The sequence below is a fragment of the Solanum tuberosum genome, unplaced genomic scaffold (assembly GCF_000226075.1).
Source record: "Solanum tuberosum cultivar DM 1-3 516 R44 unplaced genomic scaffold, SolTub_3.0 scf00087, whole genome shotgun sequence".
NCBI lineage: Eukaryota > Viridiplantae > Streptophyta > Magnoliopsida > Solanales > Solanaceae > Solanum > Solanum tuberosum.
Window position 1 is genome coordinate 930522 of NW_006239017.1, and position 70997 is coordinate 1001518.

Here is a 70997-nt window from a genome sequence, read left to right on the forward strand (position 1 = left end):
TTGTACTACACAAATCTGATCCTAGAACCATCAAATTTGTAAAGTGGGTTAAAATTTCGTATCGATTGTGTTAAACTACTGTGATATCTTTACATGACATATCTGTTTGAATTTTTGATTGATGCTCTAGTTGGATTTGAGAGTTAAAAAGGAGATATTAGAGTAGATTAAAGTCTCATATTAATTAGGGAATGAATTGGTGATCTATTTATATGAATTTAGATAATTCTTCATCAAAACTTGAGCTAACTTTTGAAATTGAATATCATATTTTTACGTTATATCAAAGTTATGTCTATAGCAATTTGAGCTTCGATCCACACAACTATTGAATCATGAAGAAGATTGTTAAAATAGGTTAAAGTTTCATATAACTTTAGCAAATAGTTACTATGGGCCCGTTTGGCCATAGATTTCCCAAATAATATTTGGGAAATTTTTTGGCAAATAGTGTTTTGTCCATACAATTTGTCATTATTTGGCAAATATTTTTGGCAAATATCCCAAATTCCCAAATACTAGTTTTTTCTAGTATTTGGGCCAAATCTCATTATTTGGGATCTTTTGAAAATTAAAATTTTACCCCAATTTTTTATCTTTTACAAAAACACCCTCTATAGTAGTTCTTTGTGTCGTATTACATAATTTTTCACGTGAACACCAAAGTAGTGATGAAATATTCAGTGAATCTTAAATGATGATATGGTTGTTGATGAAAATGATGAACAATCGGTTCAGGATACAAAGTCATGTGTTTTGTCTACTTCACGATATATGAAATGATGATTGTTGCACTCACTCCAAACTACCACATTGCTCTAGTGTCATGGACACTATTTGTTATTGTTGCAACAAAAATTCAATTGACTTGTAATACAAACTTATGGTTAGTTTTTATAGTTTTTAAAACTTATGGGTATGAATCATATTTTTCTAAAAAAGTGAAATATATTTCTCAAATACTATGGCCAAACACATGGTGAAATTTCACCCAAATTTTCACCCAAATAATATTTGCCAAGAATATTTAGAAATCTATGGCCAAACGCTAGCTATATAAACTTGGACAATTCTCTTCTTGTTTCTTGATTTGTCATATATTTATAAAATCAAATATTATACTTCATTTGTTTCATTTTATATGACATATTTTTAGTCCATCTTTAAAAAAAAAAAAAAAAAATATTTTCAGTACTTTCTTTGTTCTAATTTATATGAATAGGTTCAACTTGACACAGTTTAAGAAGTTAATTTTTGAAATTTATAGTAAAAAATAAGTCATAAATATTATTTATGTAGTTAAAAATTATTTTATTATAGAATGAATATTTTTAAGTTTAAACGGAAAAGGGTCAAAATTGCCCCTGAACTATGAGATATAAACCACTTATACCCTCCGTTACATTTTAGGATCAAAAATGCCCCTACCGTTATTCTAAGAGACCACAATTACCCTTGGGACTTAACAGAAGTGATTTGGCAAGCCACATGGCACTAATTCCGCCACATAGGCTTGCCAACTAGGATACCCACTAAAATTTTTGACCCAATTAATAATTCAACCCTAACCCATTTTTATTAGACCCACCCACTAAATTTAGGAGGGAAACGTCATATTTTTCACCTCATTCCATTTTCATTATTCAATTCACCAAGGAGAATTTTTTGAAGAACATATTTCACTTGAAGAATCTTTTCTTCTGGAATCTCGATCTAGAAGGTAAATTCTCTTCTATTTCAGTATGTAACTGATTTTTTGTTTACTTGCAGTAGGATTTTAAATATTTTTCATAGTTGTATTTTGAAGTTAGGGTTTATATGCAAAATTGGTTTGCCAATATTTTAGTATATATTGATGTATATTCTGATGATTCTTCATATTTGAGATAAAATACTACTTTTCCTTCAATTTTACATGTGTTGGGATTTGATCTGTCGGGAGGAGTTAAAGTCTTGTTTGTCTTTTATCTTGTTTTGAGGTCCCTTCTTGCTGTTTTTATGTTGGTATTGACACATATTTAGGCTACTTTCAAATAATTTAAGATTTTTATTCTCGAATCTGAATGTGTGGTCCCAATCTAAGTATTGTTTAATCCCTCTTTTTGGTGTTTTTTTACTGCTAAGTCACTTGCTTTGTTTTTATATGTTATAAAAGTCACTTTATTCTTGTTAGAAGCTTTTTTCTTATTTATATGTGCTTAGTTTATTAATGTGGGGTCCTATATATTTATGTTTTGCTATTTTTTTTGCAGAAAATTCAATATGGAAGATATGAATGTTGATCTGTTATTTCACCATGGAGGTAAATGGACTTTAAAACCTCACCTACTATATGATGAGAGGTATGTTCATTCTTTGAGGGCCTTTAATTCCAATCACCTAAATTTGATTGACATAAAAGAGGTGTTTGAAAATAACTTGGGTTTTGTATTAGTTAAACAAGTACTTGTGAAAGGACCTTCTGAAAATTTGTTTTTGGTTCAAGATTCTGATGGAATTAGGATACTTCAGGAGTTACTAACTGAAGCCTTTAGGGTAGTTCATGTATTTGCTGTTGATGATAATGAAGAAATTGTTTTTGCCCCGACTTTAAAGCAAGAACACAACTGTGAAGAGGCATTACACAATCCTAGAGCTACCACAAACACTTTATCCCATTATTTCAAAAGCAAAGTTCAGAATAATCCCAAGTATGCACTGAAGGATATGAAACAAGACTTGATGGATAATTTCAACTTAAATACTAATGATTCAAAGTTGAAAAGGGCCAAGAGAATGGCCCTTCAAAAAATGCAAGGCAGTTTTTTTGGATGAATACAATAGATTGGAGGCGTATGCAAATGAGATTAGAATGACTAATCCCGGTAGTGATGTGGTGATCAACTTATCAAAAGATGCAATGGTACAAGGAAAAAGAAAATTTCTCAGAATGTACATTTGCTTTAATTCAATGAAGGTTGGATGGAAAGAAGGATTAAGACCATTCATAGGACTTGATGGGACCTTTTTAAAGGGCCAATGCAAGGGGCAATTACTGGTGGCTATGGCACAAGACTGCGATAACTCTTTCTATCCATTGGCGTGGGCTGTAGTGGATAAGGAGACCACTACGACATGGACATGGTTCTTACAGTTGTTGGAGAAGTCATTGAATCTGAAGAATGGTGATAGCATCACATTTATGTCTGACATGCAGAAGGTAAGTAGTAATTTGTGTTTATGTAACCTAATAATATACAGTTTTTTATAAGTACTAATTGGTTTGACATGTACAGGGATTACTGAATGCAGTGGAAAATGTCCTTCCATTATCAAACCATAGGTACTATTAAGATGCTTTTAAGTGCTATCTTGGTTTTGCTAACTAACATGAACTTCTAATTATTTATAGATATTGTGTAAGACATGTTGAGGCCAATTGGATGAAGAGATTTAGGACCGGAGAGATGAAGAAACTTATGTGGTGGGCTGCTTGGTGTACTTATGAAGAAGATTTTAAGGACCAATTGAATGCTCTTGGTGCATTATCAGAGGAAGTTGCTAAAGATTTGGTCAAGTTTCCACCACAAAAATGGTGCAGAACATATTTTGATACTGTGTGCAAAAATCAGATGGTAGATAATAATTTCACTGAATCCTTTAACTCTTGGATCTTGGTACCTAGAGGTAAGCCTATCTTGAAGATGCTTGAAGAGATTAGAGTCAAAATAATGAACAGGTTGAGAAAGAAGGAAAAAGAGGCAGAAACATGGAACATTTATTACAAACACAGTCCAAAGTGTATGGAATTGTTCATTGCCTACAGTAAGATTGCCAACTTATGCAAGCTTGAGTTTAATGGGGACCTTGGGTTTGAAGTGTCTGAGGGTGAAGATAGGCACATAGTGAATATTGTGGAGAAGAAGTGCAGTTGCAGGTAAATATATTAATTGAGACTATTATGTAACTGTGATTATGTAATATTCACACGAACTAATTATTGCTTTTCATTTTAGGTCTTGGCAGTTGACTGGCATCCCATGCCCTCATGCCATCAAGGCATTGCGCTACAAAAATATTGAGCCTCGAGATGAAATAAGTTGGTGGTACACTAAAGAAGCCTATCTTAAAACATACGGGGCCAAGTTGTTGCCTATGAGAGGTGAACAATTCTGGCAAGTATTGCCAGAACATGCCATGGACCCACCTGATCTTGTGAAAACTGTTGGAAGGCCAAAATTTAAAAGAGATAGAGAAAAAAATGCAGCAATCAAAAGAGCTGGAGAGTGGTCTCACTCAAGAAAAGGAACTAAGATGACATGTAGCAAGTGTGGTTCACAAGCTCACAATGCAAGGTCTTGCAAGGTAACAATTTTTTAATTTAAAAGTTAGCTATATAATGTTCATATGAACTAATTTAATGACTTATTTAAAAATATTTTAGTCTAGTGAGGAAGGCAGCATTTCAAGTCTTAAGAGGAAGAGGGGCAGGACTGAAGAAGTAGAACAAGATGAAGAAGTTTTTGATGTCAATAGTTCAGCCCCTCAACTAACTCAAGAAGGATTTGAAAGTGACATATTTGCACCAAGACAGAGACAATATGAACCTTTTGGTCCTACTAGAGAACTTGAAAGTGATCCTGTTTTAAGGCCTCGTATAATTTTTGAAGAGTTAACAAGGCTTAAGATGAGGCAGAACCAACAAACAAGATCTGCCAATAGAGTGATCACTTTCAGAGGTGATCATAGAGGAATGAGTGAGCCTACAGATTTGCCTTACTCACCCACTAAAGTCACATGGAAAGGAAAAGAAGCTATGACTAGTAATCAGTTGGAAAGGGCAAGAGAGAAGATGGTGGGGAAGTTGAAGACCAAGAAAGCAAATAGAAGATCCCAAATTTAGACTCTTTGTAGTTGGAAGTATTAAGTATATGTCAGCTTCTGTTAAATTATTTTTTTGAGATACCGAAATGTTGGTTTTTGTATGATCTGGCAAGTGCAAACAGTGGCATTACTATTTTATTTTGTTGTTATGTTATGGATGTAAACAATACACAATTGCTTATGTTTTATTTTGAACCGAAGCTTTGTTTTGAATGAATATTTGTTTGGCCAGTTTTTGTTTCAGGTTCTTGGTCTGTTTTGGGTTAGCTAAGGTGTTAACTGTTATGGTTTGAATTATAGTATTGTTGTTTGGCCAATTTTTGAAATTTGACAGGTGATTAGCAATTTGCTTGCTGCAGTTAAGTTGTTGTTATGGTATGAATACCTTTATGTTTTTTTTTGTGTTGCTCTCCTGGAGAATTCTTTAGCCGCCGAAGTCAGTGACTGAAATTGATCTGATCTTATGGACAACGAGTTAACAGTTGGAGTTGTTGGGTGATGAAGATATTGTAGCTACTGAACCTTAGAGTTTTTTTTGCGCTCTTTGCTTTTGATGATCTTTTGGCCTTCAATATTCTATTACTCAATTGATGCAGTACTACTCTTTATATTGTTCATCTAATATTGGACTTAGACGATCTTAAATATAGCAGAATGGACACTACTCTGATAACTTGATACACCACGATTTCAACTAAGAAAGAGCAGGTGTTTTCGACCTACTCTGACAATCAGTCGGGTGTCTTGATTCAAGTTTATGAAGGTGAAATAGCTTACCTTTCGTTTCAGTTGATCGATAACGTTAGTCCCAATCAAAGCTAAATTTCGTTGCTTTCTCAAGATCATCGGGATTGATTTCAAAGCTAAAGCGAAATCTCATGGTCGTCTTTATACCTCAAGCTTGGGTTGTAGCTATGAGGTTGAACTGACCGTTCCATCTGCAGTCCACATGTTCTGTTTCAAACCCAATATTATATGTTGCGCCAAAATTGACGAGGAGAAGGTACACTAATTTGCTGCTTCTTTAAGGAGTTGTAAACGTCCCAAAGTGTATGAAGGCAAACATATATGTACATTGATGAAGTTATAAAAAAGCAGGGAATAAATCAAAGTAATAGCTAACTGATGAAGTTGTAAATAAGCAGGGGAAGCAAAAGATTTTTATATTTTTGTGGGTTGATCCAACAAAAATGGGTTAGGATTGAATTATTAATTGGGTCAAAAAATTTAGTGGGTATCCTAGTTGGCAAGCCTATGTGGCGGAATTAGTGCCATGTGGCTTGCCAAATCACTTCTGTTAAGTCCCAAGGGTAATTGTGGTCTCTTAGAATAACGGTAGGGGCATTTTTGATCCTAAAATGTAACGGAGGGTATAAGTGGTCTATATCTCATAGTTCAGGGGTAATTTTGACCCTTTTCCGAAGTTTAAATTACTGCTCCATAAAAATATTTGTATAAACTAGTGGCGCCTCAGTTCCGTCACGTCTATCAAATCGCCGCCTGAACCATCCTCCACCACGCACCATCTGACGCCGGCGTTTTTTTCCCAAGAAGTATTTCCATTAATCATTTCTCTGCCATGGATGAGACAGTTCGGAAAAGAGTGTGGAAATTAATCGCTTTGCACCAACTGATCTTTTGGGTATATAAAAACAAACAACCTCAACGGTTTTCACAAGCTCTGTAATTTAATTCTTATCTCTTCTTGCCGCAACTATATTGCTTCTGTCTCAAAAAGTCAAAATTATGGCAGAGTTCAATGTGACAATGAAACTTCTGATAGACACGAAGAAGAAAAGAGTTATGTTCGCTGAGGCAGGGAAAGAACGTGTTGATTTCTTATTTCACATTCTGGCCTTGCCAATAGGCAGTGTCTTGTATGAGAGCCTTGAGAATCTGGACATTCAACCGAATCAGGATAAGGACATCCTCTTGAAACCAAAATCAGCACCTTCAGTCCCTCACTAACTCTCCAACAGTTGTATACATGCTCTAGTCACCGTAGTTATGTGGCTGAGGACCCTCGAGCTACTTGTCCTTCATCTAAGCTGAAATATGTCACACCTGCCGCAGGGAATAATGTGATAGCATCCAATGGAGGTTTGGTTAAAGGGGTTGTAACTTATATGGTGTTGGATGATTTATTTGGTTGTCTAGTATCACTTTGCTCAATGAATTCAGTGTTATTCTGGGAATGGATGAGGTATATCAACTTGCTGTCCTTTATTCCTTGTTTACTTCACAAACTTTTGTTTGATAATATATAGCTCTAGAATTTTGCACTTCCAGTAATCATTTAATTTGTTATACCGAAGCATACGCTACTGTTTTGTCTCATATTTGATAATTATTTCCAATTTTTTTTTTCTTCATGTTCGTTCCCCTATAATTAGCTCTAATTTCACTCACAAAGTGCAACATTTTTCCAATCAAAATGCATGTTCCATCGCATCACAACTTTATATCTCAAAAATTACGATTTCATGTTTCATCTTCAAAATCTATGATCAAACAGATGGATAAATTTACTAATTGTTTTAGTAATGAACTTTTCCTTTTATTGTACTTGTTTCGTGTTTTGTCAGGCTTTGAAGATGCTGAAGACTTCGCTGCAGTCCAAGAATGTCTTGACCAGTGTCTTCATGGACAACATAAATGAATAAAATGCCTTCCATGATGTTCCCCTGTTTTGAGAATGGAACTTTAATGGTTTGTTCTAGTCTTCCTGCTAGATGGTGTCTTTTGCTTTAGTTTCCTACGTTGTTAATGTGGAAGGTGTCTGTTGCTTTACTCCTTTTTGCGTTGCAGACTTGTTTTGTTTGTCCATCTAGATATGGACTTGTGTATATATTTTTAACAGAAAATAATTATTACATCTGATTGTGTATATTTTTAACAGAAAATAATTAGTTGCCTACGTTGTATCATTTGATTGAATGTAGTGTACAAATATTTTGAATAAGAAAAGAGAGAAGAAGAAAGAGGCCTGGGGTTAGGGGAGAAAAATTCAATCAATTTATTTTTTAATGGGTCTTCTAATTGGGTTTGGGTCATGTTCACTACAATGGGTGGGTAGGAGAAAATTAAATGGGGTTGAGATTTAATTTATCCAATAAGAAAATGACATGTAACAAATAATAATAATAATATTTTTTTAAAAAGTGGCTGTTAGTTTTAAGGGTAGAGATGGACCAAAAAGGTGGATGGAGGTAGGGATATTTTTAGCCCAATAGATGAATGAGAGGTATTTTTAGATCTTTTCAAATACTTCAAGGATATATTTTGCCTTTTTTCGAAAATTAAAAAGCTCTCAAAGGAAATAGATTTGATAGCAATGAAGACACAACAAATAACAAAACTATTCCAAAAGGGCGATGAAGTTGAAGTGCCAAGTCAAGAAATAGGATTCATAGGTTCTTACTACGAAGCAACTATTATTTCTATCGAGGATGCTTATCATTACAGAATCAAGTATAAAACTCTGTTGTTTGATAATAAGTCTGCACTTCTAGAAGAGCTTGCCATTGTAGGCGAGGTCCGCCTTGTTCCACCTCATCATCAACGTTAAACAATGTCAGGAAAAAGATTTTGTCTATTTGATAAGGTTGATGTAGTTGACAGTGATGGGTCCGCCTTGTTCCACCTCACCATCAACGTTAAACAATGTCAGGAAAAAGATTTTGTCTATTTGATAAGGTTGATGTAGTTGACAGTGATGGATGGTGGTTTGGATTTATTAGTGGAATAATTGGAGAAGAGTACTATGTCTATTTCCCTACAACTGGAGATAACATTGCATGCCCTTCTCACGCGTTGAGATTTCATCAAAAATGGTCTAATGGCAAGTGGAAATCCCTGAAATGACAAGGGAGGATTTTCAACTTATGTTCATCTTTATTTCATGAAATTCTTGATTTACTGTACTAAGATAGGAATGCGATTTTAATCATTTTCTTTAAGTCGATTCAAGTTTAGTTGCATATTGTAATATTGTAGATTAAGACTTTGATATGCTAAACATATATTTTCTATTCTTAAATTGTGGTATTATACGTTATCAAATTCTTGAGATAGCGGCCAGAAAGGGGACTAAAGAACATCTTATCAAATCTTTTACATTTTTGCTTTTCGACATCCGTGCGAATTCAAACATAAATGTACACAAATTCATGTTATTTTAAGAATATAAGCGAAAAATTTACTAGTCACATCAAAAAATATTGTAGGTCGGAGCAAGTAATATGGAACTAAATAAGATAATCTAAGAAAAATATTTTCATTCATAAATGAAAAAATCATATTCATATTCTTGATGAAAAATAATTTTGAAAAAATACTGCTTGTACTTATATCATGCCATATCAATAAGATAATCTAGCAAGTTAGTTTCATGTCAACACATCACGATCTGAAGAAATAATTTATGATATTATAAAGAAAAGTATTAAGATACATGACAAATTAGTCATAATATTTTATTGTAGAAATTGCAAAAAATGAAATGTTTAACACATTTTGCTTAGTCGATTAACTTTTATTACTGTTAGAGAAGAAGGGTGAAAAAAAAAAACAATACTATAAATAATTGTTAGCTATATATGCCTTCACTCTTTTAATAGATATATCTAGTAGCATTTGATTAATTTCTGTTGTACTACTCTTAAGTAAATCACATGCATGCATAATTAACTTGTTGATATCAACAACATATTCAGACTCTATATAAAGAAGATCAATCAAAAAGAGTAGAGACTCTATATAAAGAAGATCAACGAAAAAAAGAAGAAACACTAAAACAATACTCATCTAATACTACCAAGCTTCTCTTCCTTTGAAATTCTAATAGTTATAAATATTTCTAAACATGCATCCAGTGCTAGCTTCCATTTTAATATTTACTTCTACTGCTTTTTGACTGAGTTTCCATCCCACTATTGCTGAACAAAATGATTCGCAAACTTACATAATTCATGTAAGTTTGCCAGTTGCCAAAGATAACAGTAATCTCAGGAGCTATTACATGTCCTTCCTATGGAGTTGCTCTTCATTCTGAGGATGATCAATAGTCATGAATTATGCACTTTTACCGTCATGTGGCTTCTGGCTTTTCAGCCAGTTTATCATCAGACGAAGTGAAAGAAATGGAAAAGAAGAACGATTTCATCTCAACAACACCACAAAAAAATTAACGTGCATTGCACGTACATCTCGTACTTTATATGTGCATCTTATACATCTTACGTGCATCATGTATCAAGTAATACATAATATATTTTTTAAATCATATATATATTGTTATACATTAACGTGAAGTATAATGCAATTTAATTAAGAAATCTGAAAATACGTTCTAACAAAAGAAATGAATTAAGTAAGGCGATAGATATGACATTGTATCAGCGTGCATTGCACGTACATCTCGTGCGTTATATGTGCATTTTGTTCATCTTACGTGCATCTCGTATCAATTAATACATAATATTTTTTTAAAACCACATATATATTGTTATACATTCACGTGAAGTATAATGCAATTTGATTAAGAAATCTGAAAATACGTTCTAACAAAAGAAATTAATTAAGTAAGGCGATAGATGTGAGATTATATTGTATCAACGTGTATTGCACGTACATCTCGTGCATTATATGTGCATTTTGTACATCTTACGTGCATCTCATATCAATTAATACATAATATTTTTTTAAAATCACATATATATTGTTATACATCCACATGAAGTATAATGCAATTTGATTTGAAATCTGAAAATACGTTCTAACAAAAGACATGAATTAAGTAAGGTGACATATATGACATGTAAACATTAATCTGAAAATATATTCTGAAAATAAGAAAAAAACAAAATAGTAATAGTAAAATTAATATGAGAGATTGACTAATATAGATATATAAATCTAAAAATATGTTCTAACAAAATAAATGAATTAAGTAAGGTGACATATGACATGTAAACATTAATCCGAAAATAAGAAAGAAAACGAAATAGTAATAATAAAATTAATATGATAGATTAACTGATATAATTTAATTAATTTTGAGATGTAACATACCACTAAGGAGATCCTTGATGACACGGTGTACTTTAAATTTTTTGTTGGTAAAATATATGTTAAACTTAACATAGATTTAAAACTACTTAATTTGTTCAATACCTAAAGTTTATTAAGAAAAACAAATAGTTCGAGTGGTTTATCGACGAACTACATTGAATAAAAAAAAATGCAGAAAAAAATATTTGTGAAACCAATAAATTACACTAAGTGAATTTGGAGAATTAAAAACAATATGTAAAGTCATTGTAATATAAATATAAAGAAAATCAAATTACAATAGAAATCCAGGAAAAGGAATAAGGGGGTAGTTTAGTCATTTAGGGGTTGTTTGGTATAAAGATCAATAATCCAAGAATTAGTAATGCAGAGATTAGTAATGTAGGGATTGGTAATACATGAATTAGTAATGCAAGAATTATTTTTATTAAGTGTTTGATTCATTGTTTCTTACCTAATTTTGTGTGTGGTTTAAAACTCTACAAAAAAATTCTTTTCAATTATACCCTTGAGTTATTATGGGATTTTCTATTTCATGTAATTGGGTCAAGGTAAATAATTGACGGACAATATTATTTTTTTATAGCATTTTAACTAGCTAGGAGAATAAAAATTTAATTGTCATGTTCACCATTTTCTCACTTAAATTATTTGAGAGTAAATAATTGTCATCTTAATAAATTGGAGTTAATATCTCAAAAGGTCACACAACTATAATAATTTATGGAGAAAATTTATTGAACTTTGTTTTGTATCAATAATTAAAAAAAAAACTCTTTATCATAAAATAAAATAAAATAAAAAATAAAATATAGCAAAATAAATTAAACGATTTTTATACTCAAGATGTTTTATATATATATATATATATGCGCTCTTGTTTTAGATTACTTGTGTAATCTTTAATGGACTTCCGTTAAGAGGCAATATTTGACTTATGAATTGTTCTTAAATTCATACATCAACATTAGCATATTAGTCGGATTATAATATTTTTATATTAATAATAAATAGATTAAATAACTCACATTTTAGAAACAAAAAATTATATCTAAAATAATAAAATTTGTAAGCTAATTTATTTAAATAAATTTATTAGTATAAATATAAAACATAAAATCAAGAAAATAAACAAAATGATTAAAATGATTTGAGGGGGTATTTTTGTCTTTACCTAGATTAGTCCCATGGTATTAGAACTAATACCATCAAATGGAAGGTATTAGCTATACACCCTATAATACCATGTAGGGTATATAACTAATCCATGGATTGATTATACATAGACCCAAAATTCCTACCAAACATAGTACTAAATAATACCACACATAATACTTAGACTATTTCTCCTAATACTCCCTACCAAACGACCCCTAAGTGGTTAGTTCTGATTGAAAGATAAGAAACAAGAAGTGTGAAAGAGACAAGAATTTCAAAGAAGAAAAACACAAGTTTGTTGACTTTCGTAATATATACTCACCGTGTTCCTAATTATTTGTCCACTTTTGAATTGATGCACCTATTATTAAGAAAACAATTATTGACATAGTGAGTTTACCATTTTACCCCTAGTTTTATCCAAGATTTGTTAAACGTTTGATTAGTTATTCCTCCATTTTTTAAGGATAAAATAAAACCACGTATGGACTATGTTATATAAGCAATCCATGAATTAAATTAAATAAAATAACCAAACAATATATTAGATTGACTAAATTTTAATTCATGAATTATTCTATTTAATACGGCATTTTAAATGTTAGCTTAGTTATATAATTTAATGGTCTCCGAACTAAATAAAAAAAAAAAATTGAAAGTCATGCTTCGTTCCCGTCACGTCTATCAAATCGCCGCCTGAACCACTCTCAACCACGCACCATCTGACGACACCCTACTTTTCATTAATCATTTCTCTGCCATGGAAGGGACAATACGGGAAAGAGGAGGGAGATCAATCGACCTAATAACCTCTTTGCTCAAATTGCTCTTTTATAAGTACAGCAAAATAGCTCATTGTTTCTTCAAGTTGTGTAATTCACTGCAGCAATATTGCTTCAAATATGGCAGAATCCAGTGTGACAATGAAACTTCTAATAGACACGAAAAGAAGAAGAGTTATGTTCGCTGAGGCAGGGAAAGAATGTGTTGATTTCTTATTTCACATTCTGGCCTTGCCAATAGGCAGTGTCATTAGGCTTCTCACTACTAAAGAAATGGTTGGGTGCTTGGGAAGTTTGTATGAGAGCCTTGAGAATCTGGACAATATGTACATTCAGCCAAATCAGGAAAAAGACATCCTCTTGAAACCAAAATCAGCACAAGGCGCTGCTTCGGTCCCTCTATTGTCTCTCACTAACTCTCCATCTGTAAAACAGTTGTATACATGCCCTAATCGCTGTAGTTATGTGGCTGAGTATTCTCGAGCTACTTGTCCTTCGTGTTATGGATCTATGAGCTCACAACTGAACTATGTCAAACCTGCCGCAGGGAATTCCAATGGAGGTTTGGTTAAAGGGGTTGTAACTTATATGGTGTTGGATGATTTGGTTGTGAAGCCTATGTCTACTATTTCTAGCATCACTCTCCTCAATGAACTATGCGTTAAGGATGTGGGTGTTCTCAAAGAGAAAGTTGTTACTCTGGGAATGGATGAGGTATGTAAAATTGTTTTCTTTGAATATCTGTTTCTCAGTTTCAACTTCAAAATATATGGCCAAAGTTTACCAATTGTTTTGGCATTGAAGTCTTCCTTCATTTGTTCTTGTTTCCTGTTTTTGTCAGGCTTTGAAGATGCTGAAGACTTCGCTGCAGTCCAAGAATGTCTTGACCAGTGTCTTCATGGACAATATGAATGAATAAAATGCCTTCCATGTTCCCCTGTTTTGAGAAAGGAACTTTCATAGTTTGTTATGATCTGTTGGATGGTATCTTTTGCTTCACTTTCTTAGTGGTTATGGGGAATGATGTCTGTTAGCTTTACTCCTTTTTACGTTGCAGACTTGTTTTGTTTGTCCATCTATGACATGGGCTTATGTATATATTAGTTTCAATCTTGTCTTTCTTTTAAGTATTATTCATTCCTTGGTTCAATTTGTCATCATTAACTATATCATCATGTATCTGGGCTTGGAAGAAAAGTTTACACTTTACTGCAGGAATTGAGACTACAAACAGAATATGAAAATCATGTCATAATCAAAACAATTTAGAAACTGGAGATTGAACATCTTCAATTAGAATGTGCTTAACAAACCGTCCAAAATTTTCAAGAGCCTTACGACTTGTATCTACTGAGAGAGGATTAATCGTAATGGCTCCTTCTATGTCAATGATTATACAAAAATCCATACTGATAATATAAAAACGTTATGATGCATATTGTTAGTTATATATATAATAACTAGTAAACAGTAAGTGATGGGTGAAATCAATACCATCTCCATTATCTTATTAAAATGTTCTTAATATTTTTTGTGAACTGGTAAAATTTGCATGTGTTGTTCATTGTTCATCCGAACTCATGAAACAGAGAAATTAGAGCCCGATACATCTCAAATCTCTAGTTATAAATGTTTTTGCAATCGGATTGATTGTTATCTATATATTCAAGATACAAAAATGCAATAACAATAGAGTGACAGAGAACAAGAAGATGATAGATTAAGGAGTGATAAACAAGAATCTAGTTGACACCCACCAAATATTCACTTAAAATATATGAAAAATTTATAGCTAAATTGCATCAGAAAGGAAGAGGAAGAAGAAGGAGAAGTTCTGTATGTTGGACAGAAGTTAAAACAAAGACTTTCGGTGAAATTTTTAATTAAACATTTGGTTTAATGGTTTGGCAACTAGGAAGGTGTCAAAATCAGTCTATAAAACCATGCTCCCTCAATCTATTTATGTTTGGACGGATTAATAACTTGTTTATTTATTAACAAAACTCATTTCGATCTTGTTTGTTAAAATTCGAAGAATAAATTTGTGTTTTTCCCTTATACTCCATTCACCTGAACTCATACAAAAATATTTGAAATTCAACATCATATATGCCTAAACCGAAGCTCTGCCTTATATATATGTTTGAATTTCATGCAAAAATATCTCAACTTCAGGTAAACATATTTGAAGTTTGCTTGTTTTCAAATTGTCTAAATTTAGGTTCTGACAAACCGAACTTCAGGCAGTATAATACTGTCTGAGGTTCAGTTGCAACCTCCAGTTTCAGATAAGATTTTTGCAACTTCAAAACCGTATATCTAAAAGTTACTATCCCAAAAAAATGATAGATTTGCTTTACGAGTATAACTTCAATGGTGTCCCTAAATCAGATATATACGCATGTTTAAATGCGCTGGAATTTGGGTCTAGCAGGCCCCACTTGACAGATTTAGCTATAGTGGGTGGGCCAACACTGATATCCCTCTCCAAGTTAACTCTGATATAAGAATGGAAAATCAACATTTTGCAACCTTTGGGAGATGGAGAAGTTTCTACCACATTTAGCTAATGTTTGGTCATACATACATATTGGATTGGGATAAGGGTCTGAAAAATACCCCAACTTTGGTCGAATTTGCTGTTGCGATACTAAACTTTCATGAGGACCTATTACCTCCCTAGACTATTTAATACCGTATTTTTTACCCCTGAACTATTTAATAGTGTATTTTAAAGGTATATATGTGCCCACGTGGACACATTACTATTTATAATTTTGCATAATTTTTTATGTCCACGTGGCAAATATATATGTTTAAAATACGGTATTAAATAGTTTAGGGAGGTAATAGGTCATCATGAAAGTTTAGTATCGCAACAGCAAATTCGACCAAAGTTGAAGTATTTTTCAGACACTTATCCCTATTGGATTATATTTTAAAGTGTTATCCTTTTTTTAAATCTGGTATAGGTGTCTAGGGTTAGTTTTTTATTAATAAAAACAAACAGAAACCTCTTCTTTTTTTTAATCCGCTAGGCGGGGCGGGGTGTCTAGGGCTAGTTTTTTATTAATTATTAATTAAAAAAATATAGAAAACATCAAAGAGAAGAGTACAAGCAAAGGGGGCTAGATTTTATCCTTGAATATTTTTTTCGCCATAAAAAATTTCTAACACATATAGCTAACGTTTGGTCATAGATTTTGGATCAAATTTTAAAATTGGGAAGAATCACTTACCTATTTTTTTTTGTCTCCATTGAATTTTGAACCTGAGAATTTAGGGTTCTCAACAATTTCATTGACCACTAGACCACACTCATGGGTGCATTTTTAAGTAACCCGATAGATAAAGTACATTACATAGTCCATAGTCCGAGAATTTCACTTTCATTCAAAAAATCAATTTTTTGTCAAGTATAATGCATTTTCAAACACAACTTCAAGTTTCAAATATCACAGCTTCAAAAATTCAAATTTTTGAGTTTCAAACCTCAACTTCAAAATCTATGACCAAACTTATGATCAAAATCTATGACCAAACACACTTGAGGGTTAGGAAGCTGGAGAAATCATACTTATTAGGTACTTATTTTAATATGGGTACAATCTGTAAAACGACTTTTAATGTTTAGTATTACTAGTATGTACTATCTAGCAATCAAATAGACCAAAAACTTGAGTCATTAGGAATGGGTATTTATCAATTCCAAGTCGTATGCGTATCTATGCAACTTGCAATGCAAATCTGATAGTAAAACACTGCCAGCTACATGTTGTGTCAATAATTGCATTTCTTATTCTTCTTTTTAAAGTGATAATGGCACTAGCCATTCATATTTTACAACACACTTGAAACAAGTAGACAAGAGAGATGATATGACTGCACTGCTAAGGATAAGTGTATCCATTTCTCAATTTGGGATGTCAACCAATTAAATTAACTCCAATATCCAAAAGTTCGACGCTGCTTTATGTCATAAATAGTGTTTTTATGACCCAACTTTTCTCTCTTATGTGTTCGTACTCATTGATACAAAGGAGTAATATATATCCGCACTCATAATTTACATCAAATCATGTTAAAACCTATCACATAATATGACATTGTATGCTAATCAATCATTTATTATGTTATCAAAGTTTATTCGCAAACACATATCATGCATCTACTAGTTTGATGTAAAATAGTTGAACTTTTTAATTACCTATTCATATATATCAAGCCCTAACATGGCGGAGCCAGCATACATTCAGGGGATTTATCCGAATCTCCTTCGACGAAAAATATTATAATTTATACATGGTTAAGTTTTTGTTTTTATGTATATATAGTAGATGTCGAATTCTCTTCGATTAGACACTTCTTCAAATTTTGAACCCTTGTTAAAAATCCTAGCTCCGCCACTGATTGAAGGGAATTCTCATAGTTCATCAACATAGAAGTACCTACTACTAAGGGTTATTTGGTCCAATATAAGGTTATCCTCGTTATAATTTCGGGACTATCATCCTGAAATTATAATTCCACCTTCTGTATGAAATAATTTCAAGATTTTGTTATATTTTGATTTTAACTAATCGTTTTTTTCCGACAAATTTAATTTTAATTCATACTGTATGGTTCAGGAATCAAGTAGATGAGACTCATGTAATATAAACAAGTTCACAACATACGCCAAAATTTATAATCAAACGCCCATCCTGCTAACATCTTTGTTGATATTTTCGTTAATTATTTAACTGTTTCTTTAGGCAACCGTCACTAAATGGGATAGATATGATATCTTAGTGAATATTAGTAGTAAAATACTAGTAGCACTATTGTCTAACAAATCATAATTCTTTATTTAAACCCCCACTAGACATGAGGTAGCATAAATTATGCCAGCCCAAGACGATGTGGATTTGTTGAAACGATTAAACCCATAATCGTTAAATAAATATAATAAAACTTGAAAGGAACGGGGTAATTATAAAATTAAAAAAATAAGAACTTTCATAATCAAGTCTTAATGTAGGCCTGCATTCAGCTTCTAGTTAATTAAGTAATAATTATAACAAAAAATAAAATCTCTCAATTGTCTTCTGCTAACTAATCCAAAAGGTATCTCGTTAACAGCATCAAAGGGGCTCTAGCTAGATTCGAACTCAGGTCTCGCGGGTGATTTCTTTGGCTTGTAACAACAACACAGTAATAGTCTTATGCTCCTTGTGGGTCTACGGTTAATTATATCATAATTTCTATCAGTTTCTCGGGATAAATATACATGTGTAAATTTTTTCCAAAGTTAACAGATGCACGTGCACCCCACCTATAAAGGTGGGTCCGCCTCTGAACAGCATCCCTTGGTGGAATTCTGTACGTCCAATGTATTAACAAAGTAATCCATGTTGTCATTTTCATCAAATTAAACAAATTAATCTATGTTGTCATTTTAATACTGTTTTTATGTGAACAAATAACAAGAAAACAAGCTATGTTGTCCTATTAATACTGCATTTGTATTATCAAACTATTTCCTCTATTCATGTTTGTCGCAGATATCAGCGACTTCGTCTTCTTTAATTTAATTTAATATAAGAAAAGAAACAGGAAAGACTATAATTATCATCCTCCAATAATATAATTACTAATCGTGATTGGTTAAGGATAAGCAACATCCATTGGCCTTATTTGCTTAGAAAAAAACGGATTATTATTTTAAAGTTCCAACACTTTTAATCACCATGATTGATGATTAAACGACCTTGATTAATTTGTATTTATGTTAATATATTAATACCAAATGATTTACTGAAGTATGCATTAGTTAATTCTCGTAGTACGACTATGGAATTGGCCAATTAGTTAAATGACCCTAAAAATAACATACCCGGTGTAATCCCACGAAGTCTGGGAGAGTAGAAGAGGTCTCAATATAATAATGAAAAAAAAAATCAGTAGTTAAAATGTTACCATTCAAACAACTGTTATCTGGTTGAGTCATCCTTGCTCTTCCATTAGCTGTATCTACAGAAAAGGAAGACATTAGTTAGGGTTAAGTGTTTCTATCATGTTTCAGTTTCAAATATCTTGCATACAATTGATTAATGGATATTCACATCATAGTTACTAGGGCTCTTGTTACAGCCTAAACTTGTGGTTAGGGTGTCATCCTGATTTCATGAAATAATTCAATAGTTAGATAACAATAACTTCCTCATGCACATCAACATCCAGAGATTGATGAAATTCAAAAGAACAAAGTATAGCAAGATGTTAAGTGTTAGTACAAAACCATGTGCTTATAACCTTCACAACCAACCTTGAATGTTACAAAGTCACTATGTGATCAAAAGAATGAAAGTATCTCTTTGGTTTTCCAAAGTAAGAAAGTATTAGTTCAAAGTTAAATAGAAGATCTTAATCCAACTTGCATCATGGCTCACATCACCTCCCTTATGATTTTGGCCTCCCAATATCCACTAACTATTTTTCATTAACTGTCTTCTTCAATTTTAATGTCTTGTTAAACAATTCATTTCTCTTTATTGGTGTTTTGTAGAGCCCACCATAGTATCATTTTTACACTCTCAACATCCAAAGAAAACCTAACATCTCTAGATCTCCCTTCTTTACAAATCAAATTTTCACCCTCCTTTCCCTTTATATAAAGGTATACCAACACTTTCCTTTAACTTATTAGCTTCCATTACCACTGCTCTCTCTCTCACTACCTCCCACTACCCTCAATCACATGCACTCTGCCTACATGATGATGTAAATTCTGGTTTTCTTTAGTCTTCTTTTCTGCCCTCAGTTCAAGGCTATGTAGCTAAATTTGCCGCAAACACCATTCTGTAGAGCAGACTGGATGATGAGAATATGCTAGCTGATTCTGACTCAACATCAGCACCCTTAGCTGAGATACAGAATTTTACGTACGGCAATTTAACAATAGCAACATTTACAAATCTTCTATATACTTCAATGCCAATTTAACAATAGTAACATTTACAAATCTTCTATATACTTCTGTTTATCTCACACTTATTGTTTTTTTCTTCTCAATAAGGTTATTTGTTAGTTCATGGAATGTTGGAGGCATTGCACCACCAAACGACTTGAACATGGAGGACTTGCTTGATACTCGAAACAACTTGGCTGATATTTATGTTCTCGGGTAACCTTTACTTCCATATACTGCATTGTACTATAGGTAGGTCAACTAAAGCACCTGATGGCTGCATTTCACATATGCAGCCGCCCTTAGGGTAGCAGTGCCATGCAAATGCATCATCATCTGTGCCTATTTCAATGGGGCAATTTTTTGAACTTCAAAAGTGGGCGGAGAAGGGGTAGGGTAATTAAAATTAATAAGTTCTACTGTATTAGATCAACTTTTTTTTAACCTATCTCTTGAAAAGTTGGACATAAGCCATTTTCTACGAGGGGCAGGGGGGTCAATAAGGGCTGGGTGAGTTAAAATAGAAGGGAAAAAAATGCTAAGCACGGACAGGCTGATACAAGTTGCAGCTTTTGTGGGGTAGGCTTCACCCGTCCCTTTCCCCCTCCACCCCCTTTGTAATCCCAAGGCATCTGGTATCATGTAGCCTAATCAACGAAGTAGAGTGTATAGTGATATTTGCAGTATTTGATGGTCTAAATTCTACTTTGTGAATGTACAACTCTTGAGCAAACTACTTTTATCAGGTTTCAAGAAATTGTACCTCTGAATGCTGGAAGTGTTATAGTGCCAGAGAATACAACTATATGCATGCAATGGAATTCTCTTATTAGCACAGCTCTTAACAAGATAGATGTCAACAACATAACCCTTCAGGAGGCAGAGGAAGAAGAAAGTGTAAGAGTTTACCCACTAAAGGAAGGGAGTTCCTTGAAGTTCAATGTAGAAAATTCAACACAATTTGAATGCATAATTAGCAAGCAAATGGTGGGAATATTTATTACAGTATGGGCACGGTCTCCACTCCTTCCCTATATCAGTCATACAAGTGTCTCCTGTGTAGGCTGTGGTATTTTTGGCTACCTTGGAAACAAGGTACAAAGTTGATATTAAATTTCTATTTCTTGTTCATAATAACACATTCCTAATCAAGAATAGTTACTGGCAAATTCAAGGAACAAACAACAGGAGTTATTTACACATGCTGCCCTTCCCCCACCCCCAAGGTGTTCACTCCAAGAAGCAGAGGAGCCTGTGGACACACAAATTGGATAGAAACACAATCATATGTATCTAGTGTTCAGTTCACTAATTTTCAGTATTTGATATACAGGGTTCAGTGTCGGTTAGATTTTGGTTGCATGAAACAAGCTTCTGCTTTGTGTGTAGTCATTTGGCTTCTGGAGGAAAAGAAGGAGATGAGAGACAGAGAAATGCAGATGCCTCTCAAATACTATCACGCACAAGATTTTCTTGCGACTCATTTCAGTATTTGCCAAGAAAAATTCTACAGCACGAGTATGTATACCTTTTTACGATAATTATTAACAACAGTCACAAAAAATTAATAATCCAGAGGCTGGGATTTCCTCGTCCTAGAAATTTTCGCCAAAGTTACAGTTGCTGACTCTTGCTACAGAATTAGCTGCCAGTTTGCTGATAACAGAGTAAACAGTTTTATTATGCTTCCTAAAGTCAAGAAGCCAGCACTATTATTCTGTCCAAGACCATAGCATCTGATTAATTAATTAGAAAAAGAAGCAGAAAAAAATAAGAGAAGGAGGGACTGTGCTTAATAATGCTTATGAAGCCTCATGTCAGCATTTGGACAAATAATTTTACACTTGCACTTCTTTAGCACAACAAAGAAGACTTGACTTCGTACATACATATTGATTATTATATTCCAACTGGTGAATATCTTAAAATATCTTCTAACAACCATAAGCTGATTAATCTCATACAGTAGGGTGATTTGGCTAGGCGACCTGAATTATAGGATTTACTTACCTGAAGCCACAACAAGATCATTAGTCAATGACGGGCAGTGGAGCATCTTACTACAAAATGATCAGGTACTAAAAGCAAAAAGAATAAATTTGAAGTTCCAAAAAGTATCCAAACATGTAGTGAGTTTTGTACTCGTAGTATCACCACTATTTTGAAGTTCACATTGAAAACTTGGAAAAAATGAAGCTGAAGGCCGAGCTAAGAGAAGGTTGTATTTTCAACGGCTGGCAAGAGGAAGATATCGAGTTTGCACCAACATACAAATATTATCCAGATTCTGATGATTATTATGGCTGCAGTCAGAATGGGAAAAGAGGAAAGAGTCGAGCCCCAGCTTGGTAAGTTCTAAAAGAACAATCGAGCGTTTTACCTAAAAATTATGAAACAGGCATATCTAATAAAGAAAAACATTATGTAGGTGTGATCGGATAATATGGTTTGGAAAGGGACTGAAGCAAAGCCAGTATAATAGAGGTGAGTTCAGATTGTCAGACCACAGACCAGTACGGGCAATTTTCAAGGCAGAGGTCAAGGTTCCATCACCATTATATTAGATGACTTAGAAAGCCTTGTTGAACAGTTTTTACCACTTGTGGGTAAGTTCTAAACTTCTAGTAATGGCAATAGTGATTGTTCAACAACAACATACTCAGTGCAATTCTACAAATGGGGTCAGGAGAGGGTAGAGCGTGTGCAGACATTACCCCTAGAGAGATTGTTTCTGATAGACCCTCAGCTCAAGAAGAAGCATATCAAAGCAGTTCGGGAATAGTGATTATTGTGTATGGTAAATACACTACAACATCAGAAGTATTCAAACAAAACCACCAGCTAGCAGAACACAATAACTGGATAAAGGAACAGTGAAAAAAGAAATTAAGAGCCTAGAATTGGATCCAAAATGATGAGGAAAACTTGTACACTTACTAACATTTCGTGTTATAGGTTTGTCTTTTGTTGCAAGAGTAAGGGCAGCAAGGGGATGATGAATTACTGGCTGATTCATTTCTACCTTTTTATTTTTTTGCAAATAAGAGAAAAAAAGAAAAGGGTTGTGGGAAGGTGAGGCAAGCATTATTTGTTGAATAACCTTTTAGGAAACATGAATTTCATATTGATCCAGAAAGGGAATATAAGGTTATATTCAAAATACATGTGGCAACAGATACTATAAAATGCACAGACAAAAAAAATGTGATTAAGTGCATGTAGATTGTACATTAACGAAAACAAAAAGTACAAATGTTTTCGCTAGGACAGAGAGTTTGCATATTTGCATTTCCATTTACACAATAGCAGAAAAGGAAAGAACAAATTACTGGTAGTTGTTCAATTGTTGTAAACAACAAAGAAGTTCATAAGATGCACACAAACCTACCCCAACTAGCACCAATTACTATGCTGAGAGGCAGTTCATATAGAAAGACAACCAAAATTCAGATTACTCAAAGTTCAGGTCATTGTAATAAGCAAAATATTTAGCATGACTACAAATGCAAACTGAACGAACACCCAAGTAGCATCTGTCCAACTGAACAAACTTGCTTTACTGTCATCCATATTTCTGAAAAGATCCGTAGCTTTAATTTTCTATTAAACTTCCATCTAATTTTCTTGTGCTCACATCACCGTTTGCTCTTTATTTTAGATTACTATTGTTAATAGTGTATCCACAGCAGAATCACGTCTGTGCTTGAGGTATAACCTTCACAATATCTTTCCTCTATACGTTGGTTGAAATGATAGAACACTTAAAAATAGGCAAAAACTAGCTAATGTTATCATCAATGCACTTTAAAGCTACAACTCCACAGTGATATATATCCGACATTGTCCAGCTTCAGGGCTCTTTTAGAAGAGGCTTCCCAGTCATCTCAAACCCCACATCTCCTATCATTTTCCCTCTTTCCACATAAAGAAAAACATGCATAAAATCAGACCGATAAGATCCATGATACGTGTAGTACATTCAGCATTTTTGTAAGACATTCAGATGACAATCCACAATTTTACAACATGAGCATTTAATTATATGCTTAAATAATGTCTCCACCTCGTGGAAAACGATTAGCTACCCACTATGGGGAATTCATGGGCAGCTTCTGATAATCAGAAGGTACGAAATTGAATAGCAAATTATGACATCTAATATCAAATTCTTCTGATTAATCTGTCAATGCGTTGTAGAACGAAAATTACACTTTCGTTTTCTAAATAAACAGAAAAATTTCATGAACCTGATGTGATGTGCGATCATCTTCGCAAACTCTTTTCTCCACATCTGTATCCGCTTAGTTCAGTGCGAGAAAAATGAGTCCCTTAGTTTCTGGTTTCGCCTTTCAAAATATGGGCTTAACTTAAGGCGGGTTAATGCTAAACGTGACACAAGACAATTTTAAAAATTGAGTAATTAAAAACTATGTCATATAATTTTGATTATTTTTTTTGTGTTCGAGTTGATTGACTGATATAGTTATATCTTATATATAATACTATATATTATAGATAATTTCAAGAAAGTCACTTAAATTGAGTACTACAAATACAAACTTAAAACATTTGTCTCTTAAGTTGGCTACAATTTTCAGATATTTATTTTACAAATTCATATGATTGTATGGCTGAAGTTTTTATATTAATATATCAAAAATAAATAAAAAATTTGGTTTATTTTCGTTGTGAAAGAGTGGGGGACTAGGGAGTAGAATCATGAATATAGACTTGGCTCTTTGTTTCAATTGAGCCCAACCTGTGAATTGATAGGGATGGGCCACAATATTTCGAGCATGTTTTAAAATGAGGCTTCTTAGCAAGTCCGTCAGTTTGTGAGACTTAAACAACACTGTCCAATATATGCCAAAAGGTAGAGGATTATATTTTTTTTTTAAATTGAAAATTTATTTAATTAGATAAATATTCTGATCATATTTAATAATTCTTTCTAACGTTTGAAATACTTATATATTATCTTACTAATTAATAATTTCGTACTTGATTCCAAGTTAGATACATGTATTTTTGCTACCAGATACGCTAAAATATAAAGAGAAAGGAGAGCAAGAAAGTCTATGTATCTCAAATACATGTGAATCACACTAGATACATGTATATGAGATACCAGATACAGGGAGAGTGGCAGACGAGATAGAAGAGAGGTGAGCGAGATAGAAGGGAGGCGAGCGAGAGACAAATATATGTGAATCCACTTGGATATAACGTATTTAGAATAAATTACACATAATTTTGACCTTATGTATCCGAGATACATGTATCTGAACACGCCAAATACATATATCTTAAGTCCAAACTTCTAATTAGTTTCGTAATAATGAAAAGTGAAGGAAAGAAAGGTAAATAAGTACTAAATTAGTGAAATTTCTTGAGTTACTTTTAAAAGAAAATCACAAAAAGATGAGTCAAACTTAAAAGGTACAAGCCCGTCATATATTTATATGGCAAAACCTAGAGATCAAAGTCCTACGCTTTTAATATAAATTGATTAATAAATTAAAGTATGTAGATGCTAGTTTTTAGGTAGATTTGACTTGTGGAATTATATTGGATATATTGTGTTTGAAAGGTTTTAAGTTCTATGCGTAAACAGAAAGAAATGCTCTTTTTTCTTTCAGACCACCAAACACGTACTAATATCAATAAAGCATTAAAAAATGCCATATATAATTAAAACTGTATTGGAACCAACAAAACAATATGAAAATATTGCCATTATTAGCACTTAATAATATTATAGGGATAATTTAATGGATATTTACATAAAATTCACAGTGTTAAATGTTAATTACATTTTATCCTTACTCTTTTTCAAATTACAAAATTTTCTTAAATTTGGTGGAATCCGGATACATCCCAAAACGCCTTGATACATCGCGTTCGGATTTCGAATACATCACTCAACATCTCGATACATCGCATCTCATTTTTTGATACATCACTCAATGTTCCGATTCATCGCGTATGTCCCAATACATTGCGTAAAGTGATGTATCCGAGAATATGAGAGAGTAGAGATTTTTGTAATTTTTTCAAATGGTAGTAAATTTTAGAGAATATGATAGATTAAGTTGTGTATTTAGGTAATTTTTCCATTAATCATGATTGAGATTCGTTTTAAAATACCCAAAAAAGAGCTTTTAAATAAATAATCATAATTATATTTATTGTTCTTTACTTTCTAAATAAGTTCTATATTAGCATAACCACGAAGAGATAATATTTTGTACTAAATACATAAGAAGTAATCCATTATTATAATTAGCAAAAGATTTCATAGTTATCAAGGGTATTCATCTAAGCCATATTTTAATACTAGATTGCAATCATTGGATTATAATCAATCAATAAGATCCGACTAATGATCCAAAATAATGTCATAGCTTAGCTCATTATATGAAGACTTTATTTGATTAATTATCACCAAAACTCTAGCAAAAGTACTCAAGAAATAGGCTAAAAATGAAAACGAGCTGTTTTGATTTGGACTTACAATTTGAATAGGGTCATTTGCACAAATGAATGGTATTTGAATTTTGTCCTCAAATTTGATAATTTTTAATTGTTGCTCAGTAAAAACTTTGATATCAATTTTTTTTAGGCATAAAATTATATTTTTGTATCATAATATTTCATTATGTCTTCAACATTAAAATAACAAACAATTTTTTCATAGGAAATAAGCTTATTTGTTGTATCACGATATTTCTTACGTTATAATACAAGGCATAACAAATCATGTGGTATATCAAAAAGAAATAATATATTTTCCAAATTAAAACAAAACATACAAACTCACGCATATATTCTACCATTCATAATGACTATCAATTTTTTTTCCTTCTAAAAACAATAAACAACATTTTCCCTAAAAAGCAAATTGCAATTTTTGCATACTATAACAAAATTTTAAAAAACTACACAATTTATATTATACTATAACTTACTTTTTATCAAATTTATTCCGAACAAAAAAAAACTCATATGTCGGGTTAATTAGATTCAGATGAATTAAGAAGTATTTTATTTATAAACTTTTATTAAACAAATCGCAGAAACAAAAATTAAACACCAAACAGTTTTAAGGGTTATTCGTGCAAGAACTTAATTGAACATGGGTGGCCCACTTGCAGCATCCAAATTTGTCTGTTATTTTTATCTTTCAATATCAAATTTCTTTTTAATTCCTGATAAATAATACTTGTAGTTTTCTTATTATAGTTAATTAGAGAAAAGTGACATTTCATGCGATTTAAAAAAATATATTTCCTAAAATGAAATTTCAAAAGTATTTTCAAGAGGAAAGATCTATTAATTTTGTTCAAATCACTTGAAAATACTTTTGTCATATCAGAAAAATTGTTTATGTTTGATTATTTTTTAGAAAAAAAGATATTTTGAGTATCAGATTGCAAAAATGAAATATATATAAATACAATTGAGTTACATTAGGGGAAAGATGGTTCTAGTAAATATATAAGATTTGGGTAAAAAATATTTTTGTCCTGGGAAAATGAAAATTATTATTTTTTCTATATAAAAGTTGGGCCATACACTTGGGTCATTACTCATTAGGTTAATGAAATAAGAGATAATAATCTTGAAATAAAATACAAACTTATTTTACATTGCATATTTAATTGTGAATATTGATTAATAACAAAATACATTTTATACTAAAATAATAAAATTAGCTATCCATGAAATAGTTAATCATTAAGATGTTTTTTTCTATTCCATTGTGATACATAAACACACAGTGATGGAGTTAGAAATTTGACGAAGTGTGTGCAAATTTTCTTCTCAGTTGTGTTAAGAGTGTACAAAAATTAAATATACATTCATGTTAATTAACACTTAACCTATGTACACCATATAATTTTCTGACGAAGGGTGTGCACTAAAACACCCTTCGCCTAAGGTGGTTCCACCCTTGTAAACACAAGGTAGATCTAGTGGGTCGGGGGGGTGTTCATCCGATCCATTTGACAAAAAATTATAATGTATATATAAGGTAAAATTTTAATTTTGATGTACATGTTATAGATTTTGAATTTTTTGAACACACGATTAAAGATTGATTCAGTGATTTAGGAGTTCAAAATTCATCTTTAATATTTCAAATTCAAATCTCAAAAAATATCATTTTCTTCTTCTTCTTCTTCTAAATTCTCGTAAAAATTCTGAATCCGCCACAACAAGTAACCCACATTCAAGTGCTCTCCAAAATGGATAGGATTACCTTTTAGAAAAAAGGAATAAATACCCTTAATGTCAAAAACTTGACCAAACAGATGATTGCCAACTTTTTCTTTCAATATTTTGTTGAATATAATAATATAATATAAGTTCATAGAGTGGATAATATTAAATATACTCAAATTTTTCATTTCATAAAAAGAAGAATAAGCCATAATTCCTCTATAAATCTTTTTTTCCCCTTCTCTCTCTTTTGTGTTTGTTCGGACTTCGGACAAAGCATTCAACAATTGAAGTCTACTCTCCCCACACCTACAAAGCCCTCAGGTTTTTCTTTCTTCCCAAAGAAGACACTTCACTTTTTTTCTCTTTCTCTTTGGATTTTTTTCTAATTTCTATCGCCTTGTGTAAATGCAGCACAATTATCCGATGGATTTTCAGAGCAAAAAACTCATCAACGACCCCAATGGTAACTGAAACCCCTAAAAATTGCTCTATCATTTTTACTTTGTTCTTCTTTCAATTGGATTGTTTATTAGATGTTGATGTGATAAATTGTTTATGTGCATTGCTTGTCATGTTCGTTGAATTGAAATAGTAGATTTTGTCTAATTTGAGAAAGGGATTTTTTAATCAAGCGAGTTGTTTGAGTATATACGATCTTTGGTGGAAGTAGAAAAGAAAAAAGAATTGACATTAGTGTTTTGTCTTGTTGGAAATGAAGGCAAGTCAAATATAGGAATAAAAAAAATATAGTTGTAGGTATTAGGTAGAACTACTAATTTGCTATGCTTATCATACCAAACCTAAAGTAAGTGCATATGTGTAGAAAGGAGAAAAGTGTTTTGTTTTGATAACTGTGTTGTCTGGTTTCCGGTTTCCGTTGTCCAGGACAACTTATCTTCACTTAGACTAATTCCACGGGGTACTAGCTAATTCGTACTAGCACATATATCGGTTAACTCTGTCCACCGCGGGTTGGATAGAGGGGAAGAAATCACCTAGTGTTTTTTGCCTCGGGATTTGAACATGAGAATTCATGCTTCTCAATTCACTTCGTCAACCACTAGGTCACACCGATGGATGCCTCTTTTCGCTTCTAGAAATCTAGAACATTTATGGACCAATGTAAAAAAAGAAATTCAACATTTTGACAGTAGCGAGGAGAAGGAAAGGAGTTGAAAGGGGCATGTACCCTTTTTTTTGTAAAGAAAGAGGGCTACTTCACGAGTCGCTACTAATAATTGAAAAGGTTCACAACGAGTTCAGTCTATAGTCATAAAGGGAACGTTTCCGCAGGAGCCATGGAAAACGTATTCACTACTGCTTACAGCGCCTTCACTCACTCGTCTTGCTACTTCGGAACTGTTCAACGGACATGTGGAGTCGAATTCACTTTCAGTAATCGGAGGCAGGTCAGGGGCTGGCGGGCATGCCCCCAGCTTCTTAAGTTTGGGAATTTGTGAATGTTCTGGTGCTTAATTTACATTAAAAGATGAATTAGTGTTGTAATGAAACGGGCCTGAATATGACAGAATGGATGTAGAAGGTTCATGTAGCTGATCAGAACTAATTTGGAATTGAGACCTAGTTGAATGAAATCATGATCTGTTTCAATAGATATGTATGTACATTAATTTTTACCTTATCAAAAAATTAATAAAAGAAATGTATGTACATTTGTGTGTGTCATCTGTATGTGGCATAATTAAATATTATAGAGCTTTGTGAAGCTTATAATAGGTACTGAGGTCTTATGTTATGTATGGAAACTAGAAAGCCTAATATTTATCTGCTGTAAATACTGAAGTGCAATGATTTGCAGATGTTGTGACAGAGTTCATTGAGGGACTTATTGAGAATTACCCAGGGTTGCAATATCTGGATGGTTTCCCAGAGGTGATCTACCTTTAGTTACTTTGTTCACTTTATTGTTTACATGTTTCTCTACTAAGATAATATGCGTTACAAGTTGGTTGTAACATGTTATCTTCTGTGCTGAAAGCCAGGTTAAGGTTGTCTTGCGTGCTGATGTTTCTGGTGCAAAATATGACAAAGTTGCCATAATATCAGGTTTCTTCAATTTGAACTGTGTTTCATGTCTATATTTCAACACTGGAGTTTTCGTTTCATTGGTAGCACTAATAATTTGGCATTCAGAGCGTCATACACAAGTTGGAAAAAGATCAAGCTCGACAGACTAATCAATCTGTATAATAGTGAAACTGGTTCTTGTAATGAGTTAAGACTATAGGTCTTGTATGCATTGCTTGCTCACCTCTTCTGAAAGATAATATCATTGCGTATGAGATTCTGCTGCAGTTTCGTGTTTAAAACTAAATACAGTTTTCAGTAGTTCGTTAATATGCAATGACTAATCATTTTCTGTTTCACGGGGTAATAATTTTATCAATGTGGTTGAGAACTTCCCATAAAGAAGTGGTATAGAACGTAAAAGAAATTGGTTCTCTACAAATGACTCCTAAACATCTAACACTAACATAAACCACACGGGTGCACCAAAAGTTTACTAGAAATAAAAGACATGCTCCGAATGCACAAAATTGTTTTCCACACCTTCAAGGCTCTCTTGTTTATTTCCCTTCAAAGTACCCACATATTAGCCAAAGGAGCGGCATCCCATCCTCTGCATCTTCTTTTCCTTAGCTGGACAGAACAACCTTGAACTCTAGTTGGGATTGACCACTAATTATATATGAATATTTACGACTTAAAAGTGTTCTTGAGAATCTTTAACTTGGGATGTATCTTTGGAACTCCAGTGAAGTGAAGTGCGGTTTAACCTGGTATCTTGGTACTTCTATAACTTAGGTGGTGGAAGTGGCCATGAACCTGCTCATGCTGGATTTGTTGGAGAAGGGATGCTGACTGCAGCTATCTGTGGGGACGTTTTTGCCTCTCCAAATGTTGACTCAATTCTTGCTGTATGATATGCTATTAAGTATTACCCCCTTTGGTTAGCATGTAGACATATATAAGTTCTTCCCTATTGATGTCTGCCTACTGACCTGATTCAATTTAGGGCATACGATCTGTCACAGGTCCCATGGGATGCCTTCTTATTGTCAAGGTACCACTTATCCTAGCTGTTAATTTAATTACTACCCTTGTCTAGTTCTACCAGTTAGGTTTAATGGGGTTGACAATGCACATAAAGGGTCACCAATTATCATCCTACTTTTGGTTATACTGGAATATTTACTGTTGAAAGAAAGATGCTGTGGATCGCTGTTACATTCTTCATTTATGGTTATAACTCATAATGAAGTGATCTCATGATTTGCTTACATTTCATGATTACAATGCGCTTTGGTTCTTTACAGAACTATACTGGTGATCGACTGAATTTTGGTTTGGCTGCCGAACAAGCAAAATCTGAAGGTTATAAAGTCGAGGTATCATTGTGATATCAGTATAATTAGTTTGTTGTTAATTATTATTTTTACTATGACGACGACGATGATTGCTATAGCCAAGTAATCATCAAAAACTGGAAGATAAGTACACACTGATATACATGCATGTATTTTTCTTTATCACCAGATGGTAATCGTCGGTGATGACTGTGCTTTACCACCTCCAAGAGGCATTGCTGGCCGAAGAGGGTTGGCAGGGACACTTCTTGTTCACAAGGTTCACAATCTCTATCTGTGTGCATGTCTTTTAGATTTCATTTGAATGGGCATAGATATTTGACTTCAGTCATAACTGATTGAAGCTTTTACAATTTTCCTCTCAGTTCAAAACAGTTTTTTTCCTATTGATACCACCTACAAAATATATTGAAGTTCTATGTGTTTTGTGTAATATATCTGCTTCTCTTTCCTAAAAGTTCATAGTGCATTCACATATTTTTATGGACCTCCTACTAAATCCATGGAGTTTCATATTAGTGTGGCACACAGTTTGATAGAACAATATAATTCATTTACTGTGCCACATTACGTAATGTTTGTTCCAAGGTCTTGAGATTCTCTAAACTCTGATGGACTTCAAAGGAAAAACCAAACTCCAATATTAAGAGATTGATAATGACATAAGAGTGCCTTTTGGTGATTTCTGAAAAAAGTCAAAATTGCTTGCTTCCTTTTGTCTACTGCATTTTCTTCTCACAAGAAACAATAGTATTAATGATCTCTTTGGTGTTCTTGACTTTTCAATGATACATAAGAGAACTATTAGTTACCAGTTTCAAAAATAAAAAAAAGTAAGAGAACTATTGCAGAATCTCTGATCATTTGAGTGACAACAATTTCAGCTATTTAAAATGCATGCTGAGAAAGCTGGTAATTTCAACATTTTGTACCTACTTGAAAATTGCATCCAAGGTGGCTTTCAACCGTTGTGGATTAACGAATCATGAAATCAACTTGATTCTGTGGAAAAAGAAGACAGCAACAAAAATATTTTTTATCGAGGCGATTCTGGGTGTTACATGTCCATCATCCTATGTGTTCACATGTTTCTTTATTTCTAATTCTGGTGTATCTGTGTGTGTGTGTTTTTTCGAGGTGGTGGGTGGTTGGGGTCAAATACCCCAATTATCTGTAGGGCACCAAATTTTCATGGTCTTTTGACAAGTTGTTTCTTCAATGCTCTGTTCTAGAGGGTACTTGGAATATTGTTGTGCTTCTTATGCAGAACTATACATATTTACAAAAAGACTCCATTGATCTTTTCTGCTTCTTTGTTGAATTCAAAGTTATGAGACACTGGCTAGTCTGTGTAGCAGTCACTTTACCTATGTGTCTCGCTGTATGTTTGGTTGAAGTTCGCAAATATCATTGGTTTCAGTTGCTTTCCCATGTGTCTTTTCTGAATTTCACTCACTTCAGGTTGCCGGAGCTGCAGCAGCTTGTGGTCTTCCCCTTGCTGATGTTGCAGCTGAAGCCAAACGTGCATCAGAAATGGTTGGGACAATGGGCGTTGCATTATCTGTTTGTACATTGCCAGGACAGGTGACTTCAGACCGTTTAGGCCCAGGAAAGATGGAGCTTGGTCTTGGAATAGTAAGTTCCTTCATAGGCACAAGGGTACTCATGATTGATGTTAGCAATGGGGAAGAAGTTGATAAGTCAAGCTTTACTAGATGAAACATGTCATATTACATTCATGTTTTGGAGACATGATAATCCTGTAATTTACCTTGGGGGTGCTGTGAATGTCGTTCATATCATTTCTGTTTTATAGCAGTTTTATACTCGATGTTGCTTTTCAACGGTAGAATTGGTTGGGTCTCTTCAAATGTGTCTGTGCTACAGTTGGAACTTCCAAGGTCTAAGTGGTGGTTAAGGGCTGGCAGACTTCTTAGAATTCTGTGATCTTCACTTCTGCATTATCAAATTGTTTTCACTGTTTTCTCCTTTTTTTCAGCATGGGGAACCAGGAGCTGCTGTTGCTGACCTTCAACCAGTAGATGTGGTGGTTTCTCATGTTCTGAAGGAGATTTTGTCACCGGTATGTGAATACTTGGAGTCTGAAAGTTTGACTTGATATGCACTAGTACTTGATGCACTAAAAGTTTTCTGATAATTGTTTGAATCATCACTATGAATTGGAAAGGATGAAGTGGAATCACTTTTACTTTTTGATGAGATAAACTTTTGATCTTTCTTTTGGTACTAAAACAAATGAGGAAAGTGACTCCAAAAAACTATAACCATGTAGATGTAAGGTTTTAATCTTTGCCATTCATGTACACTATAAAGCTACAGGGACTAATGATGAAGATTTTAATATGTTTTTCTTACATTTTTGTGAAAGAAGATAGGCTGGGCAAAATATTCTGTTTGTGGCCCCAACATCTTGTAAGAATAACGAGGAAAGTAGAAACAATATTTGGAGTTGAACTATTAACTGAAACACATAAAAAATAGTCATTCATTAGTTATGTTAATTTAGTGGAGGAAAACGAAAAGAAATAAAGAAAAAAGGCCACTAGCTTTAGTTTGGAAGCTTTTATGCAATCAGTCTATCCTTTTCACCTTCTTTCACTGAGGTAGTGAAGGTTATTCACATGGCAATTTTTCTTGTGCATCCACCCCTTAGCCCCCACATCCCCCCCAAAAAAAGAAGTTGGCATACCTCCTAGCATACTCCATCAAATTTTCATGGGCCTGAGGGGTCTAGTTTTAAAAGAGGAAGTCTTTCAGGAAAAGGGACTAAGAATGCACAACAACAACCTTGGTCTCATTCATCTTAGTTAAGGACACTTATTCTGCAGAAGGAAATTTCACTGTCACTGAATGTCTTTGTAGGAGACCAACTACGTTCCAATCACGCGTGGGAGTAGAGTCGTGCTCCTGATTAATGGGTAAGTTTCAGCTCTACTCGTCTATATATGCCTCTATCATCTCTTCCCTCCAAGTATTGTGGCGGTTTAGTTATCCTGTTCTGTTCTCATTTTCTTTTGCCTTTCTGATCCTTTCCATTTCTCGCATTTTTTGGTTGACGGAGCAGATTTGGTTTTATAGTATATAGAAAGATCTCCTGGTAGCATGCTTACCCCGTATCTGTCCTTGGCCCCTGTATATTTTTCCTTGAATGTTCCATTTGGTATTTATGGAATACTTCAATTAGACCCCTGAAATTTCAAATGAAATCATTTTTCACATTTTTCTGTGTACTTTTTCTTTTTACTCCCCTACTGCAGATTAGGAGCAACACCATTGATGGAATTGATGATTATAGCTGGCAAGGCTGTCCCAGAATTGCAGCTTGAACATGGTCTAGCTGTTGATAGAGTCTATACAGGGTCATTTATGACGTCACTTGATATGGCAGGTATATCAGGTTATAAGTCCCTTTACTTCGCCCAACAACATTCATTTTCTTACTTCAGTTATATGCAGGCTTTTCAATTTCGGTAATGAAGGCTGATCAAGCAATTTTAGATCGTTTAGATGCTCCAACTAAAGCTCCAAATTGGCCTGTTGGTGCTGAAGGTCAGTTTCTATTTGTCTATTATTACGTTGGACTATGTATGGCCATATTGGTGGCTCATGCTAGTTTTAACTTCTGGTTCCTTGTACTATTTTTATTTCTAGACAAGGAAAAGCTCCCCCTCATTTATATTTCCCTTAGTAAAAGAACTAGAGTAACAGAGAGAAAAGTTCATATTAGGTAATTCACTAGTATCCTCTTATCTGTGGGTGATATAACTAGCACATAATCTGTATGATTTTTGTAGCAATTTACCCTGTATAAGATAATAGATCTACTTTGCTTACTGGAAGTTAAAAATTTCAGGCAACCGGCCTCCTGCAAAGATTCCTGTTCCACTTCCTCCATCACATTCTATCAAGAGTGACAAGGTATGCCAAATTTGCTTTGAAAGCACTGATAAACACATATGCAAATAAGGGTGATGTCACTGATACTTGATAAATATTCGATTGAACAGTCTCTGTCCCAGACGTCAATTGTAGCTACTGCTTTGAATCTTCTTTGGATTTTTAGGTTGAGAGAGAGCATATCATATTATAATTCTGTTGCAGATCAATAATATTTACTATCTTACTGTCTGTTTCTTCTTTTACTAGACATTGAGTCGGCCTGAAAAACTGAGCCCTCAGGGTCATATCCTTGAGGCAGCTATTGAAGCAGCAGCTACTGAGGTTGTAAATCTTAGGGATAATTTGAATGAGTGGGACAATAAAGTTGGTGATGGCGATTGTGGTTCAACTGTAGGTCTTTGGATAGCCTATTTGTTTCCCTTCATTTGTTCCCCATGTTATCTGCATTTAATAAGCTCCTTTGTGAAACTGCAGATGTTCAGAGGTGCAGTGGCTATACTTGAAGACATGAAGAAGTAGTGAGTCTTCTTCTCTAGATTCTTTCCTCATATAGTGTCTCCAAGAAAGTAAAAGGGAAGCTGATTAGTCTTCCCAAGATTATTGCATATTCTCACTCCTAAGGAGTAAAAAGCAAGGCATCTTCTGCCTTTCCTTTTTATCTCTGGTAAGAGTGCTTAGAAGAAAGGTATTAGTTACTTCTAAAATTATTCACTAACAGACAATATGTGTCTCTGTTTGTTTTCTCTCCCTTTTCCTGCTTGCACCATCTGTGGTGTGGTTGTTTTAGTGTGTTCTGCTTGCGCACATCTGCTTGCAGCATTGTTTGCTCTTAGGATATCCCTATAATTAATTGTTGGGTATAGATAGGTTTCATTTTTTAAACAGGAGAGGTAGAAGTTTCTTCATGAGTTAAAACACGAGGTTTTGTGAAAGACGACTTGAGATGGCAGAAGTTGTGTTTAATCTGCTTTGTAGTCAACTTAATGATATGATATGAAAAATCAGCTGCTATTGCATGTTTTCATTTAGTTATTCTTATGTTTATTTATTTTCTTTATTTATTTCCTTTTATCATCTCTGTGTCATTTTTGTTCATTTCCCCTCTTTCTTCACTTTTCAAAGTTATGGAAACCAACCTATTGATTTTTAGCAAGTTTGTTGTATGAATTTTAGATAGTTGCGTAACAACTGTGTGAAATGAGATTATATATTTCCATCTTCGAGAAAATTTACTCCTGCTTTCTGATTATTTTTTTCTTGCAGCTATCCGTTGAATGACCCTGCAGAAACAATCAATGAAATTGGAGCTTCTATTGGAAGAGTAATGGGGGGAACTAGCGGTATCTTGTAATGCACTTTCCATATCTCATTAACTATACCAATTCTTTCTTTCAACCTGAATTTTCCTTACATTACCAATGCCACTAAACATCTATCTTTATAACAGATACAGTATATTCTGTAAGGCAGCATATGCAAAGTTGAAAGAAAACACTGAGTCGGTTGTCACAGCTCTTCACTGTAAGTTGACTCCTTGGCAGTAAAGTAAAGACTTGATTTTTGTTGCTTCCAACTATTTCTTTGTGTACCAATCTACTCTTTTGATTCAGGGGCTGATTCACTTGAAGCTGCTATCGCTGCTGTTAGTAAATATGGAGGAGCTAGTGCTGGTTATCGTACACTTTTAGATGCTCTTATACCAGCATTGTCAGCTCTTAAAGAGGTCAATGTTTTTTCATGATACATCATTTGCAGTTTTTTCCTACATACCTTATTCATCAAGAAATTTTATGCATTGGGATCAGAGGTTGAATGCTGGGGACGACCCTGTGGATGCTTTCATTATTTCTGCTGAGGCAGCATCTGCTGGAGCCGAGTCAACCAAGCACATGCAGGCGCAGGTATCATCGCTGTATTTTCTTCTAATGCGTTGAAAGGAAAATAGCGCACACGGTGTTACAATGGTTTATTTCCACAAATGTTACATAGTTATGTGGTTAGCGCTAAAAAGGTTCATAAATATTTGACACAACACCAAAAAAATATTGTAGCTTAAGCATCTTTAAAAAATGGAGCAACTGTAAAGTACCCTTATGCTTGTCTTTCTTCTTCAGGGACTGTTACGCCTTTAAGCATCTTCACCCTATTAGACTAAAGCAATAATCCAGGATGAAAATGTGTTTGTATCCTTTTACTATTTGGCTCAAATCAACAAGGTATCAAAGTTGAGAAATGATTAACGTAGCGATTCAACAAATTTATCTGGCTTTATAGGTCTCACATAAGGGAAGATATCTGTAGTTTATTTGGATTCATTACCAAATCAATAGAAAATTTTGGATCAGTACCTGGTTTTACTTCAAATGAAATGACAAGTCTGAACTCTTAGAATATGTCTTGACCGAAGGGTTGTTAAATGACACCTCTAGAAGGCTTAAAGTAAGTTCAAGATGTGATTTATTGTTTTAGGTATTTAAAATTTATGATTGAAGTCTTTGTTCTACTGGGTGAAAATTCATACGAATCTGCCCTTTCTTGAAAGATAAGCTTGGTAATTACCGGACTTCTGACATAAATAATAGATTGCAATTTTTCATGGAGATTTGGACTAGGCTGCTTCAGGAATTCCCTGTTAATGTTTTTATTGGAAACCTTTGCCAAGAATTTTGATAAGCAATTTTCTTTACATGTCTTCCTTTGAATGGAGGTGATGCTCATTTTATTTTGAGTGGAATTGCGAAGCTTATAACAGAAAAATTGTAGATCTGTCTTGATCCGTCTTTAAATCAGTGTTATCTGGTTGCCAATTTCTTATTTTAGTAAGAGTCATAATCAGTTTGTTTTCTAGGCTGGCCGTTCAACCTATGTACCCGGAGATATTCTTGCATCAGTTCCTGACCCAGGTGCCATGGCCGCAGCTGCGTGGTACAGAGCAGCTGCCTTAGCTGTGAAGGAGAAGTATAATACAGCATAAGCATATTTAATTGGCCATTCCTATTACTTCCTGCAGGAATGTTTTATCTCTTTCTCGAGGAAGAAATTAACCCAACAGTTTTTTGCTCGTAAACCTTATGAGGAGTTAGCTTTCCGCTTATGCAGTCCTGCATAAAGCCGAGAGAGTGTAGAAAATGTATGTTACAGTCCTTTTATACAGTGTTCTAAGTGAGGGAAAAACAAACAATGCCATGTAGAATGGTAATTTGTGATGGTGGTTGTAAAACTTTATTGTAACAATGAATTTTCTAATTCGGCATCATGGATGCCTGCTACTTTTAGGATCTGTGATCGCACCTTTACAACGCGTTCTGATTGACTTTGTTTATTGGGAAAAGGGACGGATTTACCCCCGAACTTTAATAAATGGTACGTATATGCCCTCCGTTATACTTTGCGTCCACATAAGCCCCTTCCGTCCAATTATAGGTACACATATACCCCTCTCACTAACGGACCCCTAATTGCTTACACGTGTCTTATTCCTATTGAACTACCCGTTTGACCCTTTTTTTTAACCCATAACCCAACTATCCACCCCATAACCCAATATCCACCCAATTTCTTAGAACAAAGTTCAACAATCACCAGAAAACAGAGCACAAGTACTCAAAAAGTACAAATTTGGCAAAACACCGGTGTTCCTACCGGAAAATCAACTAAATTTACAGTGGACGTTCGCCGGTGACCTGTTAAGCCTCTATACACATCTAAAGATGCTTCCGCCGGCGAACCTCTGAAACAAGAAGTTTCTTCTCCTAAAGCATCTGATGCGCTTCCACTCCCATTGTACCTAACCACTGGGTTGTTTTTCACCATGTTTTTCTCTGTTATGTATTTTCTTCTCGTAAGGTGGCGTGAGAAGATCCGTAATTCTATTCCTCTTCATGTGGTTACCCTTTCTGAATTGTTAGCTATGGTGTCATTGATTGCTTCCGTTATATATCTTTTGGGTTTCTTTGGGATTGGGTTTGTTCAGTCGTTTGTGTCCAGGTCGAATAGTGATTCATGGGATATTGAGGATGAGAATGCTGAGCAGTTTATTATTGAGGAAGATAGCCGCCGTGGACCATGTGCTGCTGCCACTACTCTTGGCTGCGTTGTGCCTCCACCACCTGTTCGAAAAATTGCCCCAAACGGAGAAGCCTGCGCCAATAATTATGCCCGCATTATCGGAAGATGACGAGGAGATTATACAATCTGTTGTTCAGGGTAAAACACCATCATATTCGTTGGAATCAAAGCTTGGTGATTGTATGAGAGCTGCTTCGATTCGAAAAGAGGCGTTACAGAGGATTACAGGGAAGTCATTGGAAGGGCTCCCATTGGAGGGATTTGACTATGAGTCTATTCTTGGACAGTGCTGTGAGATGCCTGTAGGATATGTGCAAATACCGGTGGGTATTGCTGGGCCTTTGTTGCTTGATGGGAGAGAGTACTCAGTGCCAATGGCAACTACAGAAGGATGTTTAGTGGCTAGCACCAACAGGGGTTGCAAGGCTATCTTTGTCTCTGGTGGCGCCGACAGCGTTTTGCTCAGAGATGGGATGACAAGAGCTCCGGTTGTCCGGTTCTCCACCGCCAAAAGAGTCGCTGAGTTGAAATTCTTGGTTGAGGATCCCAACTTTGTTCTAAGAAATTGAGTGGGTATTGGGTTATGGGGTGGATAGTTGGGTTATGGGTTAAAAAAAAGGGTCAAACGGGTAGTTCAATAGGAATAAGACACGTGTAAGCAATTAGGGGTCCGTTAGTGAGAGGGGTATATGTGTACCTATAATTGGACGGAAGGGGCTTATATGGACGCAAAGTATAACAGAGGGCATATACGTAGCATTTATTAAAGTTCGGGGGTAAATTCGTCCCTTCTCCCTTGTTTATTTGCTATCCTGCCCCTTTTCCCTTGCTTTTGTCAAATTTCTTCTTCGTGGAGCTCTATAATATGGTGGAGTCGAAACTCGAAAGTTTTAGTCAGCTTATCTAGAATCTTCTTGTGGGATTGGTGGAGCATCTCACTAGGAAGGATATTTGACTTCTCTCCATTTATTGAAGTGATGGACCTAGTTGTAACGGTTGTTCTTCAGTTTCAAATTTTTTTTGGAGCCCCCATTAGGGTCCATTTGGGGCGGCGCTCCTACAACTTAAAAATCCATTACTTGTGCTAAGTTCAATGTGGAGGACGGAGGTTAAAGTAGAATGTTTGGCTATTAATTTGATGTTATTATTATATTGTACTAGTTAATACGGATCTGAAAAATTATTAGTTTTGGTAGTGCTTGTATGTTCGTTATAAGTAGTTAGGTACCACTAAATATGGTCAACTTTACTATTAAAATGAATTTAGACCAATTAATTTTTTAGGATAGACAGGGTATTACACATTGAACATTATTTTTCTTTAAGTTCTATGTCAATAATTAAAAGCTGAGAAAAGAAGTTAATTTTTGTCGACTATAAAAAGTCTCAAAATGTTGAGCTTTAACTGAAACCACGAACGCACAAGAGTAACACTACATAAAAATACTGATTTTTCAATCGAGGGTGTAGACACAAAAAGAAAAAGCACATTACACTTGAATTAATAAGTAATTCTTGAACTTGATTCACCTCATGCATATAAAGAGAATCTAAAACTAGTATCCATAAAATGGGAGATGGATTAAAAATAATTTCCACCAAAAATATTAATCAAACCTTCTAATTCTACCAAATATAAATTTGGTTGACAAAAAAGTGGTATCGGTCAAGAACTTGCACGTCTACAAGCTGAAAGTAGTGGAAATGAGGATATTCAAATGGATGTGTGGAAATATTAGGAGATATATGATTAGGAATGAAATCGGGACAAGGTGAGAGTGATTTTCATGGTGGACAACATAAGAGAGAAGAAGCTAAGATGCATTCTAGTGAGGAGGTGTCAAAGACTTGCAATGGTGGGTATGCGGAGAGATAGAGGTAGACTGAAGAAGTATTGTGGAGATGTGATTAGACATGATGTGGCACACATGCAATCTTATAGAGGATCACACGATCCTAGAAGGAAGATATGGAGATCTAGAATTATGATAAAAGGTTGGTAAGTCAAGTGTTGTCTAGTATCTCATCCATATTGATATTATTTCAATTTCGATTATTTGTTGTTTTCTTTATTTCAATTATCGTGATATTTATTGTCGTTGTTGTTTTATTCTTCTTTTGTTTTAAACATGTTTTATTCACGATTCTATTCCCTTTCGACACTTGATTCTAATATGCTTTATAGGAGTAAGATTGCATACATATCCAGACTCTACTTATAAAAATATATCGAATATGTTATTATATTATTGATATTACACCATGTGGTATAAGATCCCACAAAGTGGGCAAGTTTAATTCGTATGTATTATCCCTTTATTAGTATTATTTTTTAACTCATGCTGTGTTTTTATTTTTATTTTTATTTTCTGCAATTAATAATTCATAGAAAAATCAAAATTCTTGTAAGTAAATAAGGGCGTCCCTTCCAAATTCCCATAGAGGGGATTACAGTCCCAAACCCTAACCAGCCGACTTTTACCTCCGGTGAGTACTCTTGTTTTTCTAGTTACATTTACGAATTCTCTCATTTTCTATTTTTGAACTATTATATTCTCAATTTATGTTAAGATCTATATTGGAAAACTTAGTCACTGCTGATTTTATATGAAAGTTCAAATTTTTATCAACTTCTTTGCATTTTATTGACGATCGATTGAATTTATTCGCTCATTTTCTGACGGTGCTGTTTTTTTTTTTTTTTGTGGTATTATTGCTTGTGTTTCTTTCTAAACCTTGGCATTTGATTTGGTGAGAGTGTTGTTATCTTTTTCATTGCTTAATTTGGTGTTGACATTATGAGCGTTTATGTGTTTTGTGGCAATTGATAGGATGTTTTGTAATTTTGTTACTTGTGTTTTTTATACGGTTTGATTTGGTCAACATTATCCCTTGTGGTTTTTGCAGGATTGGAAACGATGATGCTTGCATGCTGTGGCATTGGTGTTCTACTGAAATAAGCAATATTTAGCATCCTGGGGTTGCAAAATAGTGTCTTTATTGAAATTTAAAGCCCTTTTGCTATCAATTTCAGGCAGCCATGGATGGAAATGGCGGTATGAATATACGGAATTGGAGCTATTTTGAGCCAACACCAACTGTTCCGAAGGGCCATTTGGGCCTGCAACTCATGTCCTCGATGAATGAAAAGCCCCCCCATTTTCGCAACATTCACGATAATCACCACCAACAACAACAAACCCACCAACCTGACCATCCTACAGTTATGGCGTCGACTAATGGTGGTGCATTTCATCATCATCGAGTTTGTGGGCTCTCAGAGTCTCCCATGCCCATGGAGTACATGAGGGATTCGTGGGTTAATCAAAAAGACTATAGAGAGAAGTATCTCAATGTGCTATCTGCAAACCACCCTTATCTTCCAGGTTATGGGTTTTTGCCTGAGACATCTTCCGCTCAGTCTATGCAGATGCACCAGCAGCCGAACTTGGTGAAAGTTGAAACTGCTCCTCTGGTGGAAGAGGTTTGCCAAGAAAGGGATAATATAGGTGGGCTTGCTAAGAAGAGGGAAGCTGGTCAATCCCAAGTGCTGAAGTCCCCTAAACCTAAGAAGGCAAAGAAAGCTACTAGGGCTCCTAAAGACGAGTCTACCCCATCTCTTCCACGGGCAAGAGCTCCCAGGAAAAGTGCAGAAGTCATCATTAACGGTATTAATATGGATATTTCGGTAATTCCCATACCAATCTGCTCATGCACTGGGGCTGCTCAGCAGTGTTATAGGTGGGGCTGTGGTGGGTGGCAATCAGCTTGCTGTACCACTAATTTGTCTTCATATCCCTTGCCTATGAATGTAAAACGGCGTGGTTCAAGGATAGCAGGTCGGAAGATGAGTCTGGGAGCGTTTAAAAAGGTACTAGAGAAACTGGCTTCAGAAGGATATAACTTTTCTAATCCAATTGATCTGAAGCCACACTGGGCAAGGCATGGTACAAACAAGTTTGTCATTATCAGATAGATGTATGGTGGATATGCTAGCAGTTGTCCTTAAAATAGGTATGATGCATTTCTGGTGTACATAGTTGACTATGGGTTGGACTGAGGCTTGTCAGGTAGTTTCTAACCAGTGAAATTCAAGCATTGCAGCACTCCTTCAGATTTTGTCCTGTGGGATTTTCTTTATTTTCTTTCAGTTTACCTTTGTAGTTCTCGCAGATAGCACACTTATGGTAGTGGCAGATTATGAAAGTTGCAGAGGAGGTACATTTTTTATGCAATTAGTACTGATGATCTTTGAATGGAAAATTTTGCATTCTTATATTTGTTATTATCCAGATGCTGTCTTCCTATGAGGGAATACCATCTATTTGATCAACCAAATGGCTAAGTCCTGCACTACTCTGGTTGAATGTTATCAAACCTGGGTTCTGGCTGGCCTGTCATTTTAAGGACTGTTATCTTAATTGGTTGATGTTCTTTTCGAATGGGAAGTTCCTTCAATGCATGTGTCAATTTCATCAAGCAGAGTGACTTGTATTGTCTCTCCACTGTCTGAGGTGTAGATTGTGATGGTAATTGTTTTTTAACAAGTTGTTATTGAGCCCTAACAAATATGAGGATGTGTTTTGACTGACCGATAAATTAGCATAATTCCTGTTCTTGTTTTGAGATTTTTGTATTACTTTGTTTCTCTTGAGCGATACAATGAAGATTAGCATAAGCCATAAGACTATGTGTAAGGATGTTCACAATCTGAGAAATGGTCCAAGTTATTAGCTTTTAAGTTTATACCAATAACTAGTTGGGATTAAGTTCTAGTTATGTTAGTGCCAAATGTTCATTAGGAGTCCTTTAGTCTCATTAGAGATTTGTAAGCACACAGAAATGTAGAGGACTTTTAGTGAGTTCTTATAAAATTGGAGAAAGACGGGTTCAAATGCAGCAACATGGACATTGAGGATCCATTTAGAGGATTCCTCCAATTTACTCGCGATGGAGGTGTAGCTGTTGCTGGTGTTGCATAAGAGAGCATCTGTCTTAACCTTTAATGAAATAAAGTCAGAACTTTGAGCCCATGTTTCCAATATCTGTTTTGTCCCTTGTGTAACCATTTATATAGACAGTATAAAATACTTGCCCTGACCTTCTTTTAGATTAAGGCCCATTTATCACAAACTTAATCCATTTCCAACAGTTACTGGATTTTGTGATATATTAAGAAACTATGGCATAGTTTGAACAAGAATTTTTTCTTCAGCTTAGGTGCCTCTCCATTGCCAGAAAATGTGCATATTTATTCTGGTAATACTTCTCATTTGGAAGTCCTACCTACTGAGAAGTGTCTTTATGCACATCCAGCTCTCTTTCGTTGTCATGAGCCACTAAGATTCAACATTTTCACTTGAATTCATCAGTCTATCTTTCACATCTAAGTAAATGTTTCTTCCCAGAAAATTGACTCGTTCTTTCGTTCCCTGAACAACAGAGATATTCAGTTTGAGTTGTTACTGAATAATCCATTCAACCTTGGCATTTTAGAGAATTCCTCGTATATCTCCTAAGACTTGTAGCTTAGAATCGACCGATAGGGCATGTCAAGAGATGGAATTTACAGTCTATTGTCGTGTTTTTCTGGTGTTTGGTTAGTAAGGAGAAAATATTCTCCCGAGAGCATATGGGTATATAATTGGTAAATGCCAATATTTTTAGGTGAACCCTCTACTTCAATGGGCCAGTTGGGCCTATACTTGGAATTCTGGATGAGAATTTGTCATAAAACATGGCCATACGAAATCTAATCAATGAATTAAGATATGTGGTGAGAAGTGAAACACAAGCTTAAAATAGTCCAATAGTCTAAACTATGTAATGATTATTGGGTGCACCTCTACAAATTAGATGCCACTTGTTTTTGTTTTTTTTGGTCTGGTTTATCTTTTCAAACAATCCAATTGTCATATCATAATTAAACCAAATATCTATATTCAAATTTAATAGTAATAGAGGCTGTAGCATATAGTCACATGATCTCAATATTTTCAACATGGAGTACATATAAAATGTCAAAAATCACAAAAAAAAAAAAAAGAGTTAATTTTGAACACTCTAATTTCTCAAGTGTAACGGATTCAATAGTAAGAAATATTCCGTATTTCTGATGTTTGGTGTGACAATAAAAAAGAAGATTAAAAAAATTTGGCAAAAGTTATTGAATAAACAAAGAGATAGCGTGAAAGAAAGTGAAGTGTATTTTATTGTGTGCTGAAAGAATGGAGACAATGATATGAATTTGGATTCTCCCACACATGCAACATCTTAATATAGAATTTCTTTGCTAATCATCCTTCCTCTATAATTATTTTTTTATCAAACTAATCACCTTTTTAAAATTAATCATCAAATTAATAATTAATATCTTACGTACTGTCCCTTGGATGTATATATATGTTGAGACATCAAATACCTTTAAGCTCGTGTTTTTTAAGTCTTTTAATTAGTCGCATTTTCTTTTCTTAAAATAATTAGAGCAAGAATTTTCCAAATTAGTATGACGGCTAGAGTTTACATAAAATATACTTTGCATCTCCTCGAATTCTCAATGACTGATGACATGAGTCGTGATTAACGCAGATTCATTTCCGAAAAAAAAAGAAATTTCTAAATCTCCTAATATTTACTGTTCAAATACTATATGGAGTAACAAAGCTAAGGTACAGTTTTAATTAAACATATTAAAATACGTAGAAAGTAATTAAAGAGGAGCTCTCTATAAAAATACAAGATTCCGATCTGTGTTACTACTTTTCTGTTTTATTTTCCTCCTTTTAACACTTCTATTTTTGTTGCACATAAATCATAATGATGGTAACCATATTGGTGCACGCTGCTAGGACCTAGTATTGATCTATGCAATACTATTCCTTTTTAAACTTTCCGAGTTTCGGTTAATCTGAATTTTTGTTCCGAGTTATCCCTAAAACAATGTTAAAACAAAGAATTTTGATTAAATTAGAGTAACTGAATCTCAATCATCAAACTATACTGACCAGTAAGGAATGCAATATAAATATCTACTTGATTTGATATTTGAAATCTATTGATCTGACTAACTTGAATTTATGTCATGTAATCCCTTAACACTTTTCAAAAGTTTTTCATTTTTATGATTCGAATAAAAACCTCTAGTTAAACAAAGCAAGGAAGATATGGGACAAAGGAAAAAAGAAATAATTGGAAGATCAAATGGGAAAAAGAACCCTATAGAAAAATCATTATTAGATAAGATTGGGGGTGTGGGAGGGAGGGGGGGGGGGGGGCGGGTGAAATATCACTAAAAGGGCCGGAAGGGGGGGGGGGGGGGGGGGGGGGGGGGGGGGGGGGGGGGGGGGGGGGGGGGGGGGGGGGGGGGGGGGGGGGGGGGGGGGGGGGGGGGGGGGGGGGGGGGGGGGGGGGGGGGGGGGGGGGGGGGGGGGGGGGGGGGGGGGGGGGGGGGGGGGGGGGGGGGGGGGGGGGGGGGGGGGGGGGGGGGGGGGGGGGGGGGGGGGGGGGGGGGGGGGGGGGGGGGGGGGGGGGGGGGGGGGGGGGGGGGGGGGGGGGGGGGGGGGGGGGGGGGGGGGGGGGGGGGGGGGGGGGGGGGGGGGGGGGGGGGGGGGGGGGGGGGGGGGGGGGGGGGGGGGGGGGGGGGGGGGGGGGGGGGGGGGGGGGGGGGGGGGTGAAGTGTGATATATCATATAAGTAGCTGTAATATTCCTATATGAAGATAGAATGGTGTTGGCAATCACCATATATGTCTTACCTTTCAGCATCAACAAAACCCCACACCTCTAAAGATTTTTATACTTCAATGGCTAAAATCCAACTACATTTATTTAATTTAATTAAATAGAGATGGAATGAATCATATATAATTGCTTTTTTTTTCTTTATAAAAGAAAAATAATTCAAGATTGATCCTTCTTTGCAAAAAGAAGAGAGTAGAAAGGGCAAGAAGAAGCCAAGCTATTTAGATCTTAATTTGGTTCCAAGAATTGACATTTTATGTGTTAAAATGTTGAAAAGGGGAAAAAGAGGGCAGATCGAAATTTAAAACACGTTCTTTCCGTCTCTATTCATGTGACATACTTTTTTTTTTGTCTATTCCGAAACATATTATACTTTCTAATATAGAAACAAAACAATTTAAATATAAATTTCACATTTAACTTTAATGGAGAATATATATATATGTATGATGACACAATTTTCTTTAAACCATAATTAGGTTAGTTAAACTCAAAACATGAGTTTGGTGATATGATATTTGCAGAGTGTGGTGGACCAAACCAAACAGTTGCATAGCCAAAAGTTATGTGCAAAAGACAATTCTACTGTTGCCAATTTACTGTTCTATTGATGCTCATCATTTTTAATTTTTTTCATCATCTAAAAGTAACCATCCCCTCAACTCAGTTTTGACCAAAAAGAGTCTTTCCATAAAAATAAAAAAACTTACCCATTCATTCGTCAAAATGACACATTTTTTTATTTGACTAATATCATCAAACATTTTATATATATCAAGTCCCACTTATGTGACAAAAGTCAACAAAGGTGTAAATATTTTAAAAGCCGTTTTGAAACATTGTAAAGTTCATATTTTTTAACTTTTGTACTCGATCAAATTATATCAGGTAAATTAAAATATAATGATTATTATTCAAAGTTTCAAACTCAAATGATTGTACAGTAGGCAGTTCCTCCATCAATAGCAGACATGAATAAGAGGGGTTGATTTGTAATTTCATAAGGGAATACTTCCAATTTATATACTGTAGGGCATAAAAAAGATGACTGACAAAAATAAAAAGATTTAATTATTATTATGTATTAATACATTATTGTATATATGGATCTGCTGACGGCACTGTTGGTAATGTTGCTGTGCATGTATTTATGCATGCAAATTTACTGTGCTTTCACATGAATTCAAATAGTGATTTTGTGATGTTTTTTTGTCTTCTTTACTAAATTACTTTCTTCCTCTTTTTTTTTTACTAATTTATCTGACTTTTTTGTCCTCAGTCCAATTGTGATGTCTTTGACATGAAGTTTGAGATTTTTGTTAATTGATTAAGAGTCCTCTCAAACATCCTAGTAAAGATAAATCACAAAAGAATTAGGTGATATATATATATATATATTTAAATTGGGATGAGTAGGAAAACTAAGTGGGCATATATTGAACATAAAAATTTAAATATTATTCACTTTATTTGAAATTTTAAAAGTTGAATTTGGAGCTTTGAATATATTTTTTCTAAATATTATTTATATCCCCAATTTAGAAAATTAGCAAAATCACACAAATTTGACAAATTATTCTAAATCATACAATCAAATATGTTTTACAAGAGTATTATCTCAGAATGGATAATCACGTAATATCATAGATTAGATTTTCAATACAAGATTTTGAGTGTTTCGAAATTTCAAATACAACTTCAAACTGCATTTAAAATTTTATAGTCAATTAATTTTTTATACACATATACAATTTTAAATCCCTTCAATATAAGAAAAATATAAAATAGTACATATATATTTAACAAATATTGATTGTGATGTAGTGGTGACTGCTCCACCCTTAACCAAAGGTCTCATGTTCGAGTCCTGAACATGGATAAAATCTTGTTGGGAGCGCCACCCCCGAATGGACGCTGCAGAGCACGATCCAAATTTAATCGGTGCTCCAATACGAATTCTGGACACCGAGTGGAAAACAAAAAAAAAATAAAAAAATACATATATATTTAAATCTCTATTGTGACATTTTTGAATTTCCTTAATTTGTTATTTGTTAGTATTTATGACTCCACCATAACACAAATATTTAGTGAAATAATAATTAAAATAAGCAAAAACTAGTCCGGAAATCACCGTTAAAAAAAAATCTCTTTCAAACTACTACTCCCCCACCCCTATACCCCACTCCAAACCAAACCAATTTTCAGCAGAAAAGCAAAGTTTATAAAGAGAAATCATTTTAATTTTTCTGCCCAACCCAATCTTCTTCATTGATTAAGAAGTTTATTAAGGTGAAGCTAAAACAAGTCTATGAAGAGAAAAAGCTGAAAGTCTAAAAAGATATCTCTAGAGATCAAAAAAGCTAGCTTATGATACCTATATAGAAACCCTCTTTAATTTCTCCTTTTCACTAATTTCTATACACAATTAAAAATCCATTTTAAGTCATGTTTAATTCTTCATCAGACCCCTTCATGACTTCCTCAGAGAATAATGGAAACAATTGTATTAACAACAACAAAAGAAAAAGAAGGCCAGCTGGAACCCCAGGTACAATTCTTCAAAATTTTATTAATTAGCATCAGTTGTAACGTCTGCGTACATTTTATCCTTTCAGACCTTATTCGTGGGGTTTCACTGGATATGTTGTTGTTCTTTGTTAATAATTTAATTATTTTTTGTTTTTATAGATCCAGATGCAGAAGTGGTATCTTTATCACCAAAAACTTTATTAGAATCAGATAGATACATATGTGAGATCTGTAATCAAGGATTTCAAAGGGATCAAAATTTACAAATGCATAGAAGAAGGCATAAAGTACCATGGAAATTGCTAAAAAGAGAAACTCCTATTGTTAAAAAAAGAGTATTTGTTTGTCCAGAGCCAACTTGTCTACATCATGACCCTTGTCATGCTCTTGGTGATCTTGTTGGTATTAAAAAACACTTCAGGAGGAAACATAGTAATCACAAACAATGGGTATGTGAGAAATGTAACAAAGGATATGCTGTTCAATCTGATTACAAGGCACATCTCAAAACATGTGGAACTCGTGGTCATTCTTGCGATTGCGGTCGCGTATTCTCCAGGTCAGTTAAAAGATAACTATTTGTTGCAATAGATTCATGACTATATTGTTAGCTCTAATGTTTTGGTCCTACTGATGAGTACTTTTATATTAGTTATAACTTATAATTGAGGTATCGTTTGATACGTAGGATAAAGATAATAATATTCAGATAAAATTTAGGATTAACTTTATTTTTGATTTAAGATATTTGCTATTGCAACACATGAAATATACTTGCTTATCACATTCCGCTTACAAAACGACCCAGCTTTGTGAAAAGGAAAAACAAAAGAGCGCAAAATGAGGAAGTTGTTTCCTTCTATGGGTATTTTATTTTTATACTATGTGTGGCTCCCAAAAACCAGGTTTATGTCATTCTTGATACTCTAAAATTCTCTATTTTGTTATACTTAGCATCTCAATCCTATTTCATTATTAACTAATATAAAATATAATATGTATTGGGTTTCTTCCTCATGATTATTTTATTAATTCAATGCTTCTATAAGGAATGTCTTCATTGACTTCTTCAGAAAATATTCTACTTATTGATTGAAAAAAGTATGAAGATCTTTGATCCTATCAAAATAGTCCTTTTTTTGTTTTTTTTTGTAGGGTGGGGGTAACCTTTTTCATTAGGTAAATTAATTAAATGTGTGTTTATTTATTTATTCTATAGTTTAGTTAACACCTTTTTTAATTTTTTTTTATAGAGTTAGACAGTACACTTTTATTTACTTAATTATATTTTCATATCTGCATCAAATTTAACGAAACGATTCGATTTTGTGTAATATAGGGTGGAGAGCTTCATAGAGCATCAAGACTTATGTAGTTTTGGAAGCCTTCGATCAGAATCACAATCTTTAATACAATTACCATCAGCACCTTGCCTTTCTCGTACAGCTTCAAGTCCTAGCCCTTCAAGTGATCACACAAATAATCTCATCACTACTACTAATACAGTCCCATGGCCTAATTTTATTATGAAAACTCCAAATGCCATAATAAAAAAACACAATTTAGAGCTCCAACTCTTGACTACTACTACTACAACAACATCTCCATCTAGCCCCTTTGATGTCTCCGTATCGTCAAAATCGCGCGATGATCATAATCTTCAACTCTCTATTGGTTCATCGGATCTAAGTGAGAAGAATGAGTCGGAGAATAATAATAATGACACACACAGATCGAGAAATGGTGTAGAGGGGTTGAGGCAGGCGTTAGCCGAAAAAGTGTACGCGGAAGAGGCGAGAAAGAAAGGGAGGAGAGAAATTGAATTGGCGGAGGAAGAATTGGGTAATGCAAGGAGAATAAGGAGACAAGCACAAATGGAATTAGAAAAGGCACAAGTATTGAAGGAAGAAGCAATAAGGAAAATTAATTTTACTCTTTCACAAATCACATGTCATGCTTGCAAACAAAAGTTCCAAGGTAAAAGGATAACAACAACAAGTATAGTTCCTAATTCTCATCATGACCAAAATATTCATCTCAAGTATAGTACTTGCCCAACATCACTACACTAGTTGTACTATATTGTATTTCTTCATCTCTACTTTGGATTTATTTTTTTTTGTTACATTTTTGGGCACTTAAGTTTGTTGTATGAATATAAGTCTAGTGTGGATGGTGCATGCTACTATGATGAACAACCTAATAATGTGAAAGTGAAATCTCTTGTGGTATGAAAATTTGTAGGGGTTCTTGATTTTATTATTTTTTTTCGTCTCAACATATTTTTCTCGTAGTCTGTTTTAAAAGAACGGTAGATTTCTATATATATATATATTTAGAAATGGTTTTAATTTTAAACTTTGTATTTATTCTTAATGAGTTGATTCATAACCATACATAAACAAAAGAAGTATTACTATTGATTTATTTATTTTTGTTTTTGATATTTGATATTTATATTAAAGCCTGACTAAATCAAAATTACTCAAAATCTAAGAATTTTAATCAATGATGGAGGAGTAGTGCTGAATATTGATTATTGATACTGTAAGTTTGTAGCACAATACAACTATTCCATTGAATTGAGTGAGCTGTGTTTCCTTTAAATAAAAAAAGAAGAAGAAAAGGAACAGCTAGAAAACAGTGAATTAAATATATTATCTGAGCTTTTTGGTAGTGTTAGATTTTGCTTTTGGAGTATTTGAAGATCTTTGTTGGCTAAGGTGGTCAGAATTAAGATGGTGATGAACCAGCCCTGTCCTCTACTGCCATAATAATTATTGCATAAAATTATAGAAATATGTATGTGTCTGACTAGTCAATGATGTGAGGTAAAAATAATATATGAGGTTAAGTTTTAAATTTCATCAAACATAGGTTATTACTTACTGTATTAATCTAATTGGAGGGCATAGTTATTTTGTACTCCTGTTAACAAAGGTGTAATTTAATGTTTATGAGTTCTCAATTTGTCATTTAAGACCTAGCTTGTTTAGTTAAAGGTTTATAATTAAATATTTATGCACATTTTAATGGATTTCTTATTTATACATACGGTCTAAGAAAAAATATTACTTCATCAAATATTGTGTGGAATATTTTTATATGTTGATAGGAGATAATAGGTAAGCTGAAAAATAGTCAAGATTCATGTGCGTGAACTAATAATTGGTACAAATTAACGCAACCATTATTAAAGAAAATAATATCATTTTATATTTTTTTATCCTCTTTGTTTCAATTTGTTTAATACGATGTATATCATTCTGGTCAATTTTCCTTATTGACTTTCATCTCTTTTTTTTATATTTTATTTTAAGAAAACATATTTTTATATTTGAGAAATATTTATTTTCAAAATTCATATTTTATCCTTTATGACCTGCTCATATGTAATGCAACAATAAATTATTGGATATTGCATCATAAATTAGACTTTTAAAATTTTATACCTAGTTAAATATTGTCATATGAAATTTTCAAATAGTGATAATTGCAGAGAATAGCGGTCCTTTTTTAACCCTTTGTTACTGTTAGGGTGCAGAAAAGTGATAAATGTAAGGGTAGAGGGAAGAAGAGCATGATTTTCAGTGCCAAAGTTATAGTGACAGAAAAGTCCCTCTCAAACCATAATTAGAGAGAAACAAAGTCCATTCAAGGTTCCTTATTTTGTAATTTCACATTTTTTATGAGAATCAGTAGCTAAATAGGGAGGCAGTGAGAGTAGACAGTATTCTCTTAGAAAGAGACTATAGCATCTTTCCTTTCCTGCACAACTCTTACTTCAATCCAACAAAACATACCATTCAAATCTAACTCTTTCTTAGACCAAAATGCCCCTATCCCAAAGTACCAGTAGATAATTGAAAAGGAGATTATAAAGTGGGAATTCGAACTTCTAATCATGAGATGAAAGATTTTTCAATTAGGGGAGAAAATTATATGATTGAGAATCAAATCTTCATCAATAAAGTGAAACGTTTTTGAATAACTAATCAACAGAGTTATTAAGATCTGATATGTTCCAAAGATTTCCACCCACTCTTTAATTCTTCTCATGGTTTGACTCCATATTTTTGTACTTAAAACTAGTTTATATTCTCATATATACTTCAATCAAATTGCACTTATAACTTAATTAAAACCTACAAGGCTATAACCACTACATATAAATAGTTTTTAGCAGCAAAAAATATACACATTAATAAAAAGTGCTTTAAAGTCTTTATCAACATTAGTTAATTGCTGTTAGATTCAATATTGCTACAGGCTTTAGGCATTTACAAAAAATAATAATTATCGCTAAAAATATATGTTTAGCAATAATTAGCTATTATCGTTAATTAATTACTGCTAAAAAATATTTTTAGTACAGTGAACTGATGTTTAGAAATCAAATTCCAAAGAAAATTCAAGTTATGATAAGTGTCATTTAACTTGTTATATCAAGTTAATTATCATTTTTTTCAAGCTATCAATTATAAATTATCATAAAATTTATTTGTAATTATCTTATAATCAGCTATGATATAATATAAGTATTTTTTTCTAAATAAAGGTAATACCTTATTTTACCTAAGGTGTATATGATTAATTAAAGACAGAGTACTAAATTTACTGTATATATAACTGAACCATATTTTTTCTTAAGCGGAGTATCCACCGACCAATCGGGAACAACTTTTATAACTTTTTTTTTTTAAAAAAAATCAACCTACACTTCGCTATTTCTAAATTCTATTTGTGAAATAACAGTGAATATGTTTGTTTTAAGTTTTTTCTAAGACAAAAAGGAGAGCTTAGTGGCAATAAACAGAAAAAGTATAGAAAAATGATACAATGGTAAAGCTCGTAGACTTGACAGTGTGAATCTTTTGCAAAAAATCTCAGTATTAGTACATCTCACCCCCTCCCCCCTCCCAAATCTAGCTTCGTAGCCTTACCATCAAATGAGGGAATTGCTTCAGGGTAGCTGAATGCACTAAAACTTTCGTTATGTATAAGATTCGGAAAAGAATCTAATCATAAGGGTCTATTGTACGAGAATTGCTTAAGAATATTGATGTATAGTATGAAGTCTAAAGGGTCCTACAAGTTTGAGGGAAAGCATAATTTCCACTTGTTTCAGAAATGGAGACCCCATGTTTGTCTCTGTCTTAATAATTAATTCCATTCTCACCCAAATGAAATAGAGCAGTTAAATTTGTGCTAGCTGTTTTATTAGGTACGAAAAAAAAAAACTTTATGTAACAATAAATTTTGTGTCTGAGAAATTAAATCAAAGACAAGAAAAATGTAATGTATTATAATATCTAATCTCCGTGTAAATTGAGTTCATGTTACAAGTCTGACAAAAATATCATGTGATTTTTCTTTTCAACCGTCTTGACTAAGATAGCATAATTTAGGGTCGTTCAAAATCGAATTGATAATATAAATTGATTTTTTTTATTGGTTTAGTGGTTTCGGTAATGATTTTGATTTTTTTTATTATCAAGTTATCGATTCTTAACGGTTCGAGGTTTTTTCTTAATGGGTTTACTGATGACAACATGATAGTAAATTGATAAAAAAAATATTTGTACCATTCGATATATAGAGTTCTTGACTAAGGATATAGTTTCATAATTTTTATTTCTGGATATGTCTCAAACTTCTGTCATTCTACAGTGTCCAGTGTTTGCTTTGAAGCAAGATGTAATCTATATATCAACTCATGTGCATGGTTCATTTGGTTTGTCACCTTGTTTCTAAGTGATTTTCAATTATTTTTTTGTGTCAAATCTTAACAATTAAACCGACAAAATCGATAATGATTAATTATCGATAACTGAGTTAATATCTTAATGGTTCTATAACGATTTAACATGTCTACACACAGATAATCGATAATTCGAATAAGAAGTTGTGAGACCTTACCTTATCAAAAGGACATATATCCATCTCAGAAGTACTCTTGCATTAGTCAGTTAAAGACAATTGGGAGGGGATGTATGTTTCACAAGAACAATAAGCTAGTGATTTGATGGAATACTTTCGAAAATATGTTCAATTAATATGTGGTATCCTTTTCTTTGCCACTATTTACAATATTTTACAAATCAAATAGAAAAAAACAAAAATTAGGCAACACAATGGCCTCTTTCCTGATTCGTTTTCTTTGTGGAATATATGCAATAAATAGACACAACTTTGGATTATTCCAATGTGATCACCAAAGCGAGACAATATAGAAGAATCCCCCGCTAGTAAAATGTTGGTCTTATCTAGCTTTTGGCTTAACGATGATCGACATATTCATGTACTGCAGGATCCATTTTTGAGAATGACGTTTTTAATATATATATTTTTTTTATTATTAAGAATTGAATTCGAAAATTTTGAATAAAGGTGGACAAATCTCAACCATCTCACCACAACTCAAATTGATAACAGTAACTGACAGATTTATATTACCTAAATTAGTGGATTATGTTCCTTTTAATTTTATTTCATTTCTTTTATACACACATTAGGTCCGAATTTAACAAAGTTGGTTTAATTTCATCATTTTACATTATCTTTGTTTTATGATCTGAATGATATAAAATTATGTGAAGAATTTAGGAGGATAAAGATTTACTCTCGCTTTTCTATGTATTTATTTATCAATTTTCTTTTGTTATATAACCATTTTTGTGTTTAGAACTCACTAACCCAACTAATTAAATTCGTGTCACATCGGCTCATGAAAGGAAAAAATTATTCTAATTAAAAGTTTCATTCCTATAACTTGAATTTGAAATTTCTAATTAAAAATATTAAAAAATCACAATATCCAAGATACCACACCACTTGGTGTCTAGTTATATGCAGCTTTTAAAAACACAATCAAATATTAATATTATTTTTTTTGAAAAAAATCAAATAAACAAGCAAACAAACAAAAATATCAGTGACCATACGTGAAGTTCATTATTCTATTGACAGTTTATAAGTGGGTCGTTTTTGTTGGGTGATGTCTCATAATTTTTTCCAATTATTTCAGTCATTATTAATAAAAAACAAATGCAAAACTGGTACATAGACAATTCCAAAAATATATTCTGTTTCCCTTGGATAAGTAAGGATCTACTGACAGCTGTATAAGAAATGAGACATATTTTCCTAATAAATACCAATGTAATAATATATTGGCTTATATTGCTAAAAATGAATTAGCAATATCTACCTTTAATAATTGAGTCCGGAGCCTAAAGGGCAAAAAAAATGGTCAAAAATTCCAAAAGGGCACATCACCTTTTATTTTAGCCAAAAGGGCAAAATCGCTGCGTCAGCAGCGATTTTCCTCTGACAAAATGACAAAATCGCTGCCCTAGCAGCGATTTCGTCTAAAAAAATTTTTTATTTTTTTTTATTAAAAATCGCTGCTGTGGCAGTGATTTTGTAAAAAAAAAAATTAAAAATCGCTGCTTTTTTTTCTTTAAAAAAACTAAAACAACACATCAAAAAAAAAATTAACCAAAAGGGCTTCTGACAAAACAAAGAATATACATCTCATGTACACAAAACAATGCTTCACTACTGTGGATATACATCTCATGCACATAAAAGAATATTAAATTCAGAAAAAAACTTTTTAAAAAAAATTCTTAACCAAATTCGCTGCTATAGCAGCGATTTTGAAGAAAAAAAAGTTTTTTCTTTTTTGATAAAATATGCAGCGATTTTTATTTTTGTTTTGTCAGAAGCCCTTTTGGTTAATTTTTTTTTGATGTGTTGTTTTAGTTTTTTTAAAGAAAAAAAAGCAGCGATTTTTAATTTTTTTTATATTTTTTTTACAAAATCGCTGCTGTGGCATCGCTGCTAGGGCAGCGATTTTGCCCTTTTGGCTAAAATAAAAAGTGATGTGCCCTTTTGGAATTTTTGACCATTTTTTTTGCCCTTTAGGCTCTGGACTCTTTAATAATTACCTTCATGTTCTAGTGAAAATCATCAACAATATATTGAATTCGTTGTCATTGCAATATTTATGAGTTCAATTCATATATATTTAAAAATTTATTTGTGCACATTTAAAATTGATTAATATAGATAGCAAGTAAAACTAAATTAAAGAGCAAATTTATATATAATATGATGAAAATCAAATCACGAGAAATAAATTTTGAAGATGTCAATGACAGATCTCCGTTCCGCTCAATTGTCATCCCGATCCACCTACCAAGAGATTATTAACTTAATTAATGAGATTTCAATTCTCCGATAATAATAGTCACGGAATATTTAAAGCGGATCTTGTCCCCAGGCAATCATTCCGACAAAGATCAAATGTTCGTAGATAAATAAAATTTAAAAAACGTATGAAATGTAACTTCTGTATATATACTGAGAGATAAATCAACCATATTGTACTATAAAAAATTATGACGGAGCCATGTAGGGCTAAAGAGTCATCTGAAGCTCCTTCAATCGAAAATTACTCTTTTTATATATGAATAAAATAATATTTTTGTGTATATATGTATAATAGATGTTAAATCCTCTTTAATTAGACTTTTTTCTGTATTTACTTTTCCATATTTTGAATTTATTTGTGAAAATTCTGACTCTGCCGCTGAATACCGAATGCATGAAAGGAAGGAAAAGTGTTAGATCAGGGGCATAGCTAGAAGAAGACCCTTCGTCGGAAAATTATGTTGTATGTATATCATGTCAAATTCTACATTATTTAAAGGATATATATTAAAAATTGGACATTCTTGACAAACGTTGTGTCTTTGGTGTAGTGGTAATGGATGTCCATCTGAATGAAGGAGTTTTGGATTTGGACCCCAAATAACACAATATTTTTTTCGATTTCTTTTGACACCCATACACCATTATTTTTTAACACCCTTAATAAAATTTCTAACTCTGCCACAATCATTGAAATAAGTTGGATATAAATACAAAATAAATAATTGTACTATATAATAGGAGCTTGTGCAAGTGAGAAGCTTATTAGTAATTAATAATTAAGATGCTCAAAGTGATGATGATTACAAGTGTTTGTTCTTTTTCTGATCACTGCACCTTAATGTATAATTGCACTTTTGGTTCTTTTCTAAAGGAGCTTTCTGATGTTTTTATTTTTAGGCTTTGACTATATTGAAATCTTCCCCAAAGAAACTTCTCTTTTTGGATTTAAAGGTAACTCACCCCACTCACATGGTCTGTTTCTTGATAAATCATCTCCTCTTTAAACACCTAAAAAGAAATTAAAAGATTCCTACATTTAAATGGACCCCAATTCATGCATTGATCATTAGGGTTTGTTGCCTTCCTATAACTTTATTTATATATTTCCTCATTAAAAATAGTATAGGAGAAAAAAAATGTTAATTTGGTTAGAACAAGTTGAGGAGAGGGGTAAAATGAATTCACGTACTCGAATCGTGACGTTCACTTCATCAAAATTATATTAGTATTGTGTAAACTTGAGCGTTCAATCAAAATCTTATTATAATGAGAGAACGACATATTTGAACTATTTAAATGACGATAAAAGTATTTTTATACAAATATTAAACGGAGGGGGGTACAAAATAGATTTTTTTTTATATCCCCTTTTATAAATAATCATATTAGATTGCTTCCCATCTTGATTAATTACTCGTAAAACTAAGTTTTATTTTTTTATGATAGAAAAGGAAATGGAAGACAGCCAGCCCATTGCCCCATTCCTCACCTTTAGATCGATCCTTCCTCAAAAAAGCATATGTCAATTCAAATTAATTAAGAAACTGCTTTTTTGGTTGTTAAAAAAACACATAATAAATATACACATACACTGCCTTTTGTCATTTGATAATTATATTATATATAAAACATATGATCAGCTACCATCACATGTAGATTCAATTGAACGGATTGATCATCAACTTAGATTCAAATTCCATATATGTGTGATAATACATAAATCAACTATATAAATATTATATTTGAATTTTGAACTCAATTATACTAACACACTTGAATTTTAAATTTATAAAACTTAAATTTGGAATTAGCATTTATTTATCATATATGGCTGAGGTTGATGGAGGCACAATGAGGCTAAAAAGGCCCCCTCCTAGGAAAAAGGTTAACTCATTTTTCAACCAAAAAGATAAAGAAAAAGGGTATAGAAAGAAAGAAAAAAATAAAGAAAAAGCAAATCAGCAGCCCATGCTCCCTGTCCTACTAGTAATTAAGTAATTGTACTTCCAACTTAATTTTAGCTTTCATATATCTCTAAAAAAAAAAAAGCCTAAGTCATCTGTGGCTCCTTAAAGTTATCTGCATATTTCACATAAACACCTCAACTATGACTATTACCTATTGAACACCTAAATAGTTCAAAAAGGATACCTATTAAACACAAAATGTTGATGTGGCAAAAAAAGTGTTTTTCACTTCAGCTAAGCGCGTAAAAAAACCTTAAATATTATTTTATTTTTATTTTTTCAAAAAAAATTAATACTTTTTCCACTTGGCATTTAAATAGTTTATTTTAAAAAAATAATATTTTATAAGTAATACTAATTCTTAAAACAAAAACAAAAAAGAAAAAAAGCCCCCACCCCACCCCTTTCAAGTCGTCTTCTTCACCAAAGAAGATCTGCACATTGTTATTTTTTTTTCTTTCTTTTTCTATTCTATCTCTTTTCAATATTTATTAAAAACAATAAAAATTGAATCGACTAATTAAATTTGAAGGGAAAAAAGAAGAGAGAACATCAAGCTGAAAAAAATTAGCCGATCGACGTTCATCTCGATCACCTTTGAACAAATATTATCGTTCAAATTAAAATGTAAACCCATTAAAATTTTCAAAAATAATATCAGATTGATTCAATAAAAATAATTTAGGTCCTCTCGATTTCTCTTTGCTATCGATTTCAAGACGATTGAAAGACTCTCTTTCTTCATCACTCTTGTATCAGTCTCTTTGAATATCTTTTTCTCTCACGTATTAGGAATAAAAATAATTATAAAAGCAATTAACAAAGATATTGAATTTTTGTCGTTTGAGAAAAAAATCTTGTTAGGAAGAAGATGAAGAAGAAAAGGGGCTGGATAGGGTTGGGCTTCTAGATGGAAAAAATTATTTGAAATAATTTTCATTCTTTTTAACATAAAATTCTTTTTTTCTATAATTGTTGGACCCTACGCCACATGTTATCTTTTAATTAGTCATTTTGCCACATCACAACAAGTGCATTACACACACTTAATTTTTTTTACTTATTATCGGAAAATGTCAAATAGGAACAAGTTTTGAATAGATAAAAGTGTTCAATAGGTACTAGCCTTAGTTGAGGTGTCTAAGTAAATTATGCGGACAACTTTAAGTGGCCGCAGATGACTTAAGCCAAAAAATAAAGTTATCATTGAGATAGTCTAACTCTTTTCTTTAGCTTATCGACTTTGTATACATATTTCAAAAATCACTACATGTTTAATTTTTTTTTTTTGTAAATCTAATAATCCATAGATAGTAAGTGAAATCCAATTCAGAAAATAATTTGATTTATGAATAACATTGTTGTGGTAATTAGATCATAATGTCAGAAAAATCATTACCACAAGACATATATAGAAGGGGAGGTCATGATAAGTGTCTATACCAGTAAAATGGATGATCTCTCCCAATTAGTTGGTGCGGTGATTTACTTCATAGGCAAGAACTCTGGTTCAAGTTCAGGATGACCTAGTTGCACTAAGTAAAAAAATAAAAGAAGCATCTGACTACTTCATGCATGTTTTAGAGTGAGTTGAGAGTGAAACTAAGCACAACATGAATTGAAGTTTGGAAGACATGAAAAAGAAATTAGTAGTAGTTAGGTATTGCTTGCAAATGACAAACTCTACCTAAGTGACCTGACTAGAGCTGGCCTCAATCTGTCTTTTTCTTAGTTGGCTTATCTCCATTAAGACACTAAAGTTTTGTCTGCGTGTACCTCAAGTTGTTTACCCCATTTTCTTCATATATAATTGACTCCTTACAAATGGATCACTCAATGTGTTAAGGAAATTGGTCTAGTCGGTGCGTGGTAGCATTTCTTTGTGTCCTTTTCTCGTGGCGTATTCAGAATCTTAAACTAATAGGTGCTACATTTCTTTTAATATATTTACACTCGCACCAACTATAGATCTAGTTTTGGTTTGGGTTTTTGATTCAATATGTTTTAAATCCGCTAGGTAGGTAGTAAGGCTACGTACGTACATGTCACCCTCTTCAGACCTCATTTATAATCATGCGATTACACTGATATATTGTTGTTGTTGTTGTAAATATGAAAATTTCATGATTCATTAGGAGTTCCGATTTTTAAAAAAGGGATAAGATTGTAATTTGTATAATATGTCAATTCATCTAACTTCTATATAATTTGATGGGAACTAAAGCTGCGCAGGGAAAGAAGGTGACATGCTCAGTGGGGAGCCCTTATATATATAATACTTTGATGCATTACCACAAGAACCAAATGTCCCTCTCAATCAATTTTTAAGTAACCTAAACATTAAACATATTGACATGACATGTGAATGCAATGTTATCACAAATTGTATTATTATTACATTACAAGTTATGTATTATCATCCAGACTTTTGTTACTACTTGCTTCCAAACTAGTCCAAAAGGTTTAAGTTGAATCTCCTTCATCAGAAAATTTAATTATACAATGGATAAACTTACGGGAAAAGGGTACAATTTTTTTTCTTATACACAAAATTTATGGTACATGTTGTTGGTGGGAGGTGGCAAGTATCACGTGGAATTAGTCGAGGTGCGCGAAAGCTGACCCAAACACCACAATCATAAAAAAAAATCTCAAAATTGCACTTTTGAATTTCTTTTTTTCTTTTGTAAAAAAAATGGGGATAAGGAATCAAACCCTCACTAATAAAGTGAAAGTTTAGCCAACCAACCGAGCTACTAAGAGTCCCACTTTTGAATTTGTAATTTGGCATTCTTGCAATTTTTTAAAATCCCCTGATTGAAATTGTTGGCTCCACCATTCTATCCAACTCCAAGTAAATAGATACGTCCAATTACATTCAATCCATAACATTGCTAAATTTGTCCATCTAAAATCTCACATAAAGAAGAATTGGGTCTTAATAAGTCCAACACTTCCATGTAAACCAAGGCCCAAAGAGTGATTTTCTCCACAAAAAAAAATCGTGAAAATTTTATAATTGACATATATAAGACTAATAATTACAAGTTATAACATTATTCTTTATCTTTCAAGTTATAACAATAATAAATTGCAAATTTTAACATTTCAGTAAAATAAAAAATGATTTTAAATTAGCAGTAAAAATCAATTAGTGTGAAAATTAAATAAGGTAAAAACGAATATAGTAGTAGTAAATAATTTGAAAAAATAAATGATAATTAAGATGAGGCATAAAAATAGGAGATTCATAAAATAAAATAAAATTATTTTCCTTATTTAGCTCTGAACAGTTAAAATTCTCTTAAACATATTTATTTTCATTTTTTGTTCAAACATTTCTCTCTCTTCTCGAAATTTTCTCTTGTTAGTCGTCAGTCTCATCTATTTCATTTTCGTTTTTATTCAATAATCTTCACTTTCTTGTAATGGACGGTTTGTTATCAGTACTAATAAAGCGTGGAAGTAGATGAGATTCTTTAGGTTAGTGTTCTTTGCGAGTTTTTATTTGTATTATTATACAAACCAAACGTAAAAATTGAACAATGATACTGAATTTTTTTTTCAATTTTTGTTTGTGTGTAATAGCTTTTATTATGACGTTTTTGAAAATTTTATAAATTTTATTTTTTGAAATTACATAAAATTTGTTTGAAATTAGTATAGATTTTGATATGAACATTCAATTTTTTAAGTTTCTGGTTAAGAAAATTACTTAAAATTTATTTGAATTTGGTGTACTGGTTATTCCATATTGGTATGATTTTGGCATTATATTGAAATGACTTTCGTATTTTGATTATCTAATAAATGAAAATTAATATTTGGAAGTGGTATTATTTTGGTATTATATTGGAATGATTTTGCTGTGAAAAAATGAAGACTTATAGTATGAAATAAGTATAATTTTGGCATGAAATATGTATGAAAATTAGGGGTGTGTACGGTTGGATAAAAACCGATCCAAACCGAAAAATCAAACCAAATCGATAAAATAAAACCGATTTTATTTGGGTTTGGTTTTAGATTTTTGAAAAACCGGTAGTATTTGGTTTGGTTATGGTTTTACTCGAAAAAACCAAAGAAATAATCGAATCGAACCGATGAATTATATTCATATATTTTATTAATATACATACTTAATATATTGTTTTTATAAACAATTTTTAAAGATCTTATATATGTTTTCATTAATATTCTTTATACTTTACTTATTGAAAGCAAGAATGCCCAAGGTGAAAACATTTATCTTATTGATTTCATGTATATGAGTGTCTATGACAATCTTTGTGGGACTGAAAATGTTATTGTCTCTTCCTTCTAGGCCAATATAGTGAATTTTAAAGCTTTATTGATAGTAAATTCAATGATCGAAAGTTCGGTAATTTTAAGTCATTCTAACTAATTTTTTTTTTGTTTTGAATGGATTGTAGTCACTTTTTTCACATTTTGAATGAATTGTTTCTTTTATTTTTGTGTATGGTTAATAACCGAATAACCAAACCAAGGCAAACCGAAACCGATAACCACCAAACTGATAAATGTATATTATATTTGGTTTGGTTTGGTTTTGATAATTTTAAAACCGATTAAATTGGCTTGATTTTGGTTTTGACCAATTACCGATCCAAATCAATCCGTGAACACCCTTAATGAAAATTGTGCATAATAATTGTATTAAATTTGTATACTGATTTCAGATTTTTTTTCATGTATAACAATTTTAATTATGACGTTTTCTTAAATGTATAATGTTATATTTTAGTGTGAACATTGAATTTGTTCATTATTTGTCTAAGCCGGCCATTTTTCAATTTTTGGCAATTGATTAAGTTTTTTTGGTATGATTTTTGATTTGAATCGATTTTTTGGCATTATATTATAATGTATTTGGTGAATAATAATGTAATGAATTTGGTATATTGTTTGTTTAAGAAATGACAAGTAAAATGTATAAGTTGGAATTATTTTGGTATTCTAGTGGCACGATCATGGTATGAATAATTTATTACTTTTGGCATGAAATAGGTATGAAATGTGTGAATAAGAGTTGTATGAAATTTGTATACTAGTACAACATATGTATTTTTACTTTGTATTCTATAATACCGACACAACGAATTTTTTATGGAACATGGAAATACGTACAAAATGATGAGATACCTTGCGGACATGCAATGCAGTTCTTAGGTACAGAAGACTGCATGAAACAAATTATTGCTCTCCCATTTATACCTTGAAGAATTTTGAAGATGCATATGCGATCCCTATTGAACCTCTAACATGCGAGAGTACGTGGGATATACCAAGTTATGTATCTGAGCCTAAATTGTTGTCGCCTTGTTAAAAAAGAACTGTAGGAAGACTGCAACTTGAACGCCTGAAGGGATTTGCTGATGTGAAATTCAAAAGGTCTAAAGTTACATGCAGTACATGTCGTCGAGAGGGCCACAACAAGAAGGCATGTTCAAATTACCCTGCACCAAAAAAATCATAATTTATAATTATGACAAAATTATGTTTTGTTTTATTTTGTGTTTTAAACTTATGTTTTGTTTTAATTGTGACAATGTACTCATTATTTTTAAATATATAGTGAGTAGTTTATTAAGTATTGTTGGTATGCAATTGGTGTCCATTTGGTATGCAACTGAATTCTCACTGATACTAGTTAATGTAATGCAACTGAATTTTCACTGATACTAGTTAATGTAATTTACAATTGGTATTCATTTGGTATCCACTTGGGGAAAAAAATAATATAAAACAAGATGTAATTGAGGTGGATACAATATATATTGGTCATTGTTTTACATTTTCAGATTCATTTTACAATATTTATACAAGGTGGATACCAACTTCATATATTTTTTAGTTTGAAGTTTTTTGTCTTAAATTTTCAAGTTAAAAATACCAATTATATTACAAAATGGATACCAATTATATACAAATTGAATACCAACTTAATGCCACTCTTAATTTTTTAATTTGGAGATCAATGAGATACAATGTAAGCCAACATAAAACTATTTCATGTGATTTTATTTGATGTTCATTTGGTTTCAAACTGATATCCAAACTAAAACTAGTTAATGTTGTATCCAATTTGTATGCAGTTTGTATAGAGTTGGTACCCCGAAATTATACGAAATAATTTGTAATTCATATTTTAACAGAACTAGTTAATTGTAACAATGTATACAACTGTAGCGTACTATGTTTATGAGACGTTTTTAATACTAAAGTCCAATAAAAATCTGGCCAATCCTGGTATTCAAATTGTATATACTTGGTATCTAACTTGAAACTTTTGACAAATTTAAAATAAAGATGTATAGAGTTGGTATCTAACTGGAACACATTACTAAAAGAATAATTTTGACAATGTAAAATAATGCATATTGTATTGTTGTAAGAAACTGTAGCAAAAACAAATATATATCATCCAAAAATTAAAAAGACATATAACCATTAAGAGTCTAAGCTGCAATCAACTATTTTAAATTTGATTTTCGTGATTTTGGTGTAGGATAATTGCTAGTATCCGGAGCATGTTCTTTGCTTCACGTTTCTTCTCCTTTTTCGGAATTTGTTTCTTCTTTTGAGCGGTAACAACCTTTCTCGCCGGACTTGCATTCTTGTTTGGCGACAGTGTTTGAATCAATATGTTAAAGGTCGGAGCCTCGATTTCAACAGTAGAACTCGCTTTTACTAATCTGGGCTCTTTCTAGGAGTATGCTCAGGTTTCTTTGACATGTTTTTATCAAAAATCCTAAAAACTTGATTCTTATGATTGTGAATTTGGCCTTTCTTTTGATTGTAGAATGAAGATTTTCTGGTGATATTGAGATGTAGAAACGATTTTTACTAGAGATGAGAGAAGAGGTGAAAGAGAAAATGATTTTTTTTAACGTGAGGGTGGTGGGGTGCTGATATGGCGTGTGGGAGGACTAGAAAAGATGTGGTGACGGGGGTGGGGTGGGGTTTGAGGTGTGACAGTAAAAAAAGAACAAGAATCAAAGTAAAATTCCTAAAAATGTGTAAGAGATAATTATGATTGATTCTTTATTCATATCACTTAATAATAAAAATATAATTATAGAAGACAGTAAAAAAAGAAGTAAAAAGAGAACAAGAATCAAGGTAAAATTTCTAAAAATGTGTACGAGATAATTATAGAAGACTAATTATTTAATAAAGTGAAATTAAATTGATTTATAAATAAAAAGTGATCTGTTATAATCCGCAATTAAAATATTATAAGCAAAACATGTAATATTGATCCTTAAATACATATGGAGGGTGATTTTTCCAAAAAAAATCCCAATATAACAAAATACCATACCATCATTACAAATTCAAATGAATTCACTCTTGATATTCATTGAAATAAAGTACGTACACATATTATTATTGCATCTTCAAACTCAACACACACAAATTATTTAAACGACGATCAAACGCGAATTAAACAACAATACTCAAGGTTTATTTTACTACTACACTTAATAGTTGTTGCTCCAAAAAAGTGTAGATCGATCTTCATTTGCGACTGAAAGAAGTAATAATGGTGAGCACAGCCATAGTAACAAATCCAGCAAGAAGTGGAGTAGTTGCTAAATGACCCCTATCAAAGAATATTAGACTCTTCGTCCTTAACTCTTCGAATGTATCGATCCCAGTTGTTTCAATTGTGTCTACAAATCCATTTACGTAACGTTTGAGTTCAGAACTAACACCAAAACCAACACCAACTCCACTTGCTAGGAAAAAACTTAGCACCTGCATTGCAATATATTCACTCAATTAGTTCTTGACATGTGCTATCTCGAGTCGTTTGATCATGAAATTCACATAATTTATAGTATTGAAATGTGTGATCATCATATCTAAACGTTTTTTTAATTAGGCAGAGTCTTCAGATTCTTTTTAATAGGTGATAATAGTAAGACTCAAGCTCTAGAGACTTTTCTAAAACCACCTATTTAATTATATAGTTTATACTCCCTCCGTCCACTTTTAATTGTCATGATTTCCTTTTCTAGAGTCAAACTATAAGAACTTTGACTAACATTTTACGATGTATTTTTTCATTATATTGATATGCAAAAAATTACTATAATTTATAGTACTTTTCATATAGTTTTGAATGTCTAATTTTTTTTTTGTTTAAAATATCGAATTAATATTATCTAATTTAACTTTGAAAATTAGTCAAATCAACTTTCGAAAAACGCAACATGACGGTAGACTGAGGGAGTATATACCTTGTCTACGTAAAAATCCAAGCGGCCAAGGAACTTGCCATGAAAAACCCTCTTCCCTGTCACGGCATAATATAATGCAAATGGCAGCTGAATTAATGAGTACACAAATCCAATTAGTCCCGCTGATACCACGTACCTGTATTAACGATTTATTTTTAGTATAGTATACAAGTAAAAATTAAAATAAAAAAATTAATATAGTGAACAAGTAAAAATGAAAAATATATATATAACCTGTAGCCCTTAACGTCACTGTATTTGGTTTTCTCGCCTCCACTAAGTTGGAAGCTGTTGGTAATCATGATTGGCACTGAAGCTGCGCACAACAACATAGTGAAAAGTCTAAGAACAAGGATTGACAAAGCCCTTGGTGTTTCCATTTTAATAATTCTTTCTTTGATCACTCTCTTAATTTTAGGCTATGTATTTTTTTTGCACATTTTTAGGTGGTCTAGAGAGCAACCTTTTATACCTTGGACTAGAACTAAAACTGTTGTCGTTAATTATCGTGTCTAAGATTAATTTTTGTCTGGATTATATGGTACTATAGATAATGAAGTTTCCATCATCATTTCACAATTGTGTTCTTTTCTGATATATATCATACCTATCCAATTATGTAAAATGATTCTGGGAAATTTCTCTTTTTTATTTTATTGGCTACTAAGCCACCTATAGAGGTGACATATGGAGGGTTTGACTGCATTTCACTGGTTAAAATGAGTTGAGTTAATTAATGAATGATTACTTGACCCGCTCAAAAATTACTTTGGTTGAATGGGTTTAAACACCGGGTGTAATCACTACAACAAAAATAGCTTTTAGCGACAAATAACAAAGAGTGTTAAAGTTTTTCTATCGGTATTAGTTGATTGCAATTGGATTCAGTGCCGCTATAGGCTTTAAGGATATTCATGTTAATTGCCTCTAAAAAATATATTTAGCAATAATTAAGCTATTGTCGTTAATTAATTACGGTGAAAAAATATTTTTGGTATAGTGTAACCCAACCTGCGGCCCTAATTCTCCATTATCAAAATGTTTTTCTTTTTTTCTCCATTACTCACAAAATTCTCCAAAATGCTATCAAATTCACTAGGCTATATCAAGAAGCAACACAAAAGGCTTCAAAACTTGCCAAGCATTTTTGCAGCTCGGTGCACAAAGCCTTCTGCGCTCAGGCATGGGGTATGATGTATCTTTCCTGATTGCTCCTATGGCTCGAGAGGAAAATATAGAAATAGCTGATGTAGGCTTGAATATATAGTTCAGTAGAATTTTGTAATTTTAGCTCAAACTTCATATATATATGTATCATAACTTCACTAAATATGTACAAAAATCAAATTCAGAACTCATGTTACTAACACTTGAGGTCCTTGTCCTAGAATCCAGAACCCTTATGTCAAGTATACACACTCTCACCTACTTCTAATTTATTTAAATGTAATTTTACCTATATATATATATATATATATATACAGTGTATTTTTTCAACTAGAGGACGTGGCCCTGCAACTCTTTTAGTTCAGTTTTCGTCTGTTTGTATTGAAGAATAATTAAAGATTAGAATCCAGTTTTCTCCAGTTTGAGAGCAGTGAGGAGAACCTGTAAGGTGTAAAAAGGAACAACAGCTTTAGATACAATTACTTGTATCACAATGAAGAAGAATGAATAAAAGGGTTGCTTTACTATAATCTGTCAATGTTACATTAAGCACATCATAAGTTTAACAACACGGTGTGCAAAAAGAAACAGGAGATCGATGTGTAACGAATAAATGAGTCAGGTGTGGCGTTGGGAAGAACTTCACAAGCCAGCTGAGTCCAGTCCATGTAATGCAATCAAGAATTGAACTGGAGATGGTGGAGCAAATTAAAGCAGGACGTACGGATTCCACTGAACTCTGTTTCCTTCCTTGATCAGTAAAGAAAGATGCACATTTGACACAATTCTTAGCAGACTGATGAAACGTAACAATCATCTAACTCAATTTACGCATCTTTTCAAGAATTATCGGTGTATTTAGCAGCAGGTAAGAAGCTAGTATCCGCCAAGAATTTAATTCATACATCTAAACAGACAATACTTGTACTTGATGCAACAATTGTTACTCCTAGAGATCAGCAATATGAATCTCTATATCCATTTCTTACTAAAGATACTCGAAAATCTGACTTTTAACACAAATGATGAAGAGTTCGTAAGACACATTGTAGAAACCAAAATCTTCATCACTACTAAACTCCTCTCGAGGAGTTCAACATCGGTAGGTTAAGGGACACTTCACATTTGGTCTCTCTTGAGCTAATTTTTGGGGTTAAGTTAGGCCTCGGGTGAAACAAGATTATTCAAGTTGAACACACTAAGACGCACAATGCCATCAAGTTAATCAGTGTCAAACATTCTTGAAACCAAAAGCCATCTCAATTGCAGTAGATGTAACTCTAGTCAACGATATACATACAGATTCATAATTCATACATCAAACTACATTGCTTTATTGTGATCAAGTCATATATAATTGAGATAAATATATGTCAATTATATGATTGAAGTCTATATATATCAATTGTACTATACATTATATGTGTAGTATTTACTTATTGAATTGATGTAAATTTCCTTAATACAGTTAATTTCACACCATTAAATTGTTAGCAAGATGATGGATCATCTTGTTCGAAAATTACAATGATAATGTAAGCCTACCATCCTTAATTGTTTTTTTGGGACAACACACTTTGTGTTGGAAAATAATATGGAAGGTCTACAATAGAGTCTTCAATTTAGTACTATATAATATAATAAAAGCAATTTTCTCGAGCAATTTCTAGTCTTGAT

General features: G+C 33.0%; 7 protein-coding genes, 1 long non-coding RNA gene and 1 pseudogene across 11 annotated transcripts; 7 read left to right on the forward strand and 2 right to left on the reverse strand.

The window, feature by feature from the left end:
* The first annotated feature begins 2851 nt into the window (after positions 1-2851).
* LOC107060639 (uncharacterized) lies at positions 2852-4882 on the forward strand. Its single transcript, XM_015308742.1, has 5 exons — positions 2852-3199; positions 3276-3322; positions 3392-3916; positions 3996-4344; positions 4424-4882. Exons 1-5 carry the CDS (start codon positions 2852-2854, stop codon positions 4880-4882), a joined length of 1728 nt encoding a protein of 575 aa, XP_015164228.1.
* A 2036-nt stretch (positions 4883-6918) lies between these two features.
* LOC102604289 (uncharacterized) lies at positions 6919-13914 on the forward strand. 2 transcript variants are annotated; one of them, XR_001473444.1, is made up of 3 exons: positions 6919-6963; positions 13438-13589; positions 13717-13914. XR_001473444.1 is itself a non-coding variant. In XM_006347423.2 (2 exons), the coding sequence occupies exons 1-2, from the start codon at positions 12996-12998 to the stop codon at positions 13792-13794; spliced, it is 672 nt and encodes a 223-aa protein (XP_006347485.2). In that variant the 5' UTR covers positions 12864-12995; the 3' UTR covers positions 13795-13914. The 2 variants fall into 2 exon arrangements, 1 of the variants encoding a protein (XP_006347485.2); XM_006347423.2 differs by lacking the exon at positions 6919-6963 and having other exon boundaries at positions 12864-13589.
* A 4282-nt stretch (positions 13915-18196) lies between these two features.
* Positions 18197-24253, reverse strand: LOC107060664 (uncharacterized). The gene is made up of 3 exons (XR_001473453.1): positions 24072-24253; positions 18834-18887; positions 18197-18234 (listed from the first exon to the last, which is right to left on the reverse strand). It is a non-coding gene; the product is annotated as an uncharacterized lncRNA (long non-coding RNA).
* LOC102592565 (type IV inositol polyphosphate 5-phosphatase 9-like) lies at positions 19490-23004 on the forward strand. Its single transcript, XM_006347299.2, has 7 exons — positions 19490-19798; positions 19933-20040; positions 20571-20919; positions 21158-21342; positions 21791-21899; positions 22021-22172; positions 22253-23004. The coding sequence occupies exons 1-7, from the start codon at positions 19743-19745 to the stop codon at positions 22386-22388; spliced, it is 1095 nt and encodes a 364-aa protein (XP_006347361.1). The 5' UTR covers positions 19490-19742; the 3' UTR covers positions 22389-23004.
* Positions 24254-28244: 3991 nt separating the features above from the next.
* LOC102592901 (putative 3,4-dihydroxy-2-butanone kinase) lies at positions 28245-38638 on the forward strand. The gene is made up of 21 exons (XM_006347300.2): positions 28245-28371; positions 28462-28513; positions 29870-29943; positions 30054-30117; positions 30877-30989; positions 31088-31135; positions 31389-31460; positions 31609-31698; positions 32901-33074; positions 33439-33522; positions 34323-34378; positions 34718-34848; positions 34917-35009; positions 35314-35378; positions 35607-35750; positions 35835-35878; positions 36624-36707; positions 36808-36881; positions 36971-37083; positions 37166-37261; positions 38209-38638. The coding sequence occupies exons 2-21, from the start codon at positions 28474-28476 to the stop codon at positions 38332-38334; spliced, it is 1785 nt and encodes a 594-aa protein (XP_006347362.1). The 5' UTR covers positions 28245-28371; positions 28462-28473; the 3' UTR covers positions 38335-38638.
* LOC102604613 (3-hydroxy-3-methylglutaryl-coenzyme A reductase 1-like) lies at positions 38541-39997 on the forward strand (annotated as a pseudogene).
* Positions 39998-41811: 1814 nt separating this feature from the next.
* LOC102593241 (protein BASIC PENTACYSTEINE2-like) lies at positions 41812-44054 on the forward strand. 3 transcript variants are annotated; one of them, XR_367341.2, is made up of 3 exons: positions 41812-41915; positions 42336-43646; positions 43722-44054. XR_367341.2 is itself a non-coding variant. In XM_006347301.2 (2 exons), the coding sequence occupies exon 2, from the start codon at positions 42469-42471 to the stop codon at positions 43402-43404; it is 936 nt and encodes a 311-aa protein (XP_006347363.1). In that variant the 5' UTR covers positions 41812-41915; positions 42336-42468; the 3' UTR covers positions 43405-43720. The 3 variants fall into 3 exon arrangements, 1 of the variants encoding a protein (XP_006347363.1); XR_001473454.1 differs by having other exon boundaries at positions 42463-43646; XM_006347301.2 differs by lacking the exon at positions 43722-44054 and having other exon boundaries at positions 42336-43720.
* Positions 44055-49413: 5359 nt separating this feature from the next.
* Positions 49414-51965, forward strand: LOC102593666 (protein SHOOT GRAVITROPISM 5-like). Its single transcript, XM_006347302.2, has 3 exons — positions 49414-49718; positions 49859-50258; positions 51039-51965. The coding sequence occupies exons 1-3, from the start codon at positions 49616-49618 to the stop codon at positions 51769-51771; spliced, it is 1236 nt and encodes a 411-aa protein (XP_006347364.1). The 5' UTR covers positions 49414-49615; the 3' UTR covers positions 51772-51965.
* Positions 51966-67141: 15176 nt separating this feature from the next.
* LOC102593993 (CASP-like protein 4D1) lies at positions 67142-68606 on the reverse strand. Its single transcript, XM_006347303.2, has 3 exons — positions 68388-68606; positions 68154-68289; positions 67142-67668 (listed from the first exon to the last, which is right to left on the reverse strand). The coding sequence occupies exons 1-3, from the start codon at positions 68531-68533 to the stop codon at positions 67429-67431; spliced, it is 522 nt and encodes a 173-aa protein (XP_006347365.1). The 5' UTR covers positions 68534-68606; the 3' UTR covers positions 67142-67428.
* Positions 68607-70997: the final 2391 nt, after the last annotated feature.

Bases quoted from the DNA above. Each gene is read 5' to 3' on its own strand.
- LOC107060639 (XM_015308742.1), top strand. From the start codon at position 2,852: ATGACTAATCCCGGTAGTGATGTGGTGATCAACTTATCAAAAGATGCA. The intron at 3,200-3,275 runs GTAAGTAGTAAT...TGACATGTACAG, and splicing joins TTATGTCTGACATGCAGAAG to GGATTACTGAATGCAGTGGA. The intron at 3,323-3,391 runs GTACTATTAAGA...AATTATTTATAG, and splicing joins CTTCCATTATCAAACCATAG to ATATTGTGTAAGACATGTTG.
- LOC102604289 (XM_006347423.2), top strand. From the start codon at position 12,996: ATGGCAGAATCCAGTGTGACAATGAAACTTCTAATAGACACGAAAAGA. The intron at 13,590-13,716 runs GTATGTAAAATT...TGTTTTTGTCAG, and splicing joins TTACTCTGGGAATGGATGAG to GCTTTGAAGATGCTGAAGAC.
- LOC102592565 (XM_006347299.2), top strand. From the start codon at position 19,743: ATGCTAGCTGATTCTGACTCAACATCAGCACCCTTAGCTGAGATACAG. The intron at 20,041-20,570 runs GTAACCTTTACT...TACTTTTATCAG, and splicing joins GCTGATATTTATGTTCTCGG to GTTTCAAGAAATTGTACCTC. The intron at 22,173-22,252 runs GTAAGTTCTAAA...AACATTATGTAG, and splicing joins AAGAGTCGAGCCCCAGCTTG to GTGTGATCGGATAATATGGT.
- LOC102592901 (XM_006347300.2), top strand. From the start codon at position 28,474: ATGGATTTTCAGAGCAAAAAACTCATCAACGACCCCAATG. The intron at 31,461-31,608 runs GTATCATTGTGA...CTTTATCACCAG, and splicing joins CTGAAGGTTATAAAGTCGAG to ATGGTAATCGTCGGTGATGA. The intron at 35,010-35,313 runs GTCAGTTTCTAT...TAAAAATTTCAG, and splicing joins TTGGCCTGTTGGTGCTGAAG to GCAACCGGCCTCCTGCAAAG.
- LOC102593241 (XM_006347301.2), top strand. From the start codon at position 42,469: ATGGATGGAAATGGCGGTATGAATATACGGAATTGGAGCTATTTTGAG.
- LOC102593666 (XM_006347302.2), top strand. From the start codon at position 49,616: ATGTTTAATTCTTCATCAGACCCCTTCATGACTTCCTCAGAGAATAAT. The intron at 49,719-49,858 runs GTACAATTCTTC...TTGTTTTTATAG, and splicing joins AAGGCCAGCTGGAACCCCAG to ATCCAGATGCAGAAGTGGTA. The intron at 50,259-51,038 runs GTCAGTTAAAAG...TGTGTAATATAG, and splicing joins TGCGGTCGCGTATTCTCCAG to GGTGGAGAGCTTCATAGAGC.
- LOC102593993 (XM_006347303.2), bottom strand. From the start codon at position 68,533: ATGGAAACACCAAGGGCTTTGTCAATCCTTGTTCTTAGACTTTTCACT. The intron at 68,290-68,387 runs GTTATATATATA...TCGTTAATACAG, and splicing joins AGTGACGTTAAGGGCTACAG to GTACGTGGTATCAGCGGGAC. The intron at 67,669-68,153 runs GTATATACTCCC...ATTGCAATGCAG, and splicing joins TGGATTTTTACGTAGACAAG to GTGCTAAGTTTTTTCCTAGC.